The following is a 72089-nucleotide window of genomic DNA, read 5'->3' as shown; positions in this document are numbered from 1 at the left end:
CTCTATTTAAATTAACGGGACTGTTGATCTTAAAGTACATTATATGCATTTGCAGTATTGCATCTTTACCGTAAAATATAATGCACTTTTTTTACAACGCAACTTTAAAATACAGTAAAAACACTGCATAACTTTCCTACAGTAAAATACAGTATATATTACAGTTGAATACTGTAATTCATACCTGCCGACACTCCCTTTTTTCCCGGGAGTCTCCCGTATTTCAGACCCATCTACTACTAGAGATCAGTTATCAAGATGAACAGATCCAGGATCTGCCAAATCATCTTAGATCATTTAAGCAAGGTACAAAGCACAGACCCCAGATCTCTTTAAATATATAAACTGACATGGATTATACAAAGCTTACAGTTTTACATTATTAGCCAAGATACGTTGATGAATGTTATGTAAAATAAAAAAACAATCATTGACATACCATACCAAAAGTAAATCAAGATCAAAATTAAAATTAATTGCGAAATCGAGAATCAAAAATAAATCTCAGTACAACCATAGGTTTCATAAATATACACAATTGTTGTCTTTTAATTTGTGAGTCTTTCTGAAAGGCTCAAGCAAAATAAGTCAGTCCGGATGCTAAAATAAATAGAAGCATCCATCAACACTAGAATCACACGGCAGTGAATTGAGGTCATGCAAAAGCCCTTTTTGTGGCTGATGTTGAGTGCTCTGAATCTTCTGGCGGACATGAAAAGGCATTGTTCTGTGCAGAAGTATCCTTTTGAGGTTCACAAGTAGACATTGTCCGTAAAAGCCTTTATTACTGTGACTGGACCACTTTTACCTACTGTCAGATTCTGAAGGTCCTCTACCCTAACTACACATTTTCAAGGGAGATGACATACTTTTAAGAATCTTTAAAAGAGCTGTAATAACTTGTTCAATCAATGTTAAATAGCAAAAAAAAATAAAATAAATAATAAAATAAAAAAAAATATACAAGTCATGACTTTGGAATTTTATGGTCTTATTAAAATTGAGTAATTCATATACTCTGTGAAAAGTAGGGATGGGAAGATTAACCGATATGTATCGATACGCGGTTATGCGCGTTCACGATGCGAGTGCATCGGTTCAGCAGCAGAGGATGAATGAAATTTTGGAAGCAAATCGAGATGCATCGGTTTTTGCGAGATGCATCGATTTTTCCGAGATACAGCTTATATTTTTAATATAGAATGTATTTTTTATTTATTAACAAGTGTTGTCAACCTGTTTTTGGCGCATAATTTAATCGACCTACATAAAGTAAGCCTTAGCAACGGATTTGCGGATGTGCACACACTACAACTCAGTGTATCAGGTGTGCGGATGAAGCTAGTGGTGCGCCCTCAGAAAGCGCGAGAAGCAAAACAAACATTTTATTCCTCACTGAGTTTTAAATCTAAAGTATGGCAAGCAACATTATGGATTTAAGGATGGACGACATGACAGGACAGATGCAATTTGCAAAATGTGCCGCGCATCTGTAAAATACGCGGGCAGTACGACTAATCTGATATCTCACTTGAAGCGGCACCACGGTGTTGTTGTGGAAGCATCTTCCAGTGTTTCTGCATCCCCGGCTTTCGCACTGCTTCAACCAGCTCCAAAAGTGGTGAGAAAAGCATTGCAAGTTTTTTTTTTTCCATGCGCAACAGTTCTGCTCGCTCTACGCCAATAACGAATGCTATTGCATTGTTCATCTGCAAAGATATTCAACCTAGTGTCACGGAGAACGAAGGTTTTAAACACCTCCTCCTGTTAATTTTTATTTAATTATAATAATAATAATATTAATAATAATAATGATAAAAATAATTGGGTGTCACGGTGGCACAGTGGGTAGTTTGACCACCTCACAGCAAGAAGATTGCTGGTTTGTTATATTTTTATTAGCCTGTTGTTTACAGTGACAGTGATGTTTCAAAGCAGCATAACACTGCTAGTTCACCTTAAGTTTTGAATAATCAGTGGCAAAATATATCTTTGTAAAACTTGTTTTCATAGTTGAAAAGTTAAATCACAATTCTTGTTGTGCAATGCTAATTTTATTTATGTTGAAAGAGTGCAAATATATATATATATATATTTTTAATATATATTGCACTTATACATTCTGTTTATCTTGAAAATACTTAAATAATATGTGCTATATGTTCTAAAATGGCCCTCTACTGTAAACTGACACTCTGGTTCTGAGAGAAAAGCCAGTTTGTAAAAAAAAGTCTTGGTTTTGCTTGGTTTATAAATAATCAAACTCATTCAATGGCACAGCATCCTCTTTCACATCATCTCATAAACTTGATCTAATTAGTTAGTGCTGAAATATCGCATCGTATCGTGATATGGGTGTGAATCGTATCGTGTTGCATCGCAATATGTCACAAATGTATCGCTAATATATCGGATCGTATTCTTTGTATCGAGATGCGTATCGGATCGGCATTATAGCTTAGATGCCCAACCCTAGTGAAAAGAGTTGAGTGTAATTAGTTACAAAGTTACTCGTTGATAATGGATAACTTTTCATTTTTAGGTAATTTCATAACAGTTATTTATAATTTACAGTTCCCCTTCATAATGGAACTTCTACGTGTGTCTGTATAAACAGACTTTGAGAGTGCATTAGATGAGCAATCACTTCTGAAGATATGAAAATGGGCCAATGAAATGCCAATTGAATTGGCGGAGCTTAGCTCCACAGCTGAAACTGATTAGCCAATTAGGGCTATATCAGTCAGCTGCTGGAACCAGCTTGTCAGGATTGTTGCTTCAGACCCGATCTGAAACTGAAGAACCCTTCTGCTGAGCTGACTTCCAACTCTGAAGAAAGCATTTCCTTCACCAGTGCGAGGGGGAAGATGTTTTCAGTCCCCTTGACATTTCGCTGGTGATCTTAAAGAGTAGTTTCTACGAAGAGTAAAATTCCCTAAGAGAGTACACGGTCATGTAGCACGTCTTTTTAAAAATGTCGTTTTGACTGTGTTTCTGGATGCGGTGGTTTCCTCACCCCTGAGGCACATGCCCCGGGGTCCTGCATGTTGATATGGTGCTCGCGGACAGTTCTTGTCCGCATTGCGATGGCTTGACTGTTGCGCAACTGAGGTTGTGGTGAGCACTTTTATAAGGGCAAGTCACCCCTGCTGCTCCCCGCCAAGTGGTAGGACTTGGGCAGACCTATATATAGGACTTATTTTGACTATATTTATATAGTCAAAATAAAACTAAGCATTCCTGTTTGACTAAAATGTTAACAAATTTTAAAAAGTTAAATTTTTATTGTTTCTAAGCATTCTGATTTATATGGGTTTATTAAGTCAATTAATTAAATTGTTTGAGCAAGCAAGTTGCTTTTCAAAACAAAGTAATTAGAAAAGTAAAATAAATACATTTTTAATAACACTAGTAATTACTTTTTTACTTATCCAACATTGTCTGCGACAACTTATTTTCATTTATGTGAAGTAATCATGTGATGTTGTGTATTTGGGGACTCTTTTTGTTTAGAAAACAAAACATTCTTCACATCTACAAACATGACAACAGTCCAGTGACAAGCAATTTATCTGTCTGCACCAGAAACCTTTGAACACCATACATCTAAAAGCAGTGTACTGCAGTAAGTCCATAGTTTAGAGATTTTAAAACTTATTAACATTATTAAAAGAACATACTGATTAGCTGATGTTGATAACAAATAAAGTTCAGGTTTAAATTTTATACTCGCTAGTTATTTTATTTTATGGATCTGAGGTAAAGAATCTGCTGCCACTTTCAATATGGCAATAAATGTCAGATAAAATAGTATTCAAACTCACACTAGTAATAGTTAACACTGAATAAAGCACATAAGCAGTATTTAAGGTAATCGTTGTCATAGTAGTTCATTCAGCAATGACATTGTTCAGCCATTTCTACAATGGAAACTTTGTGTGTATTTGAGAAGGTTAAGGCAAAGAATCCTTTAAAAATAAAAAGACAGCTTTTATTACATGTTGCAGTGCTGCAGGGCTTCTGCAAGTTTTATAAGGGTAAATTAAAAACTTTTTTTAAAGTAAAATACCAAAAAAACAGACTTTTAAACTATTTTAGCATACATTAAATATGTTACAGTAAAGCAACACTCATTTTACAACTCCCCAGCTGATTTTTTACCATTTTTTAACTATTCACCCGATCTCCAGGGACGGAGTGTGTATATCTTTTCTGTGATATTATTAATATAGTTGAATTTGCATTTAGAGGCCTAGATTATATGATGACCTTCATTTAATCCCTCTTTAGAGTAAAACTGGAACGACAAGTGTGTATTTGTTTTCTCATGATCTTCAGGCCCATTTAAGAGTTCACCGAGACCTCTCATGTGGAACTTGACGTTTGATGCTACCAGGGCCGGAGCAAGCTGAACTGCCGTTCTAGGCAGAGGACGATCACACCGCCCTCAACCCCAATGTGAAAACGAAAGTGATCGGTTATGAAAATGAAGTGAGGTGTCGCTGACCTCTATTCTGCTGCCCTATGCACGAGAATAACTGAGGACGCGCGGGTGTCGCGGACCTCTATTCTGCCACCCTATGCGCGGATATAACTGAGGACAAGCGGGCCCTGATGGAGGTGTCACTCACTGACGCTGCCCTCTCTATTCTGTCGCCTATGCACGAATATATCTGAGGACGCGGGTGGTGAAGGAGGTGTCGCGGACATAACTGAGGATGCGGGTGGTAAGGGGGGTGTTACGGATGCCGCCCTCGCTATACTAGGTTGGCTCTATGGACGCGCCGGCCCTGGATGCTACTTGAACAGCTGTTGCTAGATGTGAATTTTATTGTGTCTTAAACAATAAATTCTGTTAAAGTGCACCTATGATGAAAATCAACTTTTGTAAGCTGTTTAGACAGAACTGTGTGTAGTTACAGTGTATCCATTGTCATATTGGAGTTATATAAACACAAGTTTCTTTTTAAATTTTTTTACTGATGTTAAAATAGGATTTAAATCCCAGTGATTTTAAGGTCCACTGCAATGTGATGTAGGAGTGTGATTTCCCCACCCACCGAACTGACTGACAGATGTCATGTTCCGTATTAACATGTCCACAGAACAGTTTTTTAAAAAAAACTGTGATTAAAACATGTTACAATTCTCTGTGATCATATGCACCTCAAAAATGTATTTTAAAGTTTAAAACGTTTTTAAAACAGAGCATGTTTGTAATAAAGAGAGTCAAATTGCTATCTAGTTTTTAACCACTATAATCACCATGGCTGCATGGTGTTAGTAAACGTGCATGCACTGCAAACAACATTTGTGTGTGACTCATTATTTCAGAAAGGCTTGAATAAACACCACAAATACATGAAACAAATTACTTGGTATTTTTGACTAGTGACCTTATTTCTTCATCCGAGTCTGTCTTTATCACTGACAGCTCTTTATCTGGTGTAGCGCATGAGAAGCAGACACACATGTCAGAGCGGTGAGCGGGGAGAAGCAGCTCATATGGATTTAAAGCCACAGGCTACAAAAACAGCTACACTGTACTCAAAAATGGGCAGATTCTACATGATATAATAAATTATCTGATGGGTATTTTGAACTGAAATTTTACAGACAGATTCTGGAGACACAAAAGTCTTATCTCGTTACACCTCTTATTTAGGAATTCTGATAAGATGGCTGTTAGAGAGAAAGACATCTTTGAAGTAAGCAATCTTTGTGTACATGTGTGTGTTTTTGAATGGAGGAGACTGGGGGTCCGTTCTTCGTACGTGGATTACTCAGTTAGCTGGATTTGGATATTGATGATTTGACATGATCCAGGATCGTTTCGTTCTTCAAAGCTGATCTGAGAGTTGTTGTCATAGCAACAGTTCTGCTAGCTCAAACCTGATCGGAAGCAGGTTCAATTCATATAAACAGGATTAGATCTGGTCAGTTCAAGCAAAGATAATAGAGAAAGTACCGAATTATCATATTTTCTTACAGTAGTAGTTATATACACTTGGGAAAATAGTTTAAAAAAATAACTATATATATAAATTTATAGTTATAAATAAAATAAATAAAGTTATATTAACAAAACTTATGCAATCTGCACCCTCAAAATGAAAGTACAAAGAGAAAATTTATTGATATGAACTTTTTATATATATAAGAGAAGACATGTATAATATACAGACGTAAACTCTAAAAAATATTGTTTAGATAAAACAAAAAAATTAACACAACAGCTTGCATTAATATATTGAAGTTACGACAACATCTAACAAAATAAAGTTCAGACAACAAACTTTATCATGTTAGCCAAATCTTTTCCTCTTCAATCAGAGGCATTTTTACATAGTATAAACCTCAAATTTTTAAGTTGAGTACTCAAAAAAAATAAGTTGTTTAATTTTTTTTTCTTGAAATTGAAAATGAATCCATTTGTTTTCAAATATACTGTTCATGCTTGTAAGAAATACATTTAACAACAACATTTTTGTTTTTCGTTAGTTTTTTATATTTGTATTAAATCACAGGTTTTCATTGTTTTATAAAATATAATCATGTACTGTCCCATATTATCAGTATAAAAAAAAAAAATTACAACAAAAAACATCAGTGTGTGGATTCAAAATTTCCCAATTTCTTTGGGTTGCTAAAAGTTAAATATTGTTTTAAAGTAACTGACAGATATATTTACCTTTAAATTAGCTGCATTTTTAAATTGATGTAATTATCAATATTTTTCTGTTTTGAAAACTTAATAAAATTATTCTGGCAACTTAAAAGTTTTAATCTTATCAGCATTTTAGAATTTTTAAGTTAAAATAATGTATTAATCTGTGTAGTGGTAACAAACCTTGTGAATCATTTATCAGTTTATAAAACAAACTTGTTATCCATATAATTTTCCTCAAATGAACTGCAGAAACTTTAAAACTCAACATCTCAAAACTGCTGAGAATGGAGACAGATGAAACCTCACAATCTTTCGAGTGTCCTTTAGTAGACAGTATGATATGCAGAGCAAATCTTCCATCCGCAGCTTCAAGCATTCCTCACTCAGCCTGTTGCTTAGTTACCAACAATTTTCAAATGTTTCCTCTTACGTCGGTGGATGATGTGGACTTAATCGATTTTGCTGTGAATTTCATCCTTGTCACCATTCATCGCATTACATATGCACTGATTTTGCTCATTATCATAATAAAAAAAATGACCAAAATATGTGTTTCTTGAGAGCACGGGGAGGGAAATGCTTACTGGAAATGGTCAAGAATGCAAAATACAATTAATGATTCATCTAAGATCAAGATGGACTCATAAATATTAATATTTACATGTGATGGGTGCTGCACAGACAGGACACATGGTGAAAATGGAGAAGGTATGAATGAAGCATTTGGAAGCCACATAAGTAAACATTAAAAACTTCACAAGCTTATGTTCAGCGTTGAAAGATGTGACAGTGTGAGAGAGAGTTTTATACTGGTGAAGCTACGCTTTAACTTTTTAAACATCAAGAATTTATTTTAATAATTGCTTTTTTTAAAAGAGAGAGAGAAATGATGAATGCAAAGCCTCAGGCTAGTTCAACACAGTTCAATTTGTTGAGAAGAGCAAACTGTCACGCAGATGGATGATTTTGGAGGCTTTATAGTCCGCAGGAAAAAAGTTCTGCTTTGAAAGGTAGGTGTTTTTTTATTTTATATTTCGTTAGAACATTTAAAAAGCAAATGAGTCACTTAATTCAGACAGTCAGGCAGTGTGTTTATCTTTTTTTGCTAATACATGAGTGTTTTCTCAAATTAGTAAAAGGCCCTATAGAGAAAACACATGTACTGTTTATATATATATATATATATATATATATATATATATATATATATATATATATATATATATATATATATATATATATATATATACATGAACTAAAATATCATGTCAGACCAAATTATGCAAGATAAATACCTTTTGGGGAAAAATACAAAACATAAAGTAATTTTTTTTTCCTTTTAAACCTTAGGCTAAGATTTATAAAGGGACAGCTCATTCAAAACTGAAAGTTTGCTGTTAATTTTCTCGATCAGGCAATCCAAGATGTAAATGACTTTTCTTCAGTAGAACATTATAGATTTTTAGCTGATATTTTGGTCCTTATAGTGATTCATGAACTGCAAAGTCAATGACTATCAGCACATACAGGCAAAACAAAATTAATTGGCTACTGATTTTATCTAAACAGATTTCTAATCGGTTTTTCTATCCTTATTTCTTGAGTCAAAAAGCTGTTTTGTTCCCTCAAAAATGCAAAGTTGTATATGCATGCTGTTTAAAGTTAACAGTTTCTGCTAAATACATTAGATATATATCCATGCAAATATGTTAACTAGCTAAACTGGAATATCACAACAAAATATCTGAAAATAAAGAGCCATTTTCATCCAATGAGTCCACAAAAACAAATCATCAATTTATGATAAACTGGCGCCAAATATCTAAAAGAATTGTTTTTTTTTTTTTGTTTTTTTTTGCGATAAAAAAGCCACTTTGGGCCTTTATGCTTATGTAATAATTTACTTGCACCACAAAAGACGAAACAAAGATGAGACTTTGGCTGTGGGATTTTAGAATGACTAAAACAACACTTCAGATGTTTTACAATGTGGTCTGTCCTTTTGTTTGTTCATTAATGCCATCCAATTGCACCCATTTTTATCATCACGTGATCTCTCAAAACACATGCCTATTGATGACCATGCTAGAATTTATTCTGTAAATGTGTTTCCATCATAGTTTGAGTATTTTTGTCTTATCTGGTAAATTGATTATCCTGTCATTATCATATCAGACCATATTATGCAAGATAAATACCTCCTGGGGAAAAAAAATAGAATTTATGAAAACAAAACATAAAGTGATATATTTTCCACTAAACCCAAGGCTACACTTTTTATATTTATTCAAAACAACATCACTAACTTTACTGATGCGCATGCTAGAATTTATTCGGTAAACGTGTTTCCATCTTAGTATTTTTTGTTCTATCGGATGTTTGTTCTACTCAAACTTCTTTTAATGCACATTTTCAAAATGCATGCGCAGCTTGGCACTTCCATTAAGCCAATTTTTATTTTTGTCTAAAATGTGCTTAAATTACGTTAATGGAACATAGCTACTTTCACAATTAATACATTTATAAGATACTGAAATAAACACAAATGTCCTGAAAACCCCTCAGACCAAAAAGGCTCTACATCGTGAGTGGTTTGAGGGCAGATTACTTTTAATTAACTGCAAACCTCACATTTGGGTAAGCAATTCCTTTTAAAAGCATTTATTAAAACAGCCTTGTTTACTCTTTAAACCATTCACCATTTTAAAAATGCAAATATTGTGGTCAAGCAAACAAGTGTGTAACACAAAATCAAGCAGACTGACATGTTCAACCTTCCTCCCTGACTTTCTGTAATAACCTTTCAGAAAAAAAAAGGCAGCTAATGTTGAATATACTGATGAAATTACCTTTATTGCCTCCATTTTGCGTGTTTATGCATTGGAGTCTGAATGACTGATCCCTCTCGGCAGATGTTTCAGGACTTAAACATAAGGTTGTGTTGATATTCATCAGTACGCCGAGTTCGGCAATAGATCATGTTTGCATAATGAATTAAGGAATTAAAGCTGCGAGCTGCCATTTGCTTTGCTTCAGAGCTGTGGCCTGTTTACTTGCAGATGACATTCATCACAGCCAAAGTCACATGCTTAATGTGCATGAAACCAACACAAGAAGCTCCTTACTGAAGAAAAAAATTGGAAATGCAGTGTTCTTCCAGTGCTTTACAATTACAAACTTAGCACACTCATCACACATTGTGAGAGTGAAAAGCAGGGGTAATGATTGTTCAGCGATGTAATTAACAATGGTCCATCTCTTTCTTAATTTGCTATTGACCGCAGGATCCGTGCTTCATCTGTCTGACTCTGGATTTGAATTTATAAATGTTTCCTTATGCATAAAAATGGCTCAACTAGTGAATAGTTTGCATTTGAGCATTTGGAACTTGCTCACTATACATTTGAAATGCAAAATAAAAGCATTTAGAGTAGTGTTTTTTATAGCAGCACTGCTGTGATGACTGTGTAAGCATATATATGTTTGCGAGGCAAATAGTATATATTGTATACTGTACATTTGTTTTGAACAGTGATTCTTACTGAAGATACATATACATACATATACAGTTGAAGTCAGAGTTATTAGCCTCTCTTTAAATTTTTATTTATTTTTTAAATATTTCCCAAATGATGTTTAACAGAGCAAGAAAATTTTCACAGTATGTCTGATAATATTTTTTCTTCTGGGGAAAGTCTTATTTGTTTTATTTCGGCTAGAATTTAAGCAACTTTACATTTAAAAAAAAAAAAAAACATTTTAAGGTCAAAATTATTAGCCCCTTTAAGTTATTATTATTTATTTTTTTCGTTATACAATAACTTGCCTAATTACCCTAACCTGCCTTGTTAACCTAATTAACCTAGTTAAGCCTTTAAATGTCACTTTAAGCTGTATAGAAGTGTCAGAAATGTTCAGAAATGTGTATAATTAAGTGTAAAAATATTGTCTCCTTTTTAATATATATATCTGATTGGCTGATAGTCGTGATATATTTAAGTAATATCAGCATCCGCACAGCCTATACCCTTTGTGTATTATTAGTGGATTTGTTGTATTTTCAGGGTAAATATTGTGAAATCCCGATTGCAACAGAGAAATACTGTAGACTGTAACACTGTAAGAAGATATCTCTATAGATGGATAACATTTCATGTCACGTTCAGCCTTATAATCTTAAAGTGTAAGCAAAATCAGTGGTTTTGTCATCACTTTAGACAGAGTCATTCAAACACTAGCTCTAAAGTGACGTTGGGAAATTAGTAACGGCATCTGCTGTTTTGACGTCAGCTGCTCATGTGAATGAATGGCGGAAGAAGGTAGTTCCTAATATAAAAGGGTTTTAGACTTTCTGTGTTTGATTTTCGTTTTTTATGTACAAGATTGTGCCGTCGAACTGTTGTATAAACACAATATCATACTCGTAATAGTGTGCTATGGCTGAATATCAGCACTGGTGGGAGGCGTGCCTTAGGGCCCCACCAGTGCTGATATTACAGCCATATGCACACTGCTACGAGTGTGATATTGCATATATATATATATATATATATATATATATATATATATATATATATATATATATATATATATATATATATATATATATATATGTGTGTGTGTGTGTGTGTGTGTGTGTGTGTGTATACACACACACACACACACACACACATATATATATATATATATATATATATATATATATATATATATATATATATATATTTTTTTTTTTTTTTTTACTGTTTTATTTTTACTGTTTTAATATTACTATTGTATTATATTTTTATCTAATGCAGCTTTACAGCATTTGATTAGTTTATGAATTATATTTATGAAAAACATCTATTACTTCAAATAACATGATATAATATAATATAATATAATATAATATAATATAATATAATATAATATAATATAATATAATATTTCCCAGAGATGGGTTGCGGCTGGAAGGGCATCCGATGCATAAAAATGTGCAGTATAAGTTGGCGGTTCATTACGCTGTGCCGACCCCAGATTAATAAAGGGCCGAAAAGAAAATGAATGAATGAATAATATAATACAAAAACAAGTCTGCACTGTTTAGCTAAATGCCATTATCTACAGATAATGCAGTTTTTTCATGCTGTCTGCGACCTTATCAAAACAAGCCAGTGACCTATTTCGGGGTCTCGACCCACTGGTCATGAACCACCGCTTCAGAATTCAATCATGAAGGTGTTCTGTCCAGCATCAGGTGTACAGTATGCGTGTCTTGTGCCCTACGGATGTGATACCTGTGAGAATGTGTGTGATGGTGCTGTTCCCACTGCGTCGCTGGGTCAATGACCGAGGTGTGTGCGTGTGTCAGGCCGGGGTGAGGAGCTGCTCAGGACAGGTGCAGGGGCAAGCGCTCCTCCTCAGCTCATGCTCCTATCGCTAATTAACTTTAAGGGCTTTGTGAGCCCGTGCTTGGTTACTCTAGCAGGCAATGTGCAGGGATTTACCTGAGAGATGTAATGAACGCGGTCTTACTTCTTCAAATCACATGCCCTTTGTTCATTCTCATGGGAAAGTGTCTTCTTCACGCTCCCCTTAATCCTGTGTTTGAAGCCTGCTTTTGCCGGTCTCCACTTTTCTGCTTTTCATTCCTCTGTCTCTCAGCCATACTCTCCATCACTGGAGGATGCAGCCACAATAGGGGTTATTTTAAGAGCAGACGCTAAGTCACTTGGGATGTGTTTTGCACTCGCCTCCATTGGTCACTTCCTTTGACAGGTTGGAGGATTAGAAGGTGCATTATAGTGAACTTTTTTACTGTACTAGAGCAAGGGTTCCCAACATTTTTTTGCCAAAGACCCCCTTTTCCCCTGGAAAATATTGTAAGGCCCCCCGTCCACATTTAATGATATTATCGCTCATATAAGTTTGCAGTAAAGATGACAAAAAATGTTGTTCTCAAACAAACAGTATGTTTGTAGGTTGGTAGGCGGTCATCAACCGTTTTTCCAGAGGAATGAGGATGACAAGCTGACAAAACATTGCTGTCACTCTGATACAAATCTTATCTATCGAAAAAACTACACAGCACTGCAGTGTTTGGGTGTTCTGTGTTTGTCCGCAAAAACTAATCTTACCGAAATATGAATATTCCATACAAGCTGTAGCTGATTGGTCAGTTTTTGTCACGTGACTCGTAGTGAGCTCGTGGGAGTCTTGGCGTGAGCTCGTCATGCCACGCACCTTCAATATAAACAGCAAACTTGTGCAAACTCTAGAAATACACGATTTGCGAACGGCCGCATTTGCGATCTCCATTAGTTGATCTTCTTGCAGAGCCATGCTGGATTTATCTGATTTGTTGACAAATGGGTTGCAAATCCATACCTTGGCAGTTCACGGGTCCCCTTTAGCAAAGATACTTTCCAAAGATGTCTGTTTCTTACTAATTTTGGTACTTGTGGGTTAAATCTGGGTGCTCAAGTGACCCAGATGTAAGCGAGAGTACGGTTATTTTTCAAAATAAAAGACTTTAAAAAATAAAAGATCGTTCAGACTCAGATAATAAAATGGAAATAATTAATGATTTCTTGTGTGGCCCAGTACAAATTGATCCACGGACTGGTGGTTGAGGGAATAAAATGAACTAAGACAACAAAATCATTCTCCTTCTAATCGTCCAGTGCTAAGAAATGTTTAAAACATGATGCAACCCCCCAAAGAGCTCGCTGAGGCCCCTTCGTGGGCCGCGACACCCCTGTTGGGAACACCTGTACTAGAGGGTTGTTGAATGCTCGATTCTGATTGAACATTCTAAGGTGTACAATTATTTTTTTAGATAAACACATGGCTAAAGTAGTTACAAACAGACTGCATTAGAGGTCGATTACACTGAATGTGCTTTTCCAACCCAGGCTCATTCTGATTACGTACCCCTATCTACATTTTAAAATATGTCTCAGGAGCTACGTTTTTTTGCAAATTTTGATTTTGCGAATCCACCAGAGGACGCTGTGTATACTTTTTGAGATCTCAAATTACTCTCGCGAGTGCCATTCTCACAAAAACCCACCAGAGGCCATTGTCGACTGACTAACTGACCAACTGACAGATCCCCACCACCCTACCACTTCTCTAAACTCAACCAACAGTTTTCATAAGGAATCTTAGAAAAAGAAAAGCTCTCGTCTTATTTTTCTACCATGTTTTTAGATTTTACCACATTCTCACCCTGTTATTTACTTTTTATTAGATTTTTTTTTTTTTTTTTGGCTTCTGTTTCTGTTTTACCTGCTTTTTGGAACCATTCTTCACTGGACTCGAACCTCCTTGTCGCGGTCAACTCCACTCAAGTCTACTGACATACATGTCGAGCTACCAGATAAGCAGGAAAGCCATCCATACAGTGATAAGCTGTCAGCTGGTAAGCAAGAAAATGAATCGCATCATACCACCCTGTAGAGTTTGCTTTAAAGATGAAATGCAGCCATTTTCAGAATGAGCCTATGTTGTGCTTTTCGATTCTGAAAGCAGTGCACTGTGCTTTTTATGTTGCTAGGGAACCACTGTTAAATTACCATTAAATTCAAATTTACCATAATCTTTGCTGTCCTCTCAAATTACTTTTCTTTGTTTTTGGTCACATGGAATGCCTTTTGGGAGGAGATATCAGGGTACGTCTTGTTTCTGCCCTGCTTTCATTTATTCGCCAATCTTCCTTCATTATGTTAGCCACGGACATCTTCCAAAGATCCAATCAGTCCACAATGGACAAAATCATGCATTATTTTTGACATTACATTATTTTACATTATTTTTTTTCTCATTTAAATGGGATGTACATAATGATATGAAACAATGAAGGCAATTTTAACTTTTGTTTCATGGCAACTTTAATGGACTTGGTACTGGACCGAATGACATCAGGCATTTTTTCCCAGAGTTTACTTTTTTCAAAAGACTGCAAGGTGCAGCAGGTGATTAAAATGTGAGGTTACTGGGGCACATAAACAGTGCACAAATTGCTCACTGCCAATCAAATTATTATTATTATTTTTTCAAAAAGTTGTCTCTCATTGTTAAAACAACAACAACAACAACAACAACAACAATAAAACCCTATTTGGTTGTGATTCAGGCCTTCTAGTTCCATTTCACTAGAATGAAAGATTTCAGTTACTTCACAGCTGCAACATCCAAAAATCACATAATAAGATGCTTATAAAACATTTCTACACACAGGAACAGTTTGAGGGCACAAAATGTCTTTATGTGTGGTAAACATAGTATGAACCGAACAATTAACCCTGGTCCATTGAAATAAGGGTTGGGTATCGTTTGGGGTTATTTCAATACCAGTGCTAAATCAATACTTTTAAAATGGTATCAGTTCTAAAACGGTACCTGAACCGATACTTTTGAGCCACAAAATTAATGTGAATGACTCTAGAAAAATCTTTTATTTGACAAAATCTTTTAAAAATATTATTTTAAGTTTAACTTCTCCGAGGCGTTTTGACAAAAATGCGCGTCCAGATTTATGGGGGCCAAGCTTGTTGACACGGAGACTGGTGGAAGAGTGCTCTTTACCTCACGTTAAATGGAAAGAAAAAAAACCCTCCGCATTTCGCGACACAAATGTGTCATTAAGTTTGACATGTTTCCCCTTGCACACAACTTTTGTAAAACATCTGCTTCACGTTGCAGTGTCAGAATCATTGCTTGTAATACACACATTAAAACACTTATGGCCCATTTCCACTGAGTGGTACGGTACGGTTCAGTTTGGTTTGGTACGCTTTTATGGCCGTTTCCACTGTCAAAAGCGTACCGAACCAAACCGTACCGTACCCCTTTTTCTGCACCCTTTCGAAAGGGTACCAAACAGGAGAAAGGGTACCAAAAGGCGGAGCTACACGTGCAGCTGAACGCTGATTGGTTACAGAGATACGTCACGAGCTCGTGGAGCTACACAGAACATAAACAAAGGAACTGCCTTTTTCGCACTGTCATTGATCTGCAGTTATAATCAAATCATGTTCATGGAAAAGTTAGTAATAAACATTTATACACATAAATAAACAAGTATTTATGTGTATAAAGCATCTGTTTTGTGAGAAGTGCTGCTGATTATGATATGTGAATGACCCGTACAGCTTTACTGTAGACATTTATTTGAGCGAGCATGACTGCGTGCATCCGTTCCCTAAGCAACAAGAACAAACGCCTGACATTGCCTGTCCACATTCCTCAAAGTTGTTTAGGATGAAATGTAGAGATGGTGTGACAACGCGCACCTATGTATGTGTGCCTTTGATGCACCCCTTGATGCTACTTACATCCTTGTCGCAGCACCAGTGGCACCGAAATTAGGCACCGAAACTCATATGCTGATTTGATCTGGTACATACCGGATACAAAGGTAACGGTGCTATAATGGCACCGGGTTTCGGTACCCAACCCTAATTGATATATTTCAATGTAATGCACAGCCCCTCAAACATAATGCTGATTGCTTTTTTAAATATTCCCTATAAAGTCTGTGTGTAATCATAATCAAAATTTACAATGCTAGAACACATTGGTTATCTTTAGATAAACAATGAATTTCCAGTGAGTCCACTGAATAAAGGTGTTTGTTTCAGTAATCTTCAATCATTTGCTTCCATGTTTGGAGTGGCATTCCTTCTCTGTTGACATCAGTTTGACAGCTGCAGCCATCATTTTATTAATTACACCCCTCTAACCATTAGCTTGCTATGAGAGAATGACACAAAAAAAAGCCTTTTTGGTTGGAAGTACATTAACAAACTGAAGTCTCTGCAACTTTAATTTTAAATAAACTTTAATGGGTTTAATGTAGCTGTTTGTTAGCTATAAAAATCAATGTTCATTATAAATAAAGATACCAAGAATTGATTCTGAATCACTAAAATGAGTTAGGAATTTAAATTTAATTTCTATAAAAAAAATTATAAACTATGCACATTGTTTTCTCACAAATGGTCTATTTTGACTCATAAACGTCTGAAACCACTTAAAGGTGAATAAATAGTAAGTGATTTTTTAATTTTATTTCAGTTATTCCTTTAACACTTGGAGCAGTTAGGACATACGTACATGTGGGATTGGTATTTTAGTTTCCCTGTCAGAGTCCTATAGGATGTAGAATGTACAGAATTTAGATTGTTACTGCCACATATCTGTAAGAATTTTAAACCAAAATTAAAAATTTGCCACTCTTCTTAATTAATGCTTGGGGTTTTTCCATAGAAACTAGAATATAAGACCCTTTTGCATAGCAATTCCAGTAAACATTTGATTAATTATCAAAATGACTGTAGAAAAAATTGCTGTTAACACAGGAAACAATGTTCTTTATTTTGTCTGGAAAAGCACCATTCACACATCTATTCCAAAATACTGGTAAATTCTGAGATCATTAACCAGAAATGACCTCTAAAAGGCAGCTCTTGCAATTGTAAACACAAAGGGGTTCGGTCATTGCTTTTATTTTATTTTATTTTTTTACTTTTGCATTCATGCAGCTGCTTTTGTTATTTATTTTGTAGACAATAAATACTGAACCCCTTCATACATCTGAAGGCAGAGGTAAAAAAAAAAAAACTAAATAAAAACTAATATAGCTACTTTATGTTTGCACAGAGCTTATGTCACGTACATGGGCTACTCTGTGAATACATGAATAAGTATTTTGAACAACTCTGATGAAGAAATGTGAATATAACACATTCTCATGTCAAGATGTTTATCTGAGTATGTGCTACAGCTTATGAGACTTCCAGTGTATTGCAAAAATCTGACTCCTCTGACCTTTTAAATAGTTTAATAGGGGTATTTTATATGTTAAGTGTTAGTTCCCAGCATCCACTGTAGTATTAATGGATCATTTGGTTAATCATCTGCCTTTGAAGTATGGAGCTTATTGAACATCTTGCAGGAAAGTTTGGCACACAAATAGAACTGTAAATCCAAAACTATCTAGTGCCACCAACAGTCTATATTTTTTCTCTAGTAACTTTTAAATCATAAAAGAAAATCTAAATAATTTTCTTATTGTTCCCTGGCTCATACCAAATCAATTATACCATAAAGACACTGTAAAATCACCAATTGATAACATGTTACAGGAACAATAATACCTACATTGAACTAGACTCCTTGCTTGGGCTTAGGTATAGACGTGTACAGGCATATGCTGATATATTGAGACTTATACACACTACCTGACAAAAGTCTTGTCCTAAATCCAAGTTTTAGGAACAACAGATAATAACTTGACTTCTAGTTGATCATTTGGTATCAGAAGTGGCTTATATGAAAGGCTGACAGGTAGTGTGTATAAGTCTCAATATATCAACATATGTCTGTACACGCCTCTAGATTACTCTTACTATATATACATATATATATATATATATATATATATACATATATATATATATATATATATATATATATATATACATATATATATATATATATATATATATATATATATATATATATATATATATATATATATATATAAAATCATGCCTTGATTTTTAATTAATTACGATGTAAGATCTGACTTTGCTTAGACAAAAGTCTTGTCACCAATCTTGACTGATTTCCTTGAGAATCTTGGGTCCATGTTGGTTTCAATAGGTATTCTGCAGTATTTATGACGATTGAGAAAAAGTTCAACAGACTTCATCAAAAAAAATCTACTTTTCTTTTTTTACAAATTATCAACTAAAAGTCAAGTTATTTTGTGTTGCTCTCGATGACAAGACTCTTGTCAGGTACTATAGACATGTATAGACATATATTTTTTTAAAACCAGCAAACATTCAGAATGACTAATGTTGACTATTAAGTCCATTAACCCTAATACAAATCCAGCCAGCATTATATTGCATGTAATGACAAGTTTAGTTCAGCTAAAATATATATATTTTACAAGTTTAGTTCAGCTAAAATATATATATTTTACAAGTTTAGTTCAGCTAAAATATATAATATGTGATACTAAGTACTATATAATAATTAGTTGAAGCTATTTTTTTTAAATATGTACAGTGCAATGTCAAAAGAAAAAAATAAATCTTGCTATTTTGAATTTACACCCCACCCTCCACAACACAAATAACTTTTTCGAATCATCCCTGATGATCTGATTATCATCTGCATTGCTTCAGATCATTTTTTGACCATATTAGGAACAATTTATTGTAAACACTGTAATTGTGTCCCAATTCAAAAGCTGCATCCTTTGAAGGTCATATTCAAAGGCTGATTGTGTTATTGTGGCATGATGAAGGCTGTCCCGATTCGAAGCCTCCTTCAAACCTGTCCTTGGTTTCATAGGCAATTAAGAATGCAATCAATGGATTTTTCCTCTAACAGAAAAACCAAAAGAACGTCACATCAAAATCATGTGTGCAACCTTTCATATGTAAAATAAAAGGAAAGAAATGCATATAAATATAAAATCAGTAATCGAAATTATACATACAAGTGCCTGCAGTTGTTTTTTCTCCTCTCTTTGTCATTATTCTTTCTTATTTGTTGTGTTGTGAAATGAAAAACTCACCTTTTGACATTTGTTGATTGTTGTTGCTCTGGTATGTCGCATGTTATAGTCCTTCAAAAACTAGATTTCCTTTCTGAAGGTATTGTTCCTTCAGACATAATGTAGCATAGTTCAATTTACACAATAAGCGTTCTACATAGTTTTTACAACAGTGGTGGCCAAACCCGGTCATGGAGGGCCGGTGTCCTGAACAGCTTAGCTCCAACACTAATCAAACACACCTGAACATGCTAATTGGTGTCTTTAGAATCACTAGAAATTTATAAGCAGGTGTGTTTGATTAGAGTTGGAGCTAAACTGTGCAGGACACCAGCCCTTCAGAACAGAGTTTGCCCACCCATGTTCTAAAACTAATGTTTATTGTATTGCTAATTAGCACTGTTGGACGAACAATGGATTTACTTGCTAAATAGTGTTTTTAGAGGATGCCAAGTGTTACCAGACAATTGTTTTAAACAAAATGGATTAGGTAGCATTTTCTCAGCAATTATGCTTGTTTTTACAGAACACTTTCTCAGCATAATGTGCAGATTTTAGGCCAATTATAGATTGTATTCTTGAAGAATGTGTGGCCAGCTTGGCTCAGTGAAAATTATTGTGTTTGTATCCATACAGAAGGTTTATACACCAGCTAAAATCATGAATTAGCATTCCTTTCAATGGTCTTGGGTGGTATAGATCTCCCCTTAAGCCTACATGATGCAAATGATGCAATTTACTCATAGGGCTGCGTCATTTATTGAAGTTGATTTTGTTTATATCACCCCAATCTGATCCTCCTTACACTAGCTTCCTGTTAAGTTCCATTTTGCTTTTAAAATATTGTGTCTTACTTATAAAGCTTTAAATAGTCTAGCTCCTGTTTATCTAACCAACCTTCAGTCTTGTAACAAACCCGCTATTTAAGATCTCAAAACTCAGAGCTTCTGGTAGTACAGCAAAGTCCACTAAAGGAGGTTGAGCATTCTCCTAAACTCTGGAATAGCATTCCTGATAATGTCCGAGACACACTTTTTTATTTTAAAACTAGATTAAAGATCTTTTTAGTAAATTATATACACAATGCATCACATACTGTGTGTTCCATGCAGGTGAGTTACAAACAACCTGTAGGACACACTCCTCCTGTTTTAATAGACCAGGGCACTTTGTAAGAAATACTATTATCCCGAGACCTTTAAAGATGGTGCAGCACACCTAGATTAGATCCAAGACCTGTGAAGAGATAATGCCAACCATCCGATGACTAGAAGGATAACACATACACACACTCTTTTTCACAATAATTATTGTGAAAAGCACTATAAAAAAAATAAAATAAAAAAAACTTAAAATTAATTGAATTTTCATGTGCATTTTGTCAGTAAAGTCGGTTTTATTAAACCTCTAAGGCAGGGGTGTCAAAATCAATTCCTGAAGGGCCGAAGCCCAGCACAGTTTAGTTCCAACCCTGTTCCAACACACTTACCTGTAGGTTTCAAACAAGCCTGAAGGACTTAATTAGTTTGATCAGGTGTGTTAAATTAGGGTTGGAACGAAACTGTGCAGAGTTGCGGCCCTTTTGGAACTGAGTTTGACACCTGTGCTCTAAGGCATTCAGACAGAAGCATTTTCTATACCGAGTTGTACTAGTGACAAGCTATGCAAAATCATGTTCAAAATTGAAATAATCAGACTGATGACATCAAGATAATCGATGATAATGACAATAATGTAGATTCTGAACTATGGCTCTTTGTAGTAAATTCTGCATGTGAAAATTGAGTACAATGACTTTTTACCCCAAACTTTGTTCATAACTTATGTCAAGTGTTTCATATAAATCCTTCTGTGAGATGATTCCAGTCATGTGATTATTAGCCATGCTGAATCAGTAAATTTGATAATGCAAAGCTATGGGTAGTTCCCCTTCGGTTGGGGAACTCCAGTGCTATAAGTGGATTTGATCTTTGTGAAAATCCACATATGGGAGGATTCGGATCAGAAGCCGCTTGTCTGGAGAGTATTGAACGGGCCAATGAATTAAATGAATTGGCAGCGTAAGCATATAAGCACACCTGGAGCGAGCATACGCCATCCTTTTCACTTCAGATCCTTTCTGAGTGAGTCGATGAGGATTCCTCTTGCTATTCAGCACTTCAGAGCGAACGAGTGTCTCCCGGTCCAGAGTGGGTTTTCGTGGCGGCAGACGGTCGAGCTGGGTTTCTCCCTTGCCTGCAGTTCTTTGGGTCTGGTCCTCCAGAGCGGTGCGTATTGTTGCAACTTTCCTAAAAGAGCAACACAGCCATGCAGCACATCCTTTTCAAGATGGCGCTCCGACTGTGCGTTTCTGGATGCGGGGGTTTCCTGGCTCCGGATGATGGACACGATCACTGCATTGCATGTTTGGGGGTCCAGCATGTTAATGCGGTGCTCACGGGCAGTTCATGTCGTCATTGCGATGCCATGACCGTTGCACAGCTAAGATCGCGGCTAACTTTCGTAAGAGAGTGAGCCACCCCAGTTGCCTCCTGTTCCAAAAAAGCAGCGGGCACTCGGGCAGATCTAAGGGTTCCAGTGGGAGATAATCTGCCGCCCAAGGGCTCGCGGACCTCTCACTCATCACGGCGCTCCATCCAAGCTTCGGGTAGTGGGAGTGATCTGTCTAACCAGATGGTAGCTCTCACGATCGCTGACACCGGAGATCAGATATCCTCCGCGGCATCGGAGGGTGGGCTTTCACTGTCCGACGAAGATCCGGACCCGCTCGCCCCCTCCGGGCAGGTGAGCGCCGTCAAATCAGATCCTTAAGCGGATGTGTTAGCCGTGCTTTACCGGGCTGCTTCGGCTGTGGGGTTGGAGCTGGTTTATCCCCCAGCTCCGCGGCCGGACCGACTAGATGGGTGCTACGTAGAGGACCAAAAGGCGAAAAAAAGAGCGGTGGGTCACGACCAATCCTAGATCTGCGCGCTATGAACCGCTGTCTGCACAAGCTGCCGTTCAGAATGCTCACGCAGAGGCGCATTCTACAATGCGTTTGTCGTCGGGATTGGTTTGCAGCCATAGACCTGAAGGACACGTATTTCCATGTCTCCATTCTTCCACGCCACCGCCAATTTCTGCGGTTTGCGTTCGAGGGTTGAGCGTGGCAGTACAAGGTCCTCCCCTTCGGGCTCTTTCTGTCTCCGCGGGTCTTCACCAAACTCGCGGAGGGTGCCTTAGCGCCCCTTCGGCTCGCGGGCATCCGCATGCTCAATTATCTCGACGACTGGCTGATTTTAGCCCACTCACGGGAGCAACTGATTATGCACAGGGACAAGGTGCTTCGGCATCTCCGCCTACTGGGGCTTCAGGTCAACCGAGAAAAGAGCAAACTTGCCCCCGTGCAGAGGATCTCTTTTCTCGGGATGGAGCTGGACTCGATCACCATGGTAGCGCACCTCTCCGAGGAACGTGCTCACCTGTTGCTGAACTGTCTGAGAGAGCTCAACAGCAAACTAGTGGTCCCACTAAAGTTCTTTCAGAGGCTCCTGGGGCATATGGCATCCGCAGTCGCCGTCACGCCACTCAGATTGCTCCATATGAGACCACTTCAGCACTGGCTTCACGATCGGGTCCCAGGACGTGCATGGCACGCGGGCACACACCGGGTCTCTGTTACTACGCTGTGTCGCCGCGCCCTCAGCCCTTGGAACGACCCCTTGTTCCTACAGGCCGGTGTGCCTCTAGGACAGGCGTCCAGCCATGTTGTTGTTTCAACGGATGCCTCCAACACGGGTTGGGGGGCCGTGTGTCGCGGGCATGCAGCTGCGGGCCTGTGGAAGGGTGCCCAGTTGCATTGGCATATCAATTGCCTAGAGCTGTTGGCAGTGTTCCTCGCTCTCCAGCGGCAACACATGCTGGTCAGGACGGACAGTACGGCGGCGGCGGCGTATATCAACCGCATGGGGGGTATGCGCTCTCGCCGCATGTCTCAGCTCGCCCGCCGTCTGCTCCTCTGGAGTCACCTGCGGCTGAAATCGCTGCGCACCATTCACATTCCAGGCACGCTCAATCGTGCAGCCGATGCGCTCTCAAGACAGCTGTTACGCCCTGGACAATGGAGACTTCACCCCGAGTCTGTTCAGCTGATAGGAGCGCGATTCGGGGATGCCCAGATCGATCTGTTTGCTTCCCCCGAGAACGCTCATTGCCAGTTGTTTTTTCCCCTGACCGAGGGCTCTCTCGGCACGGATGCACTGGCCCACAGCTGGCCTCGGGGCATGCGCAAGTATGCGTTTCCCCCAGTGAGCCTGCCCGAGCAGTTACTGTGCAAGGTCAGGGAGGACGAGGAACAGGTTCTGGTAGTTGTGCCCCTTTGGCCCAACCGGACCTGGATATCAGAGCTCTCACTCCTCGCGACGGCCCTCCCCTGGCGGATCCCTTTGAGAGAGGACCTACTCTCTAAGGGACAGGGCACCATCTGGCACTCTCGCCCCGATCTTTGGAACCTCCACGTGTGGTCCTTAGACGCGAGGAAGACTTAGGTAACTTACCGACTGCGGTGGTTAATACCATCACTCAGGCTAGAGCCCCCTCCACCAGGCACGCCTACGCCCTGAAGTGGAGTCTATTCACTAAATGGTGCGTCTCTCACAGAGAAGACCCCCGAAACTGCCAGATTAGTGTTGTGCTCTCTTTCCTTCAAGAGAAGTTGGAAAGCAGGCTGTCACCCTCCACTCTCAAGGTTTACGTGGCCGCCATCTCCGCTTATCATAACGCGGTAGCTGGCGGCACCGTGGGAAAGCATAACCTCATCATCCGGTTCCTTAGGGGTGCTAGGCGAATTAATCTATCTCGCCCCCTTCTTATGCCCTCTTGGGATCTCGCCCTCGTTCTCACGAGTTTGCGAGCAGATCCCTTTGAGCCACTTGATTCAGTATCTCAAAGATTTCTGTCCCTGAAGACAGCTCTGCTGGTCGCGTTGGCCTCCATCAAGAGGGTCGGGGACCTGGAAGCATTTTTGGTCAGTGACTTGTGCCTGGAATTCGGGCCGGATTACTCTCACGTCATCCTGAGACCCCGCCCGGGTTATGTGCCCAAGGTTCCTACCACCCCCTTCAGAGATCAGGTAGTGAACCTGCAAGCGCTGCCCCCGGAGGAGGCAGACCCAGCCCTTTCTTTACTTTGTCCAGTTCGCGCTCTGCGCATTTATGTGGACCGTACTCAGAATTTTAGATCATCTGAGCAGCTCTATGTCTCTTATGGCGGTCGGCAGCAGGGAAGTGCCGTATCGAAACAAAGATAATCCCACTCAATTGTGGATGCCATTTCACTCGCTTATTCGAGTCGAGGTCAGCCGTGTCCCCCGGGAGTGCGTGCACACTCCACTCGGAGTGTTGCATACTCTTGGGCGCGTGCACGCGTCGCCTTTCTAACAGACATCTGCAGAGCTGCGGGCTGGGCGACACCCAAAAAATTTGCAAGGTTTTACAATCTGCGAGTGGAGCCGGTTTCCTCAAGGGTATTAGGTAACCCTTTGGTGATTGAGGAAACAACTCGGTAGGGTGTTGAGACACGCTTGCTGCGCCATTTTCCTACACGGAGATACGTGCGCCTTTTTATCTGTCAGTAAAGTTCCCCATCAGGTGAGCCCTGCACATTCCTCCGTGGCCCCCAGCACTGACTCAGCGGAGGAGTCACTTGCTGGCCCATTATGTTGTAGGTCTGCCCGCTGGTCAGCCCGCGTTTTGGGTATAGGTGCTTGCTATGCGTGATCCCCACTAGGCGATCCCATATGCTTATTCCGCCATATGGTTAAGTCCCCCCCCTGGGTGGACCCGTGTCTTCCCTCTCCACTAACCACTTTTTTGCTATGCGTACTCCCCCTTTTTAGGGCTAGTCCATATGTAAATTCTGCCATCTATTCCCCCTTGGGTAACGGATGGTCTCCGCAGCGCTCTCCCTATCGGGATTGCACGTTTCCCAACGTACTGTCGTACTTTCCTAGAATTATCTAGATGGTCACGACTTCCAAAAAAATATATCTAAATCCGTAAGACTTCTGTTGAAGTAGGATAAATTAGGGCCAGGGACACGTTGGAGGGCTGCGCCTCCCATGATGTGGGTGCGTCACGCTTGCTTGACTATCACCTCATCGGGGGCGTTGGTAAGGTGCAGTCATTATGGCGCTTAAGTCTCTTCAGCTTAAAAGGATGGCGTTTGCTCGCTCCAGGTATGCTTATATGCTGGGATAATTGGCAATGCAGCACACCTGCGCAAGCTTGCGCTGCCAATTCATTTCATACATTGGACCGTTCAATACTCTCCAGACAAGCGGCTTCTGATCCGAATCCTCCCATACGTGGATTTTCACAAAGATCAAATCCACTTATAGCACTTCCGTTCCCCTCCTCGGAGAACGAAGGGTTACTTCTGTAACGTTTCCTGGTTTCATCTTTGTGGGTGTTTAGAGTTTCTGCACTAGAGCGACCTCTGGGCTGCAGAGAAGATTTAATACACTCATACAATCATGTTTCCCTGACAAGATGTGTACATCAATCGAACCTACTGCAAACATAACTGTTTTTGCCATTCCATTTCAATTAATTGGCCAGCACTACATAAGACTACAAAAGCCTTTTATACAATCACCTGAGCTGTAAACAGCAATATATGCAATTATCTGTGGTGTTATAACTGTTATATCTATGGTGTAAAGTGACAAATTACAAATACTCAAACTACTGTTATTGAGTAGTTTATTTTTCCTCAAAAATGGTAATTTACTAAGTAGTTTTAAAAATGTGTATTGTCCCATTAGTACATTTTTTGTGCAGTATTGGTACTTTTACTCCACTACATTTATTTTTTCTTGTCTACGGGAATTGGCAGAGTAGTCTTGGGATTCCTGTCCAATCAAATATAGAAGGATATAGAAGGCATATAGAAGGTAAATCACATCATAATGAACTACCTCAAGACATGGGTGATTCATAATTGCAGCAAACAGTTTGGAAGAATTAAAAGTGTCCAAGAAGATGTCCAAAATCTTCACATGGATTGACCTAGAGACTATTTAGATGCATGTCACTGATGAGAAGATGACAGATGTTTACTGTATGATGACTGAATTGGCCTTAAACATCCAGCAGGTACAAGACATCAACATGACGTTGTACTCCAACATCATGGGGACATTGCATATTGTTTGAAAATGAAAATCGGGTTGACATCAGAACCCCAATATCCAACCTTAAATCACATCAGAACCCCATTGTCCAACCAAATTTCAATGTCTAATGATGTTACAGCTTGACGTTGAGTATACATTACCACTAGGACATCTATCAGGTGTTGGATTTTGGTTATCATACCTGACAAATAAATGTCAGTATTTTACATTAATATGACGTTGGTTTAAGATGTTGGACCGATGTTGGATTTTGGTCACTTTCTAACAACTTAAACACTAAAGGCCCTATCATACACCCGGCGCAGTGTGGCGCAAGGCGCGGCGAAATAGTCTTTTTGTAGTTTCAGCTTGGCGCAAGAGTTGTTTTGAGGCGTTGCGCTACGCTGTTTAAATAGGAAATGCATTAGCGCTCATTTGTGCACCCATAGGCGTTCTGGTCTAAAAAGGAAGGCGTTCTGAGGCGGACTGCTGGCGCGTTGCTATTTTGAGAAACTATAATAGATTTTTCATTACACCAAAACTAACCCGGTCTAAACTACAGCGCAGAGTTGCGCCTCGCTTACGCACTGCTTAATACGCACAAGAGAGCAATAGGCAAATATCTTTACATATGAAAAAATGTAAATATTAAGGATATATATAGGATGTAATAAGAATAGATATAGGATATAAATATAAGGATTAAAATATTACAAAACATATTATTTTCTAGCCTACATAAATATGAAATATCACTGCTTTTATGTCTTCCTGATCTCGGGGGGCTTTTTCAGTTCATTCATAACAATTTGCTTTTGTATAATGTTGTTATTATTAGCAGTATTATTTATTATATGCATTTTTATATTTGTTTTATTAAAAACAAGCTTAGATTTGCCCACCTGTCAGGCTTTAGACCATATGGGGCACAGCATGTGTTTTAGGATATAACTCAGGTTTTTGAGCACATTTTGTTATTATTATTCATTTATTTGTTTGCTGGAAATTAGAACTGAATTTAGAAATAGTTTTGAAACAATTATTTGCGCTTAACAAACAAAAGTATTTATTTATAGACTAATTAATGTCTGTGCGTAAAGGTTTCCCTATCCTAGAGCGAAAGTGAAAGTAGATCCATTATCTCTCATTCTCACGCAGTAGATGCTCTGTTTAACAGTTTTCTGTTTAAAAAAATGTCAACTGTTAACTGTTTGCTTGTGAAATGCTAATTTTTTCCACTTAGACTTACTTTGCGTCCTGTAAATAGCGAATGCGCTCTTGGCGCGACGCTGCTGGCTCTTAAAGGGAATGAGAGATGAGACTCTAATTGGTTTATTCTCAAAACACACCTATAACTCATTAAGAAAATAAACTCAACCCTTTTAGACCATGTGCCGTGGCACAAGGCAGATTTCCCGTCCTTAAATTAGCAAAAACGCGTCCTGACATGCCCTGAAAGCGTTTGCGCCCTGCGTTTTGCACTCTGCGCATGGACCGTCAAAATAGAGCCCTAAATCTTTAGACACTAGCTAGACGTTGAATTTTGGTCACCTGACATCACAACCTAAATCTAACCTAATATTAACATTTTATGACGTTGTGTGCCTGCTGGGCTATAACTAAATGCACTACACAATGTTACATTTACACACACACTCAAATTACAATGCAGTGCATTAGCTTTTTACAGCATAATACTCACTACTCACTACTCTTGAGTCCCTTTAAAGGGATACATTTACTCTACTTGCACTACATTTTTTGTCAAGTAATATAACTTTTACTCATGATTTTTCAGTACTCATTCCAACACTGGCAAATATAAAACCATGTCAACTTTTATGCAAGCAAAATATTAAATCATTACACACACACACACAAACACACACACACACATGCATGCATTCACACATTGTACTTGATATAGATGTGATCAAACCTTTATGAGTTTATTTCTTTTGTTTTCTACACAAAAGAAAATATTTTGAAGAAAACTGAAAACATGCAACCATTGGGTTCTATTTTGATGATCCATGCACAAAGTCCAAGGCACAGGGTGCAAAAGCATTATGGGCATTTCAGAATCCACTTTTGCTATTTTAAGAACGGAAAAATCTGCTTTGCACAATGGCGCATGGTCTGACAGGGTTGAGCTTATTCTCTTAATGAGTTCTAAGTGTGTTTTGAGAATAAACCAATCAGTCTTATCTCCCCCTCCCTTTAAGAGTCAGTTGCGTCGCACCATAGGGCATTTGCTATTTACATGGCAGACTTTTTAAGTGGAAAAACTGAATGCTTTACTAGTAAGAAAACAGTTAAACAGAGCATCTACAGGCGAGAATAGGAGAATGAGCCTTTCGTGGATAGGGAAACGTGTTGTACACACAGACATCATTAGCCTACATAATTGATAGTTTGTTAAGTGTAAAGATTTGTGTCAAAACTATGTCTAAATTCAGTTCTAATTTCCAGCAAACGAATAAATCAACAATAAAAACGAAGTGTGGCCAAAAATGCACCATGGCATGATGCAATTGACTCTTTTATTCTCAAAACACACCTATAACTCATTAAGAGAATAAGCTTAACTCTGTTAGACCATGTGCCACGGCGCTGTAGCGTACAGTCCTCAGATAAAATTACTTATTGATTTTATCACGGTCTGGGTTTAGTCGACAGGACGGTTTTACGACTTCTGGCTCCACAAGTCTGGATACACCCGACAGACTTATCTCTCCAGTGTCCCTGGATTACTTAGCCTGGAACTTCAAAGACATTTCTGCCCAAATACACATTCACACACACCCACGATGCTTTCCCGACAGAAAGAAAATTAACTGAAAAAAATCCTGAACAAGCACAAGACTAAAGTGTTATGTTTTGTAAACTTTGTATCTCATTTCCGACTTTTCTTACCTGTGTAACCTCTCTTATAACCTGTATGCATGTTCCCTGTAGGCCTTTTTAAAGCATAATTATTGTAAGGATATGAAAAATTATGTTGATGTACTTTTAAACCCCCCATGTTTGGTACCGATGGGATTCTGCTGACATTTTACAACACATGATGCATAGAGCAAGATCATAACTCGCATTGCTTTATTCTTTAATCCCCTGTATTAAATGCCTGTCCGCATGCTTTGGGCGGACGCTCAAATTTGCATACGAGCAGCCTCGAGACAAAGGAAGGTTCGCGCGCAAACTTTGTCCTGAAATCATTGGTCAGAATGCTGAACGGGTTGTCACGTGACCCGCAGGTATAACCAGACTTCTCCCCAAACATCCAGAGAGAACGTCCGAACAAAGAACTCACGAAAAGGTGGCCCCTCGGGCCACATGGCTCTTCACAGCCGCATGGACTTTCCCGCCACGCTTTTTTTTTTTTCCGGCAAAGTAAACTCAGTTTAAAGTTTGCGATCGTGTTCGTCCGAACTGCATTACAAACCCCACGCATCAAGAAGGACATCAAAAGGAGTTTCATCAGGAAAAGACCCGCATAAAGAGAGAGACCTCCAGACATGAAAGCCCAGGTATTTCTAGTTATGCGATTAAGCTGTGCCCCTTTTATCAGAAAAGGTGTTTTTATAATCTTAGTGGTCCTTAATGGTGCGTGTGGAACTGAAAGTTTTGTCACTCTTTTATCTGAAATCTCTATTTCCTAGCTTTACTATTTCTCTTTGTTGTTACACGTTCTATAGACCCGGAATCTCCACGTGGTTTACCTTTGTTCTGTGTTTAATGTACGTTTGTGTGTTTGTTCGTTATTCGTCTGACTAGTCAATAAATTCCATTATAATCAAATGAATTGTATTGTTTGCCTCACGAGAAAATGTCCCTGAAATACAGATTCCCCTGCCTAGCTATTATAAGTTGTTTAAAACTTTTGAATGATTAATCTACTTCACAAGAAGTAGCAATTAAATTCCCTTTTTCTAAATGAATAGATCATTATCGTGTCCTGCTTGTGTTTGTTTGATCAAATTAACAATAAATTGATCCGGAATATTAATGATTAATAATAATTTGTTATTGTTGATAATTAATATTCATAATCTGGGAGTCCGCTCGGTCGAGCGGGCAGGATCAAATACAATCATATGTTCGTTTGACCAAACTGACTAAAGCTTAAGCTGGAATATTAATAATTAAGAATAAACCGTTATTGTTGATTATTAATATTCATAAAATTAGCTAATTTCTGTTACAGCGCAGAGTGGATTTTTCCATCCTTAAAACAGCAAAAGTGCATTCGCACATGCCCTTAATGTTTTTGCCCCCTGAGCACTGGATGTTGCTCCTAGATCGTTAAAATAGAGTCCATAGTGTCTCACCAGAGGACATGAGATTCATGAGCAGGGGTGCCTAACTTTTCTTAAGAAGGGCCAAAAAACAAACTTGATTGAGGCTAGTGGGCCTAATTTAAATGTACTGTAGTTGCCATGGGTCATTTTCTAATTTATTTAATAATATTTAAAAATGACTAGAAATCATTGCTTTATATTAACTATAAACTATAGTCTTAGATCGGACAAGAAGCACTGCTCTAAATTCCATTTCCCCCTGCCATGTCTTTAACATATGTCAGTTTATTTTACCTCAGTATTTTCAATAGAATTTCTGTGTTAGCCTGTTGCTACTGACTGCACTAGTGGTTACAATGGTCTTTCAACTCATTTTAAGCTTGAACAACTAAATGAATGTCTAAGTCCATTTAACTGAATGCATTTTAATTACATTACAACATCGATGCTGTAAAAACATCCTTGTGAAATTAAAAATAGTCACATTAAGCTTTCATTTGAAGTTTATCGTTGGCTTTAAAACACTAGCTATGCATGGAGCCCATCTCATTAATAACAGAATTACACTAGTTTTTGTCTTGATTTGCTCACTGATGTCTGCATAGTCTTCTACCCTTTGAGTGACATTATTTACATTTTTAAAAATCTAATTCATTTGCAACATTTAATTGAGACATTTTATTTCAGTTTTTTTTTTCAGCAATAAAACAAACCAATTAAAGCTGCAAGCAGCAATGAAATGGACCTCTTACTAACAAAAAATGTTACGTCAAATTAGAAAGGATGATCTCTGTGTTAAAGTCATTTGACCCACCCCTCTCCATCATTCTGACTCTCCTCTCAGATGGGATGGTGGGCCAAATCAAAGGTTACAGTGGGCCAGCATTGGCCAGTGGGCATTACTTTGGGCATCTCTGTTCATAAGAGTCCATGACAGTGACAAAATGTATTAAGTTCCTGTTTTTTTTAGAAATATATGGATGAAAAATGATGATTTACTAAAACAGTCACTTGTAAAATTAGGCATTGATTAATGCAATTAATTTATAAGAGTTGCAATTTATTAATTTATGCTATAAACATCCAGACCATAGGACAGTTTTGAGATTTGGCTCAACAATTTAATAGCAGCACTTTTTTTTAGAGGTCCATGGAGGACGTTTAACCATTTACTGCATTTTAAATGATGACAATACTAATTATGTTAAATTTTGTCATGTGTGGCGGTGAAAATGCAACATCACATAATAGCCCATATCTATGATTTACATCTAAATTGTTTACAAATTGTGCACTGATACTTAATCAGACATTTAAAGTGAAATCCATAAAGAAAGAAAGGATAGGAAACGAAAGGAAATCCTCAAAGAAAGAAAAAAAAACAGAAAAATCACAGTTTCCACTCTGATCCTCCTTAGTCTGCAATAAGAGAATAATCTTCAGGTGATTATTTGTCATTCAGGCTCACACTATGAACACTCAGCAGCCTGTTGTGTTGCAGATGAGCAGCTGCTCTCAGTCATTTAGCCAAACACAAATAAAACAAGTTCAAACATCTCCGTCTCAAGACTGGGGCTTATATTGACAAACACATGAATGCACTGCACACGCGCAACTAAAACTAATTGTCCGGCGAGCAGATGGTCAGAAACACACAGGGGTCAGGTAAACACTAAACCAAACCAGAAAGTGTTCTGTAGAACAATCTGGGTGATGAATATATTTCAGTTTGACAAAAGCAGTGCTTTCAGAAGCTTTAGATACAAATCAGCTCTTGGTTTTGTCATATTTTTCTATTAGAAAAGAAAATGTGTTTTGCCAGCAGTGTGGCGTTCTGTTATTTATATGCAGTTTGATGTGCTTTAATTAATCTAAAATTGCTTTCAAATGTTTCAGGTGCACTAAAATTACGCTTTTTATGCTTTTACGTTATTTGAGAAACTGCATGGAACATTAGTGGTTATTTGTGCTGTATTTCTCATCAAGAATAAATCAAAATCACAATAGCCCCATCTTAAAAGTTTTATAAACTGAAGAACATAATTTGGAAAAAAATCTTCTGACATTTCCAGTAAAAATATACAGAGAAGTGGTTTGTATAATAAGTTAAATTTATTAGTATTAAAACGTACTAAGTGAAATGTTATTTCTTCTAAAACATAATTAAAGTATTATTTGTTTTATTTACATCTTCAGTAAACATACAGTGGTAATAAAGTGCAATCTTCATTAAACAAACCTTAAATGAGCTCATTGGATTTATTATATTGCTAAGTCTGCCATATTATAAAACTACTGATTTAGACAGTAAAACTAATCAAACAAAGGAATTTTATTTATTTTTATATTTATTAAAAAAAAAAAAAAAAAAACCTTCTCCAGAGTGTTTAGGACCTAAGACTGGGCCAAATGTTTACCTTGTACAGACAATGAGCCAAAGCTAAAATAATGAAGGACTGGCTTCACAACATCTCTGACTGTTCTTAAATGGCCCAGCCAAAGCCCTGACTTAAACCCAATTGAGCATCCCTGGAGAGAACTAAAAATGGCTGTCCACCAAAGTTTATCATCAACCTGACAGAACTGGAGAGGATTTGCAAGGAGGAATGGCAGAGAACAAATCCAAGAGTGAAAAACCTGTTGCATCTTTCCCAAAAAGACTCACGGATGTATTAGATCAAAAGGGGGCTTCTACTTCATACTGAGCAAAGGGTTTGAATACTTAGGACCACGTGATATTTTACTTTTTCTTTTTTAATAAATCTGCAAAAAAGTTTTTTCGACTGTCTTCAGAACAAACCATCATTATACAATAACTTGCCTAATTACCCAACCTGCCTAGTTAACATAATTAACCTAGTTAAGACTTTAAATGTCACTTTAAGCTGTATAGAAGTGTCTTGAAAAACATCTAGTAAAATATTATTTCCTGTTTTTATGACAAAAATAAATTAGTTATTAGAAATGAGTTATTAAAAGTATGATGTTTAGAAATGTGTTGAAGAAACCTTCTCTCCGTTAAACAGAAATTGGGGGTAAAAATAAACTGGGGCTAATAATTCTGACTTCAACTGTATATACAGTATAGCCCCCCTTTGATTTTTTTTTTTTTTTTTCATTTTTAAAAATTTCTCAAATGATGTTTGGCAGAGCAAGGAAAATTTTACAGTATATCTGATAATATTGTTTCTTCTGGAGAAAGTTTTATTTGATTTATTTCAGAATAAAAGCAGTTTTTTATTTTTTAAAAAACCTTTTAAAAAAACAAAATTATTTGCCTTTTTATGCTTTATATTTTTTTGATAGAACAAACCATCTTTATACAATAACTTGCCTAATTACTCTAACCTGCCTAGTTAACCTAATTAACCCAGTTAAGCCTTTACATGTCACCTAAAGTTGTATATATATTTTATGTATGTGTGTATTTGAGCAATATCACACGAGTAGCAGTGCTATATGGCTGTATATCAGCACTGGTGGGAGGCAAGCATTGGCACGAGGCATACCGCACTGCTACTCGTGTAGTACAGAAGAATTAGCTAAGCTAAATTGTTCGTAGTGAATGTGTGGGAAAATAAGAAGGTAACTGAAAAAAAAAAAAAGTTAATTATTTTCTAGAAAACCTTTAATATATAATTAGATATATTAACTCCTTTACAAAATATAAATTAAAGCACATGTACTATTATACAATTCAAAAATTGTAATACAAAAACGTATATTCCCGTAAACAGATTTAAAAATGTTTTGTTTTTAGATTATTGTGCTCCACAGTTTTTTTATTAATGCACAACTATTTTATGTACCTGTAAAACTACTACTAATAAATGATTAAAAATTAAATGTTACCTTTTCATATTTCTTAATGTACCTGAGCTAACATTAGCAATGTCTCATAAATACTGCGACTAATGTATTACCTTTTATTAATACTAATGCATCAAATAATAAACCTATTTTAAATCTAAAATAAAGTGCCAACAACACATCAAAATATTTAACTCATTCATTTAACAATATGTAGACTGTTTAAAAAAAAAAAAAAAAAACTATTCACCTGATAACATTCATTCATTCATTCATTTTCTTGTCAGCTTAGTCCCTTTATTAATCTGGAGTTGCCATAGCAGATTGAAACGCTTGAAATAATATAATGTATAAGAAAAAGCCTAATACAGAGAGAGATAAGTTACAGAAAAAATACTGGCAGTTTATTACAAGTTTTCGTATCATAATTTACAACACCAACCCAGACAATAGGCTATATCACATTAAACTTTTACAAATGTTAATAAAAGTCCCTTTTTTAACTGTTCAAGATTAAAAGTTGTTAAACGAAATACCAATGTCCCGTAACGTAATTCAAAAACATAAACAAAGGGGGAAAAACAAGGAATAAAAACAATCATTCATTCATTCATTTTCTTGTCAGCGGAATGAACTGCCAACTTATTCAGCAAGTTTTTACGCAGCGGATGCCCTTCCAGCCACAGCCCATCTCTGGGAAAGGAATAAAAACAAAAATCGCAAAATACTGAAAATTGCTAATTTACTGATATTTTTACAGTGTATGCAATCTTCATCACTTGCATCTTTCCGTGAATGTAAACACAGCTAATTAATCCTAAATCTCCTAATCCGCGGTTTGTCGGCGCAGTCGCTGGTGTTTGTTAGAATTAAGCCACACAGTTTTAAACACAGCCCATATCAGATTGCAGCTCTTCTTCCCAATTCCCCTTAGGAGGCTGTTCTATGGGCTTATTAACATGGATGAAGGGGTCAGAGGGGCTCCGCTTAAATACCTGCAGTTGCCCAGTCTTTGTGTCACAACGGTGGCCGATGAAGAGTCATGAGCTGCCAGGCCTTCAGCACCAGCGACTCCTTCAGCAGTTTAGGTGGAGACACTGGTGCTGCTCTCCCGCTGCTGATGCACCACAGCGCCGCCGCAGACTGCCACAACACCAACATCTGCTCCACAGGTAAAACTGGCTCTCGCTAATTATGGCTTGTGTGGAGAAATATACAGTGGTCAACATTTTAAGTAAATAAAAAAATATATAATTTATTAATTGTTCAAGACAACGATGAATGTTGCTGAATAGTTTTAAGACAATTTTGATTAAAGGTTTTGAACTGCAACTGTTGATTATATATTTATGTATTCAATGTTGGGTAAAGTTACTTGATACAAGTTGATATAAAACAATCTTAAGCATTTCTTAATCGTAAAAAAAAAGAAAAGAAAAAATGATATAGGTTAACACATACAGTTATATTTAAAAGTATTAGCCCTCTTGAGATTTTTTTTTTTTATTATTATTTATGGTGTTTAGCAGATGAAGGAAATTTTCACAGTATGTCTGATAATATTTTTTCTCCTGACTTATTATGTCTTATTTTGGCTAGAATAAAAGCAAACATTTTAAGGTCTAAATTTTTAGCTCCTTTAAACTAAACTAAACTAAATAAATAAATAAACACTAGTATCTTGAGAAATACCTATTAAAATATTATGTACTGCCATCATGGAAAGACAAAACAAATCAGTTATTAGAAATTAGCTATTAAAACTAGGCTATTATGTTTGGAAATGTGTTGAAAAAAAATTTTGCTTTAAAAAAAAAATTACAAAACAATTGATACAGGAGGGCAATTATTCTGACTTCAACTGTATGGCTACTTTCACATTTCCTTAAAAAGCAAGAGAGAAACACATTTAGTTACTTTTTAGAAAAGTAACTGTACACAACACTGTGGGTACAGCTGTCCTTGGAAAGTGAGAGCAAATATTTCCCAAGAGCGGTTTAACAAAGAGATTTTTTTTTACATTATTTTAACATAATGCACTCTATATGCAAATATAAAATATATATTTGCTGCTTCAAACTATTTACTTGCAATGAGCTGAATCAGCACAATTCTTTTTTTTTTCTGACAACGTAATTGTTTTATGTTCAATTCACTTAATTGTGTAAAACAAACAAACAAACAAAAAAATCTTAAGCTAACTTAATTGATTTGTGTTGGGACAACATGTAGGAACTGTGTGGAGCCCAGCATTTTTATTTTTTACAGTGTAGTTTTAATAACTAATTTCTAATAACAAATTAGTATCATATAGCATATTTTACTAGTAATTTTGAAAGATACTAGTATTTAGCTTAAAGAGCAATTTAAAAGCTTAACTGGGTTAATTGCAACTAAGGCTAGTCATTTGTTTTTTTCTGTAGCCAATTGGGGTGGGAGAGGGAGGGGTATGGACAGTATTTATAAGGGGGCTTATATTAAACTTAAAAAAAGTTTACGTTTATAAAACTGCTTTTATTTTAGCCAAAATAAAAAATAAAAAATAAAGTGAAATTATCTTGTGGAAAAACCTTTAATATATAATTAGATGTATTAACTCATTTACAAAATATCAAATATAGAACAATTACCATTAAACAATATAAACATATAATTGTAATCAGGGCTTGACAATAACTTTTGTGTTTGATCACTAGTCACTGTAGCTAATAGTTTTCCAATATTAGTAGCCACTCGCCATTTTCACTAGCCACAATTTTGTTGTTGGGTAAACATGTTTTATATACAGAAATTATGTATATCAATTATGTAATCAATGTCATCAAGATAAAAAGTCCTGACACCATTGTTCATGAACAAGATAGCCAAATGGATTTGTCATGTTTTTCTAATGATGGTTTACTCTGTAAAATGAAATGAGGACTATTAGTTTACTATTAGACTATTTGAAATGACTATTCAGCATTTACAAGTTTAGTTTGTTTTGACTGATATTACATAAGCGATTTATAATGTTATAAACAGCAGAGAGTTGTATGAAAGCAGTTAATGCACGTCCAAAAGCATTTGCAATTTGTTGGAAGGAATGAGAAACTGCTACTCTGATGTGCACAAATGACTAATTGTTTTGAGAAATGCATTTACTGTTGTGCAAATGTAAATAGTGTAGTGAGAAATGCACCAAAGCCACTGAGAAAAACTGTAATGTCAAGCCCTGATTGTAATATAAAAACTTATTTTCCTGTAAACAAATTTAAAAATGTTTCATTTTTAGATTATTGTGCTCCACAGTTCTTTATTAATGCACAACTATTTTGTGTACTCGTAAACATCATGCCTGCACGACATCCTGTACTGTACTGTACTGTACTGTACTGTACTGTGTGTCAAAATATGTTTTCAATGGTTATAATGGTAATTGTACTGTTTTATTTATTTGTTTATTTATTTATTTATTTATTTATTTATTTATTTATTTATTTATTTTATTTATTTTATTTATTTATTTATTTATTTATTTTATTTATTTTTTTATGGAAACTGTGATGATCATTTGGGTCTCAATTGGCATTTTTGCCCTTACTTGGAGGCATGTTAAAACATTTAAATCCCAATGGAGTATGGTCCAAAATGAAATAAAAATGCTCTGGTTTTAAATGGTTAAAAGTTAATTGTTTGTTTTGTTTTAATTGGATTTGCAGTGGAAACCAAATGGATTTTATAGCTGTTTTTATTTTGTTTGTTTTTTGTGTTTGTTTGTTTGTCAGCCGGCATGGTCAATCAAAATTATTCTGTCATGCTAAATTCTAATAATAAAACCATCATTAGAGCTAACGATTCTTCCCTGCTGAAAAAATATATTGAAAAAGTATTTAAAATGGAAAGAATTAGTAATGGTTTTTAAATGTGGAATTGTATTGTTTTTAACTGGAACTAAAATGTTCCTTTTGGATATTTTTTGGGTTCTGATACTTATAATGGAATGCTAAATTACCTAAATCATAATTAAATATATCAGAATGTGCATTTGTATTGGTTTAAACTTCCTTGATGGTTTCTACTCCCTGTTGAAAATCAAAGGTACGATGAAAACCATCAAAGAACTTGTAAAGGTTTTAAATGGTTATAATGGGAGATATAGTGGCTTTAAAGAAGAATGTAATAGTGTGGTTGTGCGTTGGTGGCATTTTAAAACCACACATAATTGAATATGTTATGAGCCAAAACACACTAGAAACCAATAAACTGCACTGGTTTTAATGAGTAGAAGTTGATGGTCTGTAATGCTATTAATGGGATTTGTGGTCATTTTAAAACTTCTGTTATGGTTCTATGACCTTTTTCAGCATGGATAGTGACTCTTAAAAATGGGTTAAAATCACACAGCAAATGTGGGTTAAATGTGGACAAACACAGTTGAGGGATTAGGAATGTAACTGAAAATGTTAACCATACAGTCGGGTTCCGGCATATTTTCTTTTGTGCATTCATTCATTCATTCATTCATTCATTCATTCATTAATTCCCTTATATTCACAAACCCGTATACATGTAACTCTCAAAATTAGATTGTGTAGTGTTTATTTTAGTATTAGTGTTTTAGTATTTATTTAGTATTTATTTATTTATTTTAAATGATAAAATTTTTTGGGTCAATTGATATAAGAAAAGTTTTTTCTTATCTTTAAAAGCAATATTTTTAGCATTTTATGTTTCCCAAGACATATAAAAACATACAGATAAACTTTATATAACTATACTATTAATAATGTTTATATTCACCTTTTCTCCGCGGTCGAGCGGGCGCAGCCATTTGAAGCATTTTGGCTCGGGACTTTCGGTCTCATTCACTTCCATTCATTTTTAGATATCAAAAACAGCTCGTTCTGCTGCTTGAAGTTGCAAACTGATTTTTTTATTATTATTATATTATTCTACTTTGTCTGTATTGTCATGCAACACTTGTTTGTAGAGAAAGTATAGTTTGACTGTTTTCTGCCATTTATTATTCCTATTTCTCCCATAGGCAACTAAAGTTCTAAAACAATCTTGAAAACGAGCGCACTTCCGCATTGAAGAATAAGGTCAATATACAAATGCCCAAAGGGAAGCACAGATTAACCACTTCTAAATTTAAAGCAATGTCTCAAAATAAGAGAACAAGGATGCTATTTTAGGTTATTTCTAACTTTATTATTGATTAGGTATTGCAATATTTCAGCATCAGAAGAGTTATGAAATCACTGTTTTATTAGAATATCCCTGATTTTCAACAACACATAATTTTTTTTAAATACTTTTAATTCATCATTAAAATGTAATTTATGCTGCACTCTCAGACATAAAAGTACAGGAGCTGTCACTGGGCCAGTACCTTTTCAAAAGATACACAAAGAGTCAACAATGGTACCTCAAAGGTGCATTTTAATGCCCAAATGTACCTTAAACATACCTTTGAGGTACCATTATGGACACTTCAAGGACAAACATGTCTTTAGAAAAGGTACTGCCACAGTGACAGCTCCTGTACCTTTATTTCTGAGAGTGTGAGCAACACTGTCACCTCACAGCTAGAAGGTCACTGGTTCATATACTGGATGGGTCAATTAGTATTTCTATGTGGAGTTTGCATGTTCTCCTTGTGTTGGTGTGGGTTTCCTTCCGGTGCTCCAGTTTTCCCCACAGTCCAAAGACATGCACTATAGGTGAATTGAATAAACTAAACTGGCTGTAGGCAAGACAGTGGCGGTATTGCTGTCGCCTAACAGCAAGAAAGTCACTGGTTCGAGCCTCGGCTCAATTTGTGTTTCTGTGTGGAGTTTGCATGTTTTCCCTGTGTTTGCGTGTGTTCCCTGTGGTGCTCCGGTTTCCCCCTCCGGTTTTTGTGTGTGTGTGTGTGTGTGTGTGTGTGTGTGTGTGTGTGTGTGTGTTTCCCAGAGATGGGTTGCGGCTGGAAGAGCATCCGCTGCGTAAAAAATGTGCTGGATAAGTTGGCGGTTCATTCCGCTGTGGCGACCTTGGATTAATAAAGGGACTAAACCAACAAGAAAAAGAATGAATTAATGAAACTGGCTGTAGTGAATGAGTGTGTATATGAGTATGAGTATTAATGTTTCCCAGTACTGGGTTGCAGCTGTTTAAAACATATGTTGAATAAATTGGCAGTTCATTCCGCTGTGGTGACCCCTGATGAATAAAGGGACTAAGCTGAAGGAAAATAAAAGAACGAATGTAATTTATTAGCTGGAAGGGCATCTGCTGCATAAAACACATGTCAGAGTAATTGTTGGTTCATTCCGTTGTGGCGACCTCTGGTAAATCCGGGACTAAGCCAAGAAAAAATGAGTGATTGTAATTTGATGCTAAAATTACAGTTATTTTTTTAATTGAATGCAAACCTCTATATTTTTGTGAAAATTGTGATGATTTTTTCAGAAATCTTTGTATATTTAAAACAGACATGTTTAAAAGTCATGTTTCATTTATTTGATGGGTCCTTGCACAATAAATGTGTTTTCAGTCATTAGTTTTGTAAATTGTAAAATTTTATATTATATAATGAATAGCAGGAAATAATAATAATAAATAATAATATTAATAATTTTATAGACAGACAGACAGACAGACAGACAGACAGACAGACAGACAGACAGACAGACAGACAGACAGACAGACAGACAGACAGACAGATAGATAGATAGATAGATAGATAGATAGATAGATGATAGATAGATAGATAGATAGATAGATAGATAGATAGATAGATAGATAGATAGATAGATAGATAGATAGATAGATAGATTAATTCACTTATGATCAGTTTAATTCAATAATTCATTATTTATTGTTTTAATTGGTTATTTCTTTAAATTAAAAATATGATTATGCTTAATAGGATTATTAAGCATAATCCTATTAAAAACTGACATGGACTAAGGTGGACAGTTTGAAAGTCTTTTATAGATGAATCTCCACTCTGAGAAGCCAGCTCTGCTCCGCCGGGAATTCTTTCCATAGAGATTTTTTTTTATGAAAAACACGGAACAAGAACAAGGTGATGAGAGAGCGAGAGAGACTGGACTATGAGGATGTCCTTTTTCGACCTAGTCTATATGACCTCAAAGTTCACATATTATTTGGTATTATCTTCAGTCATCTCTGCTGTCATCACTCACCATCTGTCTGATTCACACTCCGAGGAAATGACCTTTTCAGAGATCACATCTCAGTCTCCCTGGGGAAATGTTTTGGGAGGAATATCACAAATCAAAAGCATAATCCATTGAGCAATGTGTGGTTTTATATAGTATTTCAGAAACACTCATATCAGATGAATATGATTTTGCAATGTTCATTTTTAAGGGGGGGGAAGTGTATTTTGTTTACCAAGACATACCAAGACATCAAACCTACAGTAATATTGTGAACATTTTTAAAAGTGCATTGTATTCCAGACCATGATGATCTTTCAGAAATTAATTTTTATCCTGATTTACTGCTGAAGAAACATTTGCTATGATTTTCAATTCTGGAAACAGTTGTGTTTAGGCCTTTATGTATACACACCAATATGACAAATTTGTGTGTGTGCACCTTATACTGTGTATACCTTATACTTGTAGGGACCAAATGTCCCCACAAGTATAACAATACCAGTCAATTTTGATCTCATGGAGACATTTTTTGGTCCTCATAAGGAAAACGGCTTATAAATACAACATAATTAAGTGCTTTGACCTTTTAAAAATGCAGATTGTTTCCTTTGAGGGTTTAGTTTAGGAGTACTGTGTAGAATATGTAGTATGTCCAGTATAAAAATCATTGCATCTATGGAAATTCCTCATAAAGATAACTCTAAAAGTGTGTGTGTGTGTGTGTGTGTGTGTGTGTGTGTGTGTGTGTGTGTGTGTGTGTGTGTGTGTGTGTGTGTGTGTGTGTGTGTGTGTGTGTGCTTGTGGATGTAGGCATTAATGTGTAGCATTTTTCACCACTGTAGTTTTTTTCTTCCATAATAAATGCATTTTAGAGCAGCAGCAAATCGCATTTATATGTAAAAAAAAAAAAAAGAAAAAAAAGATTTATGCATACATTTTATAATGTAAATTTGCATTCAGTGTTCCAACTAAACTAAAGTGTTTTATATGAACTGAAATGTAAAAATGTGCTGCTCTGACAACTTAAGTTTAGCAAAGTGACTTTTAAAGGCAATGTGTACAAGAATTATCCTGTAGAAGTGTTTCAGTCTTATGTTATATTAATGTTCTCATAAAACATAATTAGAGCATTCCATTCACATTATATTAAAGTTTTAAGAGCGCTTTTCTAATGTTCTCCATAAGTTATTTAAACGTTATTGTTGGAAAGGTTTTTATAATGTCAAGATATTGTATAAGATTTATTAAAGGTGTAGTTCATGGTCATCATTTACTCAACTTTCACTTGTCACAAACCTGTTTGACCTGTTTTAGTCTTACAAAGTCAAATTTAATATAGTTAATTTAGGTTTGTTAGAAATTCTTTATCAAAAAAGGCTGCAATATGTATTTAAATTCCATGATCCTCTCTCATATCAGTTATATCCAGCAGACATGCAACGTTATGAGACATTAATATTAGGTTAGATTTAGATCGCCAGCATCTAAGGACAATGTTATTTTAACCACCAACCTGATTTCAGCAAGTAGGACATGTTTCTGGATAAACATCTGAGTTAATCCCGGAACAACATTCCAATCAGCCAATCAAAAATGAAGGGATACGTTTCCAGTTTATGTTAAGTTTAGGCTTACAGTTACAGTTTTCCCCTCTCATTTTGCGACTAATTTACAGTTATGGTTGAGTTTAGGGGTAGAAAATAGGTATGGATTATATTTTTTAACAAAAAATGATATTCCAGGATAGCATCGTACTTGTAAAAAGGATGACGTGCTAATTTTGACGTCCAATATCGATGTGAATTGATATTTATATATCCAACGTCGAGCCAACATCTTAAACCAATGTCATATTGACGTCAAATACGTATTCATCAGGTATGGCAACCAAAATTCAACATCTGATAGAAGTCATATTGCTAATGTCCACACAACAATATTTTGTTGTTTTTAGGTTGCGTTGGAAGGTGACCAAAATCCAACGTCTGTCTGACAGCGGACACTAAGGTTGGGCTCTGACATTTTCATTTCAAATGACCTAGGTGTACAACGTTAATCTAATGTCATGTTAATGTCCTGTGCCTACTGGGCAGTTTTAAACCCTTTGGAATTATTAGATATTAGACAAATACTTGAAGTTTTAGATTTACAAAAACAGTCTAGATTTTTACTATTGTTGTTTGTTGTGGTGGTTTTCTGTTGTTCATTTGACTATTTTTAATAGCATTACGGGTCATTCATTACCATAATTTCTACCATAATAAACATGACCAAGCCAGACAATGTCATTTAAAACTACAAAATGTCAGTTAAATTCCCTCAAATGCATATTTTCTACACCAAAACATATCAGAGCATATCAGATCAAGATCCCATAAATGCAACTCAAAATAAAAATACATAAAAAGTAAACACCCATGAATCATGAAAAATACAGGATGTAAAATTAAAGTAGTTTTTAGCAGATGATGCTCTTGATCAACTTATATTTAAGTTTGTGACAAGTGAATAACGAGAAAATGATGACAGTGAACTATACCTTTAATAAACCTTTTATTATTAACCATTTCTTAAACTTTTAATATCTGGACATTCTAAGAACATTTCCACAATAAAATGTTGATAACTTACTGAGAAAATTACAGAAATACTCTTAGAACATTACCATTTTTAACCATATAAAACTTTTGGTCATTCATTCAGTTTTCTTTGATTTAGCCCGTTTATTTATAAGGGTCACCACAATGGAGTGACTCACCAACTAATCCAGCAAATGTTTTACACAGAGGATGCCCTTCCAGCTGCAACCCAGTACTGGGAAACATCCCTAGACAAATACACTACGGCCAATTTAGTTTATTCAATTCACCTATGTCTTTAGGGGAAACCGAAGCACCCAGAGAAAACCCATGCCAACACGGAGAACATGTGTAACCCCGCCGGTCCTACGCCAAACCAACCCGCTCCAAGCTGGGCTTGAACCGGCAACCTTCCGCATGGGAGTCAGGTGCTCTACCAAGGAGGCTAAAGACTATGACCTATGGTGTCTGTCGCTAGAGCATCTTTAGAGATCAGAGGAGGTTTACCTGCACAGCACTTACTAGCTGGCCTCTGTTACACATGCAAACTCCACATGAAAATGGCAACTGACCCAGCTGGGTCTCGAACTAGCAACCACTGAGCCACCGTGTCGCCTGAAACTATTGTTTCCCAACAAAAAGCAAGTGAAAATGTAGAGTGGGTGGTGTATTATTATTTTTTTTTGTTTTTAACACTTTTAACACATTTTCTACAGCATGTATTGTGTATTGTTGCATTATAGATGCTTAAAACCACGCTTGCTGAACAAATGTATTAATTAATTCTCTTTTTTTATTTCATTGATACCATTTTTTGAAGCGGTGTCAGATGATTTTGGGCAACTCGGGAGCACAGAAGAGACAGCCAAGACAAACAGTAATTTGTGGAAATAAGTCCAAATTATGTAGACGTGGCTAATCAGCTCAATTTGCACAGCTGTTACTTCTGCGCAGATAATTATCAAGGCAGACATATTATTACATTTGACGTTTTGATGGCTAAATTATCATGTACCTATTTTGTCTCGGGTTTTGTCTCACGCGCGGGAGAGCATTGGTGAAAGTTTTGTCAGAAACTCTGTGAATTGAGTCAAATCCCTGCTCATTGTTTGTCATGGTAAATCATAGTTCTTAAGCATAATTACTGAACTGTGCGATTCAGCTCCGGCTCAGAGCCAGAAGATGCAAAACTCCAAATCAAATGTGTTTTTGTCATTTATATTCATGCACATATGGCCTCGGTTAACTCAGATCTGCAGAAAAGTGAAGCCTGGGAGTGTTTTAAGCATATCTGAACACTTATCTTCCGGTGAACGTAAAAAAAAGCAATGGGTGTTTTTCCTAAAGGATCAAAAGGATATCATTTCAATGCTAATCTTGTGCGTGCGCTATTAAAAAGGCCGCCTACATGAGCAGATCATCATCTTGACACTGGTATTAGAGGAGGTTGGGTTAAAAAAGATGCAGCAGGGCTTGCGGAGTTTGATTACCACCCACAGCTTTACTCTGATCTGAATGAAATTGAATTGAAGGCTCTGTGCAGCTCTGACAGCCGGAGGTCACTGCGCATATTAAGAACTATTATCTGTATTTGCATACCTGCTTTCCTTCATTAAATGAGTGTAATTTTATTTTCAAATGCATTCGATGAAAAAGGGAATTATACAATCTGGTGTTCGATATTACTGCTGTAAGGAGTTGTTTGATGTAAATGTCACAGTGATGAGACAGTGAGCTTCAGGAAAGGCGGCATTGCTACTTTTACCAGTGTGATGTAAAATGATTAGATGCTCTTTATAGCAGATCTGTTTCAATCAGTGAAACAAAAAACCTATCTATCTATCTATCTATCTATCTATCTATCTATCTATCTATCTATCTATCTATCTATCTATCTATCTATCTATCTATCTATCTATCTATCTATCTATCTATCTATCTGTCTGTCTGTCTGTCTGTCTGTCTGTCTGTCTGTCTGTCTGTCTGTCTGTCTGTCTGTCTGTCTGTCTGTCTGTCTGTCTGTCTGTCTGTCTGTCTGTCTGTCTGTCTGTCTTTCTGTCTGTCTACCTATATGTCTGTATATTACCCCATCAATCCATCCATACATCCTCCCACCCATCCATCCATCCATCCATCCATCCATCCATCCATTTATCCATCTTTCAGCTAATCCATCCATCCATCTGTCTCTGTCTGTCAGCTCATCAATCTATCCATACATCCATCTTTGTATGCATCAATCTGCCAATCCATCCATCCATCCGTCCGTCCGTCCGTCCGTCTGTCTGTCTGTGTGTCCGTCCTGCCACAGCCATATCACCCTGCAGCCCAAGATTGGTTACTCACTGAAGCTAAGCAGGGCTGAGCCTGGTCAGTACCTGGATGGGAGACCACATGGGAAAACTAGGTTGCTTGGTAGTGGTGTGAGTCCGAATGTCCCAGTACAGTGAAGGGGAAACCATACTGTCAGTGAGCGCCGTCTTTCGGATGAGATGTTCAACTGAGGTCCTGACTCCCTGTGGTTATAAAATCCCATGGCACTTCTCGCAAAGAGTAGCTGAATTCCCTCCATTGGCTCTTACCCATCATGGCACCCCAATAACTGAATTGTCTCTATCACTGTCTCTCCACTCCACTCCACTTATAGCTGGTGCGTGGTGAGCACACTGGTGCCATTGTCCTGTGGCTGCCGTCACAACATCCTAGTGGATGCTCTACACTGCTGCCATATATGATTAATGCACTACATAAAACACACACATTAAATATATACCTATCAGCCCATCCATCCATCTGTCTTTCTGTTGATCCATAAATTCTATTCAATTCAAATTGCTTCAAATTGGCACAGCTGTAATAAATGCTATATTGCAAAAGCTCGGAATTTACAGCATATAGAGAAGTGGAAATAAAGGATAGGCAGGACACGTCACTTATACTGGCATCAGCTTATGGTAAGCTGTTCATCATGTGCATAAATGAGTTTCAAGCATCTATTACAGAGGGGCATTTATATTCTTAAAAACAGTACACTCCTCCACCATACCCAACTTCAGTAACCCATACTGAATAACTGTTTAAGGTATTTAACCCATGTACATAGTAATTAGCCTCAGGTCTCTGGCATTTACTGTACATTAACCCTTGATTATTGTAATTGTTTATGCATGATTTCTGGATCTGTTCTGTTGACTTGCTCTCCCTGTCACGAACTGGACACATAAGGAACAAAGTAACCAAACCACAATGACCACAATGAAAAGCAAAACACAGACAAAACAAAGAGGCTTAAATAGACGGAAGCAAGCAAGATAAAAACACACAATTGAAACTAAGGGTCCTTTCTCCGTACCTCGCATAAAAGATCTAAGTTGATTTGGCAGATCATGGATCTTTTTAATCTTGATAACTGATCTCTGGCTGATTTGGTTTTTCAAACAAGTTCACGAATCAGATTAAAATGTCTGTATGAACTGATCTGAGCTCGCTGCATGTCTTGTGAAGTATAGATCTATCAATTCTCGAAGTCGACTGGCTGACAGCACAGCAGAGTAATGACATCATCTGAATAATATTCAGTAATCCATGTGAGCAAAATTACATAAAAAGTTAAAAATGATACCAATAACTTTCCACATTTGTTGTGGGCTACAGGCTCTACCCTTTCATGTGTCAAGAGTATTTATTTAGTTTTACAGTTAGAGTGGATTTTCTTTATTATGGTAGCCATAGTAGTATTTTAGTAGCCATTTTCTTGTTCAGTGTAAAGAATAACTGGATATTTAAATTAAATTTGCATCACAAAAGCATTTTGCTATTGGATAAGGTGTCTACAACTTTTGTGAAGCATCAAATCACCATAATATTAACTGTTAAAACATATTCATGACGGCATAAATGTATTATTCCTTTAAAAAAGACACATATTGTGCATGTCTATTGTCATACACACATTGTGCTAAAATGATTGTATGCGTTTGTATCTAAAAAGGTTCAAGAATGAAACGATCCTGGATTGTGTAAAATCGTCAATAACCAAATCCAGCTAACTATATATTCCACATACAAAGAACAGGGGTCCGTTCTTCGTACGTGGATTACTCAGTTAGCTGGATTTGGATGTTGACGATTTGACACGATCCAGGATCGTTTCGTTCTTCAAAGCTGATCCGAGAGTTGTTGTCATGGCAACAGTTCTGCTAGGTCAAACCTGATCGTGAGCAGGTTCAATTCATATAAACAGGATTAGATCGGCTCAGTTCAAGCAAAGATAATACAGAAAGTATGTGCCGAATTCTGATATTTTCTTACAGTAGTAGTTATATACACTTGGGAAAATTGCACATATTTTTTAACTAAATATATGAAGTTATAGTCATTAATAAAATAAATAGAGTTATACATATTAATAAAATGTATGCAATCTGCACCCTCGAAATGAAAGTACAAAGACTGCCATCTGGTGCAAAGAGAAAACTTATTGATATGAACTTTTTAGATAGCTTTAGTACAAATTGTGTATAATAGAAATGCACAATATGTTACTTTTTTTAAAGCAATAATACATTTATGCAGTCATAAACATATTTTGATAGTTAATATGCCAGTGATTTGATGCTTCACAAAAGTTGCAGACACCTTTACCAATATCAAAATGCTTTTGTAAACAACCAGTTATTCTTTACACCGATTAAAAAACGGCTACTATAATAAAGAAAATCTTTTCTAAATGTAGAACTAAATACATTGATTTGCATTGAAATGCATGATGAATACTCTTGTCTTGACAAATGAAAGAGTAAAGCCTGCAGCTCACAACAAATGTGTAAAGTTCTTGCGTGTCGTATTTAACAAACCGTTTACTGCTAATTTGATGTAATTTTGCTCACATGGATAATTGAATATTAATCAGATGATGTCATTACGTTTCTGTGACGTCAGCCAATCGTTGCATTGCTGATCATGATTTCGAGGATCGATAGATCTGTCCTTCATAACACACGCAGCGATCTCAGATCAGTTTATCCAGACATTCTAATCTGATCCGCGAACTTGTTTGAAGAACCAAATTAGCGAGAGATCAGTTATCGAGATTAAAAGATCCAGGATCTGCCAAATAATCTTAGATCATTTAAGCGAGGTACGAAGAACGGACCCCAGACTCTAAAGCTCAATTATCAAAGCAAATAAACACGGAAATTGGAGGCCAAAAGATACAAATGTCTAGATGTATGTGTCCCTTATGGGCATTGTAGCCTACACTGTTAGACCTTACCAGGGTTTTTTACAGTAGAATACTGGCAACACTGTTGCCAGCTACTCACTGTAAAAGTTTGGTTACAGTAAGTAACTGGCAACAGTGTTGCCAGTTAATTACTGTAACTGAACCATTACAGTGAGTGGCTGGCAACAGCGTTGCCAGTATTCTACTGTAACTAAACCATTACAGTGAGTGGCTGGCAACAGTGTTGCCAGTTATTTACTGTAACTGAACCGATACAGTGAGTAGCTGGCAACAGTGTTGCCAGTTAATTACTGTAATAGAGCAGCAGTGGTAACTAACTGGAAACTGTGTACAGTTAATTACTGTATTGTAGTGTTACAAATCACAGCACTATACTGCATACACATTAATAGTATGTCATATATAGTTATTGTAGTGTTACTAAAATTAATCAGTATTCTTAGCTGTTATTTAAAAATAGAAGGCATAACATTTTTTCAGACAAATTTATTTTATTGTTTTGGCACCAAACAAATAAATAACAGAAAATGTTTAACAAAATTAAGAAATCAGCAGATATAAATATTGTCTTGCATATTACAGGTCTGTACAGTAAGACTGCGGTCACACTAATGTTTGAGCATGCAAAATTCTGTCATACTGCACTGCGAAGTGGAATTAAACAAAGCGAGTAGTGGAATTAAACAAAATAATTAGAGATTGAAAAAGCAAGCCAGAGAGGTAATGTTTTGATCTTTGATTGGTCTCAAGCAATCACATGATGTGATTTCGCATTCAGCGTTCTCCAAGCTTGAACTTTCCAATGCTGCAAATTATGAAATTTGTGGCATGAGCAATCATTCCAGGTCTGCAGTATTCACATGTGTATGAATGGAAGTCTATAAGGGAGAAAAGTGCAGTGTGACCGGGACTTTAAGCTGTAACTCTAATGAAACACACCTGATCAAACTAATTAAGGCTTGTTAGAATTCTACAGGTAATGTTGAAGTAGGGTGGGTACTAAACTCTGTTCTGCAGATTTCAGTTGCTACCCATATCAAACACACCTGCCTGTAATTATCACGTGGTGTTCAGGTCCTAATTAATTGGTTCAGGTGTGTTTTATATGGATAGCAACTGAAATCTGCAGGAAGGTAGATCTCCAGGAACAGGATTGAGAACCCCTGGTATTAGCAATACTTTTAAAGCAACTGCCAACATTTATCACAATCACATATCCAATAAACACACACACACAAAGTGCTGCAGTGAAATGTATTACTCTCTCCTCAATGCTGACCATGCCAAAAAAAAAAAAAAAAAACTGAACAGCAAAAAACACAAAATAATTATTTTAAAGTTTTAAATAATTAAAAACTGTGTCAACTCTCAATAAAAAGTTTAAAATAATTGTAGAAAACAAAAATAAAGTTGGAAACACGAAAAAACCAAAGGATCCAATATTTTATTGTTATAATTATCTCATGACAACAAACTTTTTTATTGTTTTTAATATAAATTCATAGGTGGAAACACAGCTCTGAAAAATACTTAGCAACAAACTCACAACCTGGGACCGGACAGTGGAGCTTTTGTGTGTGGATGGCTATGTGTATCATGTTTTTGTGATTCCCTGTGATGATGTGCACATGTTACCTTACAGAGTTGATGGAATTTAATTTTGGCTTAGTTGCCAGAAAGATACAAACAACTGTTAGCATCTGTACATTATGGCAGTATGCAATATCCAATAAATACATATACTGTACTTAAACAAAAGTAATGTAAGAAGTTATATGAGGAGAGGCTAACTAGCTAACAATGTAGCTTTCAAGTACACAGTTCAAGATAAAAACAGTATAACTTAAAACACATCCTTATTTTAGAAACCCTCAAAAACATTTGAACACATTTTACTTACTCATTGTACAGTAGATTCTTATTTAAAGCCTAAAACATATCAGACTCTACATCTGAATTGATGGACATAGCATAGAGCACACTCAGCAGTAAACAAATCAAACACCTGGCTCCCTTAAAGGGCCGGCATTTTCTGAAAACTCTTTCTAACACCTTTGTGTTTAGAATTAGACGGACAGCCTGTGGGAGTGTGTGGTGATGCCAAAATAATTGTTTTTTTACAGTTATTTACTGCACAATCTACAGAGTAACAGTGCAGTTATACTAATTGAACACACCTGATCAAACTAAATCTAAAGGTAGTGTGCTGAAGCAGGGCTGGAACTAAATTCTGCTGGGCTGTGGCCCTTCAGGAGTTTGACATCCCTGGTACATAGCATATTTTTAAAGAAACTGCCTACATTTATCACAATCATGCACATATCATTGAATAAAAACAATAAAAATATAAAAACTTCATCCAAAGCAAAAAAAATAAAAAATAAAAAAAATAATAATAATAAATAATCTGATCCACATGTTGTTCCAAACCTGTAGTAATAAAAATAAATAAATAAAATAACCTGATTAATACATTTATTTAGGAAAGCCTTTATACTATACTGTTAATGCCACTTTTACCTACTTCATTTGAAGTTTTCCAGACAAATTAATTGAGTCTCTGCAAAAATGTATGTACGTGCTGTTTAAGATATTTTTATAAATAACACATTTTACTAGTTATTTAGCAAAATACTAATATTCAGCTTAAAGTGCAATTTAAAAGCTTAACTATAGGCTAAACTAAGTAAATTAGATTAATTATAGAAAAGTAAACAAAGTTATAAAAATGATTGTGATAATTTGGTTGCTCTGTGTGAATATTTTTGCCTTTAAATGCATCTCGTCGATATCTTTACCTTTTAATTAGCTCTGTGACATTGACATTGGTTGACTCCTGATACTCAATGTTAAAAACATAAAAGGAACCAAAGAAAACACAAAGATGGCTGCAGAGAAATTTAACTTATCATCAATGCATTGTCTCACATTCTCCTCAATACTGACCATACACATACCAAAACTGAACAGTATATATATATATATATATAGCAACATAAAGCATCAGAGTACATGGGGTAATAATGGTTGAGCAGTAATTTACTATTTATTATCACAGTAACTATCTGTAATGGGTACATAAAGTAAATTACTGTAATTTATTCTTTGCACTACACAATTTCATACAAATCCTGCTCCTTTTACAGTAAAATACTGTTTCCTTTTATTACAGCAAAACACTGGCTATTTTACAGTTATTTACTGCATAATCTACAGTAAGGGTTAACAGTTTAGGGTAATTGCACTCCACCAACACTATCAGCATGCTTAAATGGCACCTATGGTAAAAAATCTACTTGTAGGAATATTGTTTATACCGTCATATTGGGTGATATAAACAGACCCAGTTTTCTTTTTTTTTTAATTTAACAACGTAAAAACAGTGGACCAATTGGAACGGTTTTGAGACCGATCTTGATGTAGGAGTGCACTTTTCCTGCCCACCGAATTGATTGACATCTGCGTATTAATATACGTATAACTATTAGTATAAGTATAACTGCGTCTCTGTAGTAACGTGTATTATCATATCAACAAGACAGGATGTGCGCAAAGCAACCGGGAATAAAAGGTCTGTTCAGTTGGCTCAGTTTGCACTTTTAAAGACCAATCATCATTAAACGTGATCTAGAGTGAGTTTTACGAGTTTAAAGTGTTTTTAAAACCGTGCATGTTTGTATTAAATGGCAGCGATTTTACCATCTTTACTTTGTTAGCACAGCTTCAATTCTATTTTGTTGACGTTAAATCAGGTTTATTTTGTACATTAACAAAACGGATATCTGTACAGCAGTGGATATTAACATGTAAGTTTAACAGTGCAAAGCTAGTGCTCACACCATGTGTGTGTGTGTGTGTGTGTGTGTGTGAACTTTGTAACGACATTGTTTGTGACTCGTTGTTGCAACTCCACAACAAATGCATCAAATACTCATTGGTAAAGTTCTTACTATTTCTCACAAACGTTATGGGGTCTGCTTCCTTCATGTCTGTCTGTTGTCTGAGGCAGCCAAGGGCGGAGATTGAGCTTCAGTACAACACCTACACTACCAGATGATGAAGATAAAACCAGGGTGGACATTTCAGCAAGACGATGATCCCAAACACAGCCAAGGAACTCTCCATTGGTTTCAGAAAATAAAATAAAGCTGCCGGTATGGCCCAGCCAATCACCTGACCTGAATCCTGTAGAAAATAAGAACTAAAGATCAGAGTTTCTACACGAAACCCACTAAACCATCAAGATTTGAAGACTCTGTTGAAGTCTCAAAAAAGAGCTCACACCTGAGCAATTAATGCGACTCCATTATTTATACAGGAGACATCTTGAAGCAGACATTATTTTTAAAAAGAGCCTTTTATGCAAAGCATAAAATACATTTCAGTAGTTCAATATTCTCTCGTTGTTGTTCCCTTGTTACCCTTAACAAATTTTTCTTTTTTTTCTTTTTTTACTGTTTTTGTTTGTTTCAGTTTATTTGTTTGAGTTTTTACCAAAATGTGGGTCAGTTTCATTAACAGCATATTTTAAAAATATATTTACAAAAAAAAAATAATAATAATCATAATGTGTTTAATACTTTACTCACTCTATTTAAAAACAAAGTAAAACACTGATCAGATCCACACATTCATTTGCTGTTTCTCAGAAAGCATTTAATACTGCTGCGTTTTCTTCACCTAGCAGTGCCTGAAATTGTTTATGTAGAGGTCTGTTATTTTTAAGTCATTTTTAGTATTATTTAAGCTGAATAACCTCACCTGCTGTACAACAGTGAGCACACACTCTTTTTCACTCTGGGTAACCAACTTTCTGTATCTGCCAGTCTCGATGGCTAAGCTGTGCTCACTGAGTCAATATTTGGCCTGGATTTCTTTCTGCCAATCAAGAGATACTCTTCAAATTCACTCACTCACATTATTTCAGCTTGTTCCCTTTTTCATTAGCAGTCACCACAGTGGATAAAATCGACAACAACTTTGGCATGTTTTACCAGTAGATACCCATGAAATAGCCAGAGAAATAATGTACAGTATAAAATATAAAGTTATGGTGCAGTGAAAAAAAGAATTAATATTGTGCATGACTCCCATGAGCTTGGAGGACTGCATCAATGCATCTCTGCAATGACTCAAATAACGTAATAATAAAGTCATCTGGAGTAGCAAAGAAAGCATTCTTGTGAGACTCCCAGAGTTCATAAAGATTATTTGGATTCATCTTCAATGCCTCCTCCTTTATCTTACCCCAGACATATTTAATAATGTTCATCTCTGGTGACTGGGCTGGCCAATCCTAGAGCACCTTGACTCTTTGCTCTCAGAAACTGATGTGGAGGCTGACGTATGAGAATGAGCGCTTTCCTGGTGAAGAATTTCCCCTTTCCTGTGGTTTGTAATGTAATGTGAAGCACTCTGCAAATCTCCTGCATGCCCCCATACTAAATGTAACCCCAAACCATGATATTTTCTTCACCAAATTGTCTGAATTCTACACCAAACTACACCAAACTAACTGATTTCTGTAAGAATCTTGGGTCTATGTGCTGTCAGTCTAGCGATAGAGTAAAGCAAAAGCCCAAACTAGTCATTACTACTCACAGATTACAGACTTCACATGTGTAGTCATTTATTTCTGTATCTTTGGTGACTATTCTAGTTTTGGGTTATTCTTTTTGTCTGTTTATCTCTTAAGACTTCTTTTAAACAGGCGCAAAACAAAATGTTTGCTTGATTTATTGATGCATTTAGACTTCTAGCTGTGAAGCAGAATGGAAATTGTTAGTGATGTTGATTGTAGTGATTGTTGATATGTAGGTCTTCAGTTGGACATCTGTACCATTAAGTAGCTTCCATGCAGCACAATGGGCAAAATTACCAAAGTTGCTAAAGATTTTAGGCCAGGTTGGAATTGCCAATTTTGAATCCTGATGTAATCATAAACAATAATGATCAACAGATAACATCTGTCTGTCTGTCTGTCCGTCCATCTGTCCGACCGTCCATCCATCCATCCGTCTTAGAGACCTGGATATTGACATGCCTCTCTGCACTCTGCACTCTGAACTCAGAATGTTAGATCAGGCCACATCTGCTCCACCACTGTTACAATCAACACTGGTGTACTACAAGGCTGTGTGCTGAGCCCCTTCCTCTACTCCCTTTTTACCATCGACTGTAGGCCTGTGAATAGATCCAACACCATCATCAAATTTGCAAATGACACCACAGTGATTGGTCTAATCAGCAACAATGATGAGACGGCCTATAGGGAGGAGATACAGCATCTGGCCACTTGGTACACCGAGAATAATTTGCTCCTTAACACCGTAAAGACCAAGGAGCTCATTGTAGACTTCAGGAAAGAATGAACAGGCTCACATGATCCCATCCACATCAATGGGATGGCCATTGAGCCGGTCTCGTCCTTCAAGTTCCTGGGGACCCACATCTCAAAGGATTTATCCTGGACCACCAACACCTCCAGCCTGGTCAAGAAGGCTTATCAGAGCCTATTTTTCTTAAGACAACTTAACAAGAACCAGCTTTCATCAGCTGTATTGGTGAACTTCTACCACTGCAAAATAGGAAGCACCTTGACCAACTGCATCACAGTCTGTTATGGAAGCTGCTCTGTTGCTGAGCATAAGGCACTGCAGCTGGTGGTGAAAACCTGTCCAACGCATCACAAGCAAGCACTCCGTTAACATTCGCTCATGCTCACCTGTAAACTAATACTGCTCAGATCCCATGCTGACATAAAATTTCTTTAGTAGACTAACTCAAAAAAAATTTGTTACTAAAAAATCTTAAATAACTGTTTAAAATTAAAGAACGTGGATAAAAAAGCTTCTGTTTCAAAGTGATATTCTTTCTTGTGCTTTTTTCTTTTCTTTTTTTCATTTAGATGTATCTATCTATCTATCTATCTATCTATCTATCTATCTATCTATCTATCTATCTATCTATCTATCTATCTATCTATCTATCTATCTATCTATCTATCTATCTATCTATCTATCTATCTCAAGTATAACTTATATTAGTGTCTTCTTTAGTCCCCTCAGGACTCCCATTGGTCCAGTCGTCCAAGCGCTCTCATATGCACCTGTCCACTTCTGCTTTGGGCAATGCGTCAGCCAGCCTCCACTACCCGATGCCCCCATGTCACTATAGCAACCAGCAGACCACCTACGGCATGATGGCAGGTACGTCAAGTTGCAACTGCGTCAACCATTGCTCTTTTATGCATAAACATAATAAACACACACAAGCATGCAGGCTTAATGTTGTGTGTGTGTGAGTGAAATGACAGTGTGGTGTATGTGTGTGTGCGTGTGTTTGTGTGCATCTCCAGCACAGGAAATGCTCTCTGCCAGCATCTCCCAGACCCGCATCCTGCAGACCTGCAGTGTACCTCATGCAAACATGGTTAACGGCGCCAACTCACTGCAAGGTACAGCCTGTGCTTAAATCTAGACTTTGAACCCCATGGCACCACCATTAAAGCGGACAGTTCACCCAAATATTTTAAATTTACTCATTATTTACTTCCCCTGAAGTGGTTGCAAACCATGAGTATCTTTTTTTTTTCTTTTCTTTTGAAAACAAAATAAGGTATTTTGAAAAAAGCTGGAAATCTGTAACCATTTACTTCCATATTAGGAAAAACTAATTCTATAGAAGTCAATGGTTACAGGTTTTCAACATTTTTAAAATGTCTTCTCTTGTGTTTGACAGAAGAAAGTCATAAATGTTTAAAACAATGAAGGGTGAGTAAAATATGACAGAATTGTAATTTTTGGGAGAACTATCTGTTTAAGTAGTTAAAAATCTATTAAAAAAATCTTTTTTTCTCCAGAATATTAAAAGTTATATGTGAAAACCAGTGAAGAGAAGTTGACTTGCACTTATTGGAACTCTTGCATATTATTTTCCCCATATGTTTTTGCTTCCATCTAGTGTCTGTAGTAGGAAATAACAAGAGTGTGAAACTTCATTCACTCAACGGCCACTTTATTCTTCCTTTTGCAGACCTTGGTTTTATTGAATGGTTGTTTTTCGAGTTATTGTTGCCTTTCTATTAAATTGAATGAGTCTAGGCATTGTCCTCTGACCTTTGGCATCAACAAGACATTTTTTTTAACACTGAACATTGGTTTATTGTATTTGTATTGATTTGTTTTCCTCTGTAAACCCTTGAAATGGTTTGATACAAAAATCATAGCAGTTTCTGAAATACTTTACAATCTAAGTTACTTAAAGGGACCCAGTTTAATTCACTCAAAACTGTAAATTCGGACATCATTTACACACTGTCACAAAATTGTTTGATTTACTTTCTTTAAAATATTTTGAAGGAAGCTGGAAACTGGTAAGCATTGATTTAGAATTTTCTACTGTGGAAGTCAATGGTTAACGATTTTCAGTTTTCTTCAAAAATCAATTTGTGTTCAACAGAAGAAATTCATTTATTTATTCATTCATTCATTCATTTTCTTTTCGGCTTAGACCCTTTATTAATCTGGGTTTGCCACAGCGGAATGAACCAACAACTTATCCAGCATGTTTTACGCAGCGGATGCCCATTCAGCTGCAACCCATCTCTGTGAAACATCCATAAACACTCATTCACACTCATACACTAGGGATAATTTAGCCTACCCAATTCACCTGTACCGCAGGTCTTTGGACTGTGGGGGAAACCGGAGCACCCGGGGAAAAAAAATCATGCACGCAAACACGGGAAAAACATGCAAACTCCACACAGAAACAGCAACTGACCCAGCCGAGGCTCCAGCGACCTTCTTACTATGAGGCAACAGCAATACCCACTGCGTCGCCAAGAAAGAAATTCATGAATACTTTCATGTGAATATATTTAAATATATTTTCATTTTGGGGTGAACTATACCTTCAAATAGTCGCTCTTTTTCGTTCAGATGCTCGATTTGAATTACTGTATACAGTACAGCAGATCTTCTTGACCAGTTCTAGTTGTTTCCATGTGACCAGTTGGTTAGATATTCACATTAAAAAGATGAGTTATATCCCAAAAAAGTGGCCTATGAATGTATTCATTTAGTTTTGTGCTATGTATTCCTATCTAGTTAGGTTAATTTATTAAATTTACCTCTTAAAATTCACATTTTATCCTTTATCTTTGCTTTTACTTGCTTATATCTAGTGTAAACATGAAGAAAGAACATGAAGATTCTACATGCAAAACTATAAATATGTGGAATTTTAATGTAACTGAAGGATTCCAGAATTATAGTCACAAAATTCAACTACCTTAAACATAATTGGTGCTAAAGCGAGTACCATGACAGGAGTACAGTACTATTTTGCACTAAAAATATCCAGCCACAAGAGGGAGATGGAGACCAATTCACTTTTACTGTCAAACCCCAAATCAAGTCCCTGACCCATTCAGAATCCGACACATTTAAAATACCATTTATACGCTTGTATAATGTTTTGAAAATCATTGTAAAATACATATTGTTTAAAAATATATAAAATATATTCTTTAATTTATATATTTTATTAAATTAATCCAAAAAGGACATTCCATCATCTGACTTTTTCCAAACAAATCTTGTTCTGTTGAACACAATAGAACATATTTTAAAGAATGTTGAAAACCATTGAGTTCTATAGTATCCCCCACTAATATGGAAGTCAGTGGTTACAGGTTTTCAACAGTCTTCCTACATGGCTAAATTTCTAATATTCTACAAAATATCTGAATAAACGATGGAAAAAATCATATATTTGTGTTAACTGTTAATTTAAATAAAAGCATGTTATACTTATATATTATATATATGTTATATATTTAAGTGTAAATAGGGTTACCACTTTTAATACAAAAAAGTAAATGATGCATACTGCAGCTGGGGCCACATCCCTAATCACAGGCCCAATGTCAGTGGTCAGGACCGGATTAACCAGTTAAGCAATTCACACCCCTCAACGTTTGATTGACAGAGACAACATAACTAAAGAGCTCAGCAGACAGCAGCATGAGTGGTGTATCTCGTAAGGTGCATGGCAACATCCATTGACCCAATCAATCGTAAACCCAGTTCAATTCCATCATCTGATGAACACATTCTTTTTTTTTCTCCCACTACACATCAGATTTTCCCTATTCATCACGAAGAAGACAAGTAGGAATCAATAATAAGTGTGTGTAATATGGAAGACTCAGATTCATAGAACTGGATTGGAGAGGTGTTATATCCAAATCATATGCATTATAAGTGTGTAGAAGTTATACATTTAAAATACCCTTAAATTTAAATTTTAGTACTGCTTCAGTGAACTTGAACAAGTATATTAAAATCCATTCATTTTCACTAGTTGTATTAGTATTTTTTTTCAAAGTATGCTTTGAATACTTTAAAAATAAGTTAAATCTTTATAGACTGCAAATATATGTACTGTATATCATTTACATAAAAATGAAGGCAATACATTACAGATTCATTTGATTTAACAAGTATTATATTAATCTTATTTTTTTAATTCAACTACAGGGGTGCACACCTTAAAATATGTTGTCAGGAAAGTATGTCTTTCATTGAAATCTGTGTAAACAGATGCAGTCAGTCTTTCTCTTTTACAACTCTGCAGCAATGATATAGCTGATATTATGTTTAATAGTGTGGTACACCTGCGTTAACTCAGCTGCTTTAACCTAGAGGAGAGGAGAAAATACTAATTAACCTAATTTTAAAGTGTGAAATTGATAACAGATTTTGGCTAAAATATTTGTCATTATTTGCAGTAACACCTATCCAAACATGGAAACAGCACAAACGCCTACATAAACTAGCCACAAACATTAGCTAGTAAAGTTTTCAAATAGCATATTTCTAATTTAAAAATATGGAAAGTTGCAATTTACTAGTTTATTTTCTTTACATTGGCATTATGTTGTTTAGTACTGTATTAAATGTAATGTTTCATGTAATAAATTGATGCTTATGTTCCTTAACCTCAACAAACAAAGCATAATATTGCATTGGAATTTGATCCGCTTACATTGTATTTATAGAATTTTTACAAATTTCAATTTGTGACCTCGTGTGTAAAAACCAGGCCAAATCTAATTTTAAAATAAAGAAAATAATTTCACTGTGATTTCAGTTGACATGGTTTTACTCAGTTAATATTAAATACATTTATTTTAATAATTTCACAGACTGTTCTTTATTTCATGTAGAAAACAGTAAAAATAAATAAATAAATAAATAAATAAGTAAATAAATAAATAAATAAATAAATAAATTACTCTAGCAAGATATTCACAGACTGGGCCACTGTCATTACCATGTCTGCATCGGGACAGACTTGGGGTAAGAAGAACTGTCTGACTGTGCTTTGATTTTTGTGAGCTCTGTCATTGCGTTAATGCTGCTCTCCAGTGGCATGTTGTGGCAGGGCAGACCCGCATGAGTCATGGCGTACTCACACTATGTACAGTTGCCTTAAACCGGGCCAAAGCATGCTTGTCCCCACTCCTGTCTCATTATGTTGTTTAAGTAGTTTGATATGTCAAATATTTCGCCGAACAGATCAGTCACTGTTGACGCTCATAAATTTTTTTCCGGCTGCAGGAATTAGGAGGTTTGCTGAAGGTGCGCAGCTGTCATGCAGTGAGGGGTTTGAGTCTTTAATAATCTGCGACAGTTGGGGTTCACTGAACAATAAGAATGATTAATTAATCCATATGAAACAGTCCCATAAAAGTCAAGTCTCGCTTTCACTTTCGGGCTTAGGTGCATTTTGCACTCACACACAAGCGTACTGCGACAAAGCCCAAGTGAACCGCCCTCAGGCACACCTCTTCTAACCAGGCCTGGGCCGGCTAAGTAAACCACTCCTGAGCCCGATTCAGAGCACTCTCACTTCTCAAACGATCCGGGAAACAGGCCTAGGCCTAGGTTCAGATGGCATAGTGTGAGTAGGCATACAGAATGCTCTCCGACAAATCGTGCAGTTGATAACAATTTCTAACACTCTGCAGCCAGGCATCTGTTTCCTCCCGCTCTCTGCGGTACTTTTGCAGTCACTTGCTTTGCCTTTTACAAAATTCAGTTTAATATAGTGCTAGTAGGAATGCTTTTTTTTTTTTTAGAGAGAGAGAGAGAGAGAGAGAGAGAGAGAGAGAGAGAGAGAGAGAGAGAGAGAAAGTGCTTCAACAGGTGCTTTTGGTATCATTTACCAGGGCTCAGGTGCTCTCTAAATAGATAGGTTTTTAGTAGTCGTTTGAAGGATACCAGTGAATCCGCAGTCCAAGTGGAAATGGGAATGAGATCATTCCTACACAGCATGGGACATTGAATTAAATATCTGATTGAATATTATATACTGCCCATCATCTTCAAAACATCAATCTGGCTTGTTTGATTCTGTTGAAGTTTACACAATGCAAATGTTGGTGCATTCAATAGTATTACAATCTCTTTTATTTTTAAAAAATAAATGATGGTTTGCTTTCGTGTCTCTGAGATGGGATTATTAGGTATTATTCTCTTGATTTGTGTCCCGCAGGAGCTCTGGCTCCACGTCTCTACAAGTTCCCTGAGCACAGTTTGGCTGGAGGATCCTGTGCTTTGAGCCACGGCTTCGCTCCTCTTCCCCAGACCCTGCTAACAGATGAGCCCATTCTAGGAGACATCAAGCAGGAGCTGCGCAGGAAGAGCCGGACCCTCGACGAGACCCCCGACATGGACTCGCCTCAGATCCGAGAGCTGGAGAAGTTCGCTAATGACTTCAAATTAAGGAGGATCAAACTTGGTTTGTCTTTTGATTTCAGTTGCCCATTTTAAAAGTGTAGTTCACCAAATGTATATTTACTCCCCATTGACTCATCTTGTGTTTCGAAAAGTGTGGTTCTTTCATCGTTTGAACACAAAAGCAGATATTTCGAAGAATGTAAATCAGTAGCCATTGAGTTTTATTTATATAATTATTATTATTGAAATCAATGACTACTGGTTTCCGAACTTTCTCAAAATAAGAAAGAATAGTGGCGGCGCAGTGGCTAGCACGTTCGCCTCACAGCAAGAAGGTCGCTGGGTTGCTGGTTCGATCCTCAGCTCAGTTGGCGTTTCTGTGTGGAGTTTGCATGTTCTCTCTGTGTTCGCATGGGTTTCCTCTGGGTACTCCGGTTCCCCCCACAGTCCAAAGACATCTCTTGGTGTCTTCAGACAAAATTTAATGTCCAAATACATGTGGTACAGGTGAATTGGGTAGGCTAAATTGTCCGTACTGTATGAGTGTGTTCATGTATGTGTGAATGTTTCCCAGAGATGGGTTGTGGCTGGAAGGGCATCCGCTGCGTAAACACTTGCTGGATAAGTTGGCGGTTCATTCCGCTGTGGCGACCCCAGATTAATAAAGGGACTAAGCCGACAAGAAAATGAATGAAGAAAGAATAGTAGAGCGAGTGGAGCATGAGTAAATAATTTTACAACCACAAATCTGAAAAAGTTGGAAATGTATGGAAAACGCAAATAAAAAAAGAAAGAGGTGATTTCTAAATTGACCTTGACTTGTATTTCATTGCAGGCAATACAACAAACATTATTTTAAGTATTCCTCGTGATTTATTTATTTTTTAATAAACATGTTTTCCAATTTTAGTTCTTGCAACAATTTTTTTTAAAAGTTGAAACAGTAAAGCCTTTACCACTTTTTAATGTTGCCAAGTGTTTCAGGTGTAATTTTGTCTCATTCTTCCTGCAAACAAGTCTTAAGGTGAGCAACAGTATAGGGTCTTAGTTGTCACATTTTGCAATTCAAAATGCACCACACATTCTCTATTGAAGACTGCAGGCCATCCAGTCAAGTACCTGTATCACCTCCCTTCACAGCCAGGACTGTGTAATGTGTGCAGAATATGGATTTGCATTTACTTGTTGAAAGCATATTTGGAAATCACTATGTTTTTATTTGTGTTTTCCATACCGTCCCAACTTTTTTTCTTATTTGGGGCTGTAATTTTCTTGTAAACTATTAGTTTTGTTTATATTGTTAGCAGCAGTTTAATTTAGATTAATTGATTAGTTAGCGTCATGGTGGTACAGTAGGTAGCACGACCGCCTCACAGTAAGAAGGTCACTGATTCGAGCATTGGCTGAGTCAGTTGGCATTTCTGTGTGGGGTTTGCATGTTCTCCCAATGTTTGTGTGGATTTCCTCCGGTTTCCCCCACAAGTCCAAAAACATGTGGTACAGGTGAATTGGGAAAGCTAAATTTTCTGTAGTGTATGTATGTGAATGAGTGTGTATGGGTGTTTCCCTGTGAAGGGTTGCAGCTGGAAGAGCATGCGTTGCGTAAACATATGCTGGATAAGCTGGCTGTTCATTCTACTGTGATGACCCCAGATTATAAAGGGACTAAGCAGAAAAGAAATTGAATGAATGAATGATTAGTCATCCAACCTTTACCACACTGCTTTGTTTGTTCATTTACACAACATTATTTTTTTTTTTAAACCTTAAGGCCTATATAACTTTCAAAAGCAACCATAAAGTTAAATGAAATTTACCACACTAGACAAAGATAAAATTTAACACACATTAAAAACATTTATTATGGAAAAATAGGTGTATATTCTTAAATGCAGACTTAAAGATGCTGTATGTAAGTTTTTGACTATTCTAAAGCATAAAAATACAGTAAATATGTTTGCTGATATTTAAGAAACATGCCAAGAGAACATTCTTGTTTATCTGTAAAACAATGAGTCAGATATTCTGCTTTGAAAATGTGTTTTCCGTGCCGGAACACTCGCTTTGTTGTTCTTTTAACCTGTCTAATGCCAGTTAAACCAATTATATTTCAGCACTCCGAGTTGCCTTGGTGGAAAACCACGCATTTCATTTATTCATTTAGAAAGGCTCTGAAAGCCTTATTGCTTATTATTAATATTGCAAACGTAAACATTAGGTGAGCAGGTTACACTGTAACTGCATGTCCTAACACCATGCTTCACAACAAGATACGCATGAAGTGATAAGTAATCTGGCTGTTTGCACCAGACGAAATTTAAATACAGCCATTCAGAAGCACAGAATATGCACTCACTCACAAAATGGTAAGGTTTATAATCTATTTAATACATATTAACCCTATTTAACATTATTAAATGTAGTTGCTGAACCACCTGTTTAGTTCTAAAGTTTAATTTCAAGATGAGGTGAACTATCTGCTGCTGCTTTCAGTATATGGCAATATGTAAAATGGCATTCATACTCAGCTTGTTGGCATTTAACACTGAATAAAGCACATGAGGTTTACCTGAGGTGATCATTGTCATAGTTTTCTGTTGGTCACATATGCGAATCAGAAGCCATTTATTTTATATCAATTTAAGGTGTTGGTTAGAACAAAAACTTCCTTTAATATGGAAATAATTCCATCTATTGCGTGCCGTTGCTGTTATGTAGAATATGGTTTAAATCCCTCGCTCCTGTTCTCAATCTGACAACCTGCGCTTCCATTTGTTTTGATCCAGGAGTGCAATACCTAGTTCAACCACTGGGTGTCAAACTTACATACTGCATCTTTGATGTACACTATATTAGCAAACGTTTTTGGACACCCTTTCTTAATCACTGAAATCTGGTCTTCCAGTCATTTTCCTGCCACAGGTGAATGAAACCTAGGCATGAAGATCCTAGGGATAAAGACAGTTTCGTCAAACATTTGTAAGTTTCAACTTTCAGCAGAGTCAACTTTATTTGGTTTTAGATTAGCTAGAGAACAGTTTATAGAGAGCCTCATAGAGTGGGTCTCCATGCCTGAGCAGTTATAACCAAGCCTTACCTCATTAAGTGTAGGATGCAGTGGTATAAAGTCCCTAGTACACTTCTAAAGAAATCCAAGAACTGAAATTACTTCATTTAATACTAATCTGGCCATGAATAAAGTTTGTTGTCTGCTCACCAGAACAAACTCCTTGGGGAAGCTTGTTTGACTCCTAAACAACTCTGAGCTACCATTGGTCCCTAACGATTATGCAATTAGATGGCATGTCCTGGAACTCTGCCTTCTTTGACCTGTGATTAAATCATATCACATATCCATGACGTTCAGGCAGGAGAGAAACATCTAACATAACAACAACAAGTTAGCAGCATGAATACACTGGAGAGTAAAACAGAACGTCATCAGAGGGTAAATTTGGTTGCAACCATTATTCACCTGCCAAACCAATGATTAAAGACCACAGATTATAGTTTACTAGATTATAGGAATCTTTTAGGACTTCCTAAATATGTCTCAGATGACCAAATTGTGGCCAATATGAGCTAAGCTTTAGAGAATTAAAATTATAATAATCATTTAGCAAAACATTCGGCTTGTGCAAGAAAATGAATATTATTCCTATTAATCCACATTCTTCTTTCTCTGCTAGTAAAACGTCACCTAACTTTAATCTTTGACTGTCAGGTTACACACAAACCAATGTGGGTGAAGCTCTGGCTGCAGTGCACGGCTCCGAATTCAGCCAAACCACAATCTGCCGCTTTGAGAACCTGCAGCTCAGCTTTAAAAACGCTTGCAAACTCAAATCCATCCTGGCGAAATGGCTGGAGGAGGCAGAGCAGGCCGGCGGTGAGTCAGACTGCAGGAACAAAGTTATTATATGAGCTTTTGTGGTTCCATGAAGAAACAATGATATTTTCATTCAACAAATGCATTGTTTTAGAGTAAAACACTTCTTTAGAGTATCAAGGATTATTAATTATAAATATCATTAACATTAATAGGGTCAATGGCTGCAAAAGACTTGATTTTGATGAAAACCATATATATATATATATATATATATATATATATATATATATATATATATATATATATATATATATATATATATATATATATATTCAAAATTATTATATATAAAATTATTTATATATAACAATAAAATTATTATATATAAATTACCACCATTATACCATTACCTCTGAATTTTTCAATTGAAACATCACATATTGTATGATATGAATAATTATGTATCAAATAATTATTAATAATTCATATTATTCTTTTTACATTTTGTAATGCACTTGTCTTTTATTTTTTGTAGTTTATTGTTTTATTTACTTTTTCTTCATTTTATTATGATTATCAATGATTATTATTATTATTATTGTTATTTTTGTTATCTTTTAATATTTTTTTCTGACTTGTTTAAATTCTTTTCATGAAAACATATGGCTGAATTCAATATTTTACCTTAATGATTTTCTTTTTATTGTTAATTGATTTTTTGTTTACATTTTGTTATAAAACAATATATTTTTTATTTTTTATATCTTCTACTGCATTTCTATTTATTAACAAAATTGTGTTTTTGTTGTTGTCATTATTTTATCCTTTTTTTAATTTTCTTTTTTTTTTTTGCAGTTTTCATTTATTTGTTTTTATTACGTATAGGAAAGAATTATTCCATTTTTCATGAAAAAATAAAAAGGCAAATGTTGTTATTTTCTTTAAATAATGTTTGAATTTTTAATGTTATATCACACAATTTATATTTACATTTTTATTATTTTATTTTAAGCATTTTGCTTTTTTTTTTTTTGTCATTTAATATTTGTCTTTTTTTTTTTTGTATGTTGCCTTATCTTTTTCCTCTTAACTGTGTAAGCATAAAAAGGGAATCCACAAGAAGTTCTTTATAGTGTATGGTGATTCTTTAGCTTATTGAAAGTCTTCAAATGTTCTTCACACTAAGAAAAAAAAATGACAGAAATGTTCTTTGTAGTGGGACTAAGCTGAAAAGAAAATGAATGAATGAATGTTTTTTGTGAAAATTGTCATTTCATGTTGTCACTGCAAAATCTCTATTTTAATTTAAACCCCTTTTTTGTCATCAAGCGTGTATTAATTTATTCATTTCCCACCACCAAACCATCATCCCAGAGCAGTCGATGCTAAACTAAAAGAGAACACTCAGCTAACAGCAATCTGTGCTTCTCATCAGCTCTTTTTAATGAGAAGATGGGTCTGCACGAGCGCAAGCGGAAGCGCAGAACCACCATCAGGTAAACGGATGGGGGATTAGAAAACAAAAGCCATTAAATCAGCAGCTCAAGCGCTAATGATTCGCTAATGAATTCCTCATTTTCCCGGCTCAGTCTGGGGGCGAAGGAAGCGCTGGAGCGGAGCTTTGTGGAGAAGAGCAAGCCGTCGTCTCAAGAGATCGTGCGAATGGCCGAGGGTCTGCATCTGGAGAAGGAGGTAGTCCGAGTCTGGTTCTGCAACCGCCGGCAGAGGGAGAAGAGGGTCAAAACCAGCCTTCATCACAGCTCCTTCATGACCAAAGACTGCAGAGCCTAAGAGGGAAAGAGACAGGATTTATTACACAGACACACCAAAGAGCACATGCACTGTACAAATTGCAGAATTCCACACATTCATTCATGTTGTCCCAACTCAAATCTATTACGTTAATGTAACACATTTAAGTGGATTGAACATAAAACAATTACGCTTCCCAAACAAATCTCCAGAATTGTGTTGTTTTAGCTTATTTTACGAGCAGCAAAAAATCTTTGTGTGTGTGCGTGTGTGTGTGGACATCTTTGTATTTATGGGCGTACTCACACTATGCTATCCGAATCGCACCCATGCCTGTTTCCCGGATCGTTTGAGAAGTGTGAGAGCGCTGAATCGGGCTCAGGCACGGTTCACTTGGCCGCCTCTGGCCTGGTTGCAAGAGGTGTGCCTTAGCATGGTTCACTTGGGCTTTGGTGCGGTACGCTTGTGTGTGAGTGCAAACGCGCCTAAGCCCGAAACTGAAAGCTAGACGTGACTTTTAAGGGACCGCTTAATATGGATTCTTTAATCATTCTTACTGTTCAGTAAACGCATACTGTCGTCGTTTATTAAAGACACAAACCCCTCACTGCACGGCAGCTGCGCACCTTCAGCAAACCTCCTAATTCCTGCATCACAAAGACTTTATGATTGTTTAGGATCATCAAAAGTGGCTGATCTGTTCGGCTAAACATTTGACTGCGTGTCATTGCATATCAAACGACTTAAACGATAGAACTAAAGAAATCTCCACTGTGCTGAGCGAGAGCGCTTACTGAAGCGTCGATGACGTAAGCGTGCCCAGACCTGAATGTAATGGAGTGCGGGCCATCAGGGAAGATGAGAGGGGGGACAAGCGTGCTTTGGCCTGGTTTAAGGCCACTGTACATAGTGTGAGTACGGCCTATGTCACCCTTTACGATATCTGAATGTTGTCTGTAGATTTAGCGTATCAGACAGTAGGGTTCTATAAACAATTTTCTTTCTTTTTTGTATGTGTTTTGACCTATTTTTCTTGATTACAACTGAGTTCTGAATACTGTCACTGCATTTACTCTCTATAATGACATTGATGCTGGATGTATGCATTATTTAATTTAAATGGGAAATTTAAAAATTAATTTTAATTTAAAGTTATTTTATTTTAAAGTATTATGATTTAATAATTATTTCAGTTTATTTCCTTGTGATCATGTTTATGTGTTATTTAAAGTAGATTAGCTATAAATGGACAATCACTGCCTCCCCCCAAATCCCACACCTTCATATGGTTTTCACCCCCGGTGTGGGTAGACAGGTCTATGGCTGTTGCCTGCATCAGACTATCTCTACATCCCCTGTTGCTTTGTTTATGTGTTTATGTCATAGGTCTCAAACTCGATTCCTGGAGGGCCACAGCTATGCACAGTTTTGCTCCAACCCTATCAAACACAGCTGATCCAAATAATCAGTGTTCAAAAGAGTCATGAACACCTTGGATAAGCTGTGTTTGACCAGGGTTGGAGCAAAACTGTGCATAGCTGTGGCCCTCCATGAATCGAGTTTGAGACCTATGGTATATGTGCTTGCTGCTGGGGCTTTTTTTCCCCCTGTTCTCATACTGCCCTATAAGAACAGTCTGGGATGGGCTTTTTTATGAATTATTTAAGTTTACTATTAGAATAATTAATCATTTATAAATGTTGAAAGTTTTAGATTTTAGAATGTAAATAAAGTAAGATTGTGTTCCAGCAGTCTGTGTTTATGTAGTCCAAGAAGGTCCACTGCAGAATAGGTAGAAACCACCCAGAGCATCAGGTACTCACTTGTTTTTTTTTTTGTTTTTTTTTTGTTTTGTTTTTCTTATATTATGAATAAAGACAAAAAAAGTACATTTTGTGTGTGATTATTGTTTCATTAAAATGAGCAGAAATCCTGGTCCCTTCTTGGCCAGTATAGACCAACAGTCCCCTTATAGTAACATAGACATGTGTGTGTATGATTACACTCAGCCTTGGAACAGATTGTACTTTAAGTGTGTGTGTGTGTGTGTGTGTGTGTGTGTTCGTTCTATTTGATTGTGGAACTGTTTCACAGGTCTGGAGTCAGCTCTAAACAGTCTAGTGTATGTCTGACATTTATATGCTTAAGACATTGTTCAGAATTGTACGCACGCACCCACCTGGAAATTTTTCTAGTCTTCTGTGTTTTAACCAATCAGGTTAGAACACCTATATGTATGACGCAGTTAATGACATTATGTGAGAGTAAACTTGTTATTGATTTGTGATTGTAAGCAGAGCAGTCTAGGAACTACTGATGAAACTGCAAACAATCTTCAGTAAACTTTATTTATTTAAATCTCTGACTCCGACTCTTCTTTTTCTGACAGACTGATCTTTCTTTGGGTTAAAACTGTAAATAACCTCTACAGTTTGGTGGAGGATGTGTGGCATGTGTTTACTAGTGATTTCTCAATCAACAAAAAGAAAGGTAGGAAGATTTAAAATATTATATAGACTAGGGGTTGTCTGTAAGTAGTGGTGAGTAACGGTTTGCTATGTGGGTCTCATTCAGACGTGAATGAAAGGCATCAGTGGATTCACAAAATGTGTGTGGAATCCCATAGAGAGCTGGTTTTCTAATGGTTAAATGTAGACCGTTTTATTTACCCAGGGAGTTCACATCCACCATTGTAGCTGCTGCTTATATTCCTCCTGATGCTGATGCCAAGCTTGCTATGATTGAACTTCATGCAGCCATCAGCAAACAACAGACTGCTCACCCGGAGGCTGCTTTTATTGTTGCGGGGGATTTTAATCACTCAAACATAAAGACAGTGCTCCCCAAATTCCATCAAAACATTTTCGACCACACAAGGGGAAACAAAACCTTAGACCATGTTTACACAAACATGGCTGAAGCATACACTGTGAACCCCTCCCACACTTGGGTCAATCAAATCACCTTTCTTTGTTCCTCACTCCCAAGTACTCACCACACATCAACTGTTGGAAGCCATCAGTGAGTACCATCAAAGTGTGGCCAGCGGGGGTAGACTCCACACTCCAGGACAGGTTTGCTTTTCAGGCCACCTGTGGCTCTCACACAGACATTGACAGTTACACTTCCTCTGTTCTGAAATGCATCAACACCACCATAGACAGTGTTAAAATCCAGAAACAGATCACTACATACCCAAATCAGAAGCCATGGATGAACAAAGAGGTGCGTCTCCTGCAGAAGGCACGCAACACGACTTCAGATCAGGGGATGCACAGGCCTACAGCACTTCCAGGGCTAATCTGAAGAGGGGAATCAAAAAGGTCAAGCACTCTTACAAGCTAAAGCTAGAGGAGCACTTTTCCAACTCTGATCCTCTGCGCATGTGGCAGGGTATCCAGGCCATCAGCAACTACAAACCCAGCCAGACCACAGCCACAGCCACAAATATCTTCTTCCTGAATGAGCTAAATGACTTTTATGCCCGCTTTGATAGAGACAATAAAAAACCTACATCAGGATCACTTCCTCAACCAACCACTCACCTATCACACTCACCTCCTCAGAAGTCTACACCGCACTCAAGGTCAGATCAATGTGCGTAAGGCTGCTGGATCAGACGGTATTCCTGGGCACATCCTCGAAGCATGTGCAGAACAGCTCGCTGGGGTATTCACAGACATTTTCAACATGTCGCTTAATCTAGCAGCTGTGGCAGCATGCTTTAAAACCACCTCTATTGTGCCAGTGCCCAAACAATCCAGCCCAACATGCCTGAATGACTACCGCCCTCAAACCCATCATCATAACGTGCTTCGAGCAGTTGGTCCTGGCACATGTAATAGACTCTCTGCCATCCACACTGGACCCACATCAATTTGCCTACTATGGCAACAGGAGCACAGAAGATGCAGTCTCCATAGCACTGCACTCTGTACTCACACACCTGGACAATAAAAACACTTCTGCAGGAATGCTGTTTGTGGACTTTAGCTCAGCATTCAACACTGTCATACCCTCTAAGTTAATGATCAAACTTAGAGACTTGGATATTGACACGCCTCTCTGCAACTGGGTTGTGGACTTTCTGACTAACAGACCTCAGAATGTTAGATCAGGCCACATCTGCTTCACCACCGTCATACTCAACACTGGTGTACCACAGGGCTGTGTGCTGAGCCCCTTCCTCTACTCCCTTTTTACCATCGACTGTAGGCCTGTGAATAGATTCAACACCATCATCAAATTTGCAGATGACACCACAGTGATTGGTCTAATCAGCAAC

At 36.7% G+C, this 72089-nt stretch overlaps 1 protein-coding gene across 1 annotated transcript; it reads left to right on the top strand.

The window, feature by feature from the left end:
• The first annotated feature begins 35509 nt into the window (after nt 1–35509).
• pou1f1 (POU class 1 homeobox 1) lies at nt 35510–67934 on the top strand. The gene is given in 7 exon segments (NM_212851.1): nt 35510–35665; nt 56530–56679; nt 56829–56927; nt 62036–62281; nt 65945–66109; nt 67488–67548; nt 67642–67934. Coding segments are annotated over 7 exon segments (1053 nt in total). The 5' UTR covers nt 35510–35535; the 3' UTR covers nt 67844–67934.
• The last annotated feature ends 4155 nt before the right edge of the window (nt 67935–72089 follow it).

The sequence above is a fragment of the Danio rerio genome, chromosome 9 (assembly GCF_052040795.2).
Source record: "Danio rerio strain M-AB ecotype USA chromosome 9, GRCz13ab, whole genome shotgun sequence".
Lineage (NCBI taxonomy): Eukaryota > Metazoa > Chordata > Actinopteri > Cypriniformes > Danionidae > Danio > Danio rerio.
This window is presented reverse-complemented; position numbering and strand designations above follow the sequence as displayed.